This window comes from Spermophilus citellus, assembly GCF_964194105.1.
Source record: "Spermophilus citellus genome assembly, chromosome: 2".
Lineage (NCBI taxonomy): Eukaryota > Metazoa > Chordata > Mammalia > Rodentia > Sciuridae > Spermophilus > Spermophilus citellus.
The window spans coordinates 193,390,127-193,444,158 of record NC_138183.1 but is presented as its reverse complement, the minus strand read 5'-3'; the positions used below and the strand labels follow the sequence as shown (position 1 = coordinate 193,444,158).

The window sequence follows — 54,032 nt, the reverse complement described above, 5'->3', positions numbered from 1 at the left end:
CATTCCACAGAAAATGTGGCATTTGAAAAGGCCAAACAAAACAGCTCCTCAGGGAAAAACCCTCAGAGCCCAACTGCCACCACCGGCTTCCCCCAAGCCTCTCACCCCCACACAACCCTCACCACCTCCCACAATCCTCCTGTTCTTGAGGCCGATTGGCTGGGTTGCATGGGCGGAGCCAAAGAAGTCCCCCAATCAGCAGCTCCGTGGAGGAGCCAATCAGCTAGATGTTGCTGGGGCCTCTGTGAGCCAATCATCAGCTGGCAGTCTGAAGGGCAGGGAAACAGCCCAATGAACATCACCGCAGAGGAGCCAATCAGCTAGATGTTGCTGGGGCCGCTGTGAGCCAATCATCAGCTGGCAGCTGGTTGCTGGCAGCTGGAAGTTTGCTGGGGCCCCTTTGGCTGTGGCTCTCAACATCTCCCCCTCTCTGTTTAAACAACAAGCATGTGGCTTGGGGACCGTGCCTGCCTTAGGTTGTCCAATACTACATATGGTCCTTACCCGTCTTCGGATGAGCTGACCTCAGGGCGTCAGCCTCCTGTCTTAGGTTGGTACCATTGTAATTGGATCTTACCCGTCATTGACTACCGGTCCAGTATACAGCCACACCTGTGGAGAGGTCTTTGTCATGACAAGCAGAAGGGAGGAAGATACACCACGCCAATTGACGGCTCTTGTTGGAAAAATTGTACAACCGATGACATCATCAGTATAAATACTCCAACACTACCACAAGTCGCTGCACCAACAGATAGTTCACAATGCATACAAGTGAGTTCACAATGCATACAAGTGACACATAGTTTAGGCAAGTTCTGCAAGCAGTTCAGTGATGGCTATTGCAGAAACTGTAGATTAGTTTTATCTTTGTCTTCACCGGCACTGGGATGAAGATAGGAATTCTGGCAATAATGGCTAAAGAAAAAATTATGTAACATTCCAGAAGGCACTAAAAGAAAACAATTTTCTTAACAATTTACATTATCTTGAAGAGAAAAGAAAACAATTTTCTTAACAATTTACATTATCTTGAAGAGGATTATTAAATATAATGAAAAGGAAAGGTGAAAGTAAACAAACAGATCTGTTAACCTTCTTTTTTGTTTACATATTAAAACAATTCTTAACAGTTATTTACCCAATCTGAATTAAACCATTTAAATCACGTGAATAAAAAAAAAATATTTGGATCCATTTTTTCATGAGCGCTCATCATATATGATATGGACATACGTACATTCAAACATATAACACAAAACACAAGTGTGCACACATAATATAATACATATAACACATAACATAATAGTAAAGGCCTTATAACTTTTTACAGGTGAAATCTCCATTGCAATGTTTAAAACTCTATAGTCAAAAAAAAATAGAACTGATCAGCAAAACATTAACCTAGGTCTGAATGAGCTCAAAAAACAAAATAGAACTTCATGATATGAGAAAGGGCAATAATAAAATAGATATTGAAAAAAGCATCCTGGTTCTGTCGCAGATGTAAGGATAGCCAAATTGGAGTTTTGGATATCAGCTGTTATGGATTTGAGCCAAATCATCTTCTTTTTGGTCTGTAGAAATCGCTTTAGTTAATCTCTCTGGAATCCAAATCAGCTGCTGTTCTCCCTGTGGAAATACACAAACAGGCCCCCGATTCCAGACAATCACTGGGTCAGGATTTTAGTTAATCTTTCCGGAATCCAAATCGGCTGCTGTTCTTCCTGTGGAAACACACAAACAGACCCCCGACTCCAGACAATTACTGGGTCAGGACCTTTCCATTGTCCTGTTAGAATATCTTTCCAAAGTACTTTGGGCTTATGTACATTTTTTGGACACATATGCCTTTCTGCAGCACTAAGTCCTGATGAATCCAAATTTAAAAAGTTTAGAGTAAAAAGGGTTATTTTAAGTTTATCTTTGGGGAATATATACCCCTTCCCAATTCCGTCTTTTTGCTTTAATAAGTACATTTTAAAAGTTTGATGAGCTCTTTCAACTATGCCTTGTCCCTGTGGATTGTATGGGATTCCTGTTATATGAGTAATGCCAAATGATGAGCAAAATTGTTTAAAAGAGGTAGAAGTATAACCAGGGGCATTATCTGTTTTTAACTGTTTTGGAATGCCCACAGTGGCAAAATTTTGTAAGCAATGAGCTATAACATCTTTAGTTTTTTCTCCGGCATGAAGGGAGCCCATCAAAAATCCAGAAGAAGTACAACTGTAACATGCAAATATTTTAATTTTCCAAATTCTGGCAAATGTGTGACGTCCATCTGCCAAATATGGTTAGGTATCAATCCTCTAGGATTGACTCCAAGATTAACTTGTGGTAAAAAGGTTACACAATTTTGACATTGTTTTATTATTTGTCTAGCTTGTTCCTTAGTTATTTTAAAACGCTTTTGTAAAGTATTAGCATTGACATGGAACCTTTTATGAAAATTTATAGCTTCTTCTAGTGTAGAGAAAATATGTATGTCATGTGTAGTTTTATCTGCTAAATCATTGCCCAAACTAAGGGCTCCAGGCAATCCTGTATGTGCCCTGATATGTCCTATAAAGAATGGATCTTTTCTGTCCCAGATTAAACTTTGTATAGTGGAAAACAAAGAGAAAACAGTAGAAGAAGGGGAAATCCTACCAGCATCTTCAAGGGATACTATAGCATTAACTATATACTGACTATCAGAAAATAAATACAGAATTTTTAAACATCACAAAAGCTTGTAATACTGCATTAAGCTCTACCTTTTGAGCTGATTGTTTGGGTACTAAAAATGTAAAAGTTTGATCAGGTGTAACTATTGCTGCTGTACCATTATTTGACCCATCAGTGAATATATTTGGAGCATTCATGATAGGTGTTTTTCTTGTCATTTTTGGAAAAATTACAGGATGCAATGACCAAAAAGATAATAAAGGATTAGATGGTAAGTGGTTATCAAATGAAACATTAGATTTGCACATGATTATTGCCCAAGTATTTAACTCATTAGCTAATTCATCAATTTGATTCATAGTATATGGAGTAATAATTTTATTGGGAGAAATTCCAAATACTCCCTTTGCTGTTTTTATTCCTTTGAGTATTAATTGTCCTACAGCCTCAGGATACCTAGTAAGAATAGTGTTAGGAGAATAAGATAAATGTATCCATAATAATGGACCTTCTTGCCAAAATACTCCTGTAGGAATATTTTTTGTTGGTAGTATAATAAATAATAAAGGCAAACTTATATCAATTCTATCCAAATGCATATTTTCCATATATGTTTCAATGATTTTTAATGCCTTTCTTGCTTCAGGTGTTAACATTCGGGGTGAATTTGGATCTGATGGACCTTTTAAGATAACAAATAAAGGTCCCAATTCTCCTGTTGGAATACCTAGATAAGGCCTTATCCAATTTATGTCTCCTAATAACTTTTGAAAGTCATTAAGTGATTTGAGTTGATCTACTCGTATTTGAATTTTTGGTGGACGGACCATGGTTGAGGATAATAGAACTCCTAAATTAATTGGAAAATGTAATTGTACTTTATCTATTGCTATCTCTAGATTATAATTTTTTAATAAATTTGTAAGTGTGGCATAACATTCTAGCAATGTGTTTTTAGCTTTGTGTGCTAATAATACATCATCCATATAGTGAAATATTTGTAGTTCAGGATTTTGATTTCTAAGTGGCTGGATTACTTTGTTAACATAAATTTGACACATAGTTGGGCTGTTAGCCATCCCTTGAGGGAGTACTTTCCATTCATATCTCTGATCAGGACCTTCATGATTTAGTGCAGGGATAGTAAATGCAAAACGTGGACTATCCTCAGGATGAATTGGAATTGAAAAAAAAACAATCTTTAATATCTATAACTAAAACATACCAAGTTTTCGGCAAAGCAGACAATTGAGGAATCCCCAATTGAGCAGGTCCCATAATGACCATTTCATTATTAATGGCTCTTAAATCTTGCAATAATCTCCATTTACCAGATTTCTTTTTGATGACAAAAATGGGAGTATTATGGGGAGAATCCCCGATAATGGCTCTTAAGTCTTGCAATAATCTCCAAGGTGGAGGTGGAGAAGAGGCCATCCATTTCAGATAGAGGGAACAGCATAGATGAGCCTGGAAACTTGAAAGTCAGTCTTAAAACTGGTAGGAAGATTATTACAGCTGGGAGATGAGCCAAGAGAGGGGATGTAGGAGTCAGGGCATAAAGACCTTGAGTGGGGAGTTTTCAGAAGTTACACTAGGCAGAGATGTCACAGGATCAGCTTTTTCTCTTTTTTTAAGGAAAGTTATCATGGTAATCTGTGTAGATGGATTGGTGGGTGCCAGACTAGAGGCTGGGAGATCAATAAACAGCAGTTATAGCAGTCCAGGTAAAAAGTTCAAACTGGGAAAAGGGCTACAGGGATGAGAGAAAGGGTCAGTCTGAATATTTTGGAGGTGAAATGAATAAAATCACTTGGATTTGGAGATAGGGAGCAGTAACTGTTGAGTTGGATTCAGGGCCCTATCATCAGAACTGGGATTAGGGGGCTAAAAGGTCAAGACTTAAGAAGAAGGACTACAAGAGCAGCAGAGGAGGTCTGGGGTTGTGGCTCAGCAGTGGAATGTTCGCCTAGCACATGCGAAGCCTTAGGTTCAATCCTCAGCACCACATAAAAATAAATAAATAAATAAAGGTATTGTGTCCAACTACAACTAAAAAATACTAAAAAAAAAAAAAAAAAAAAAAAAAAAAAGCAGCAGAAGAAGCAAAGGGCAGTCAGATTCTTCCCTGAAGTGTTTCGTTTGCAACCTCAGAACCAACTAGCCACCCGCTCAGCTGCCAGAGTCAACGCATTTTCACTCGAGTCCACGACTTAGCAAGTTACATAAACTCAAGAGGCGCCCTTATTCCTCGAACTGGCTTCCTCTTCCAAAAGTTTGCTAGAAAACCCTAGCTCATAGCCAGGCAGAACCTTGGAACCTGAGACTGGCCAAGTTGCCTCTCTCAGTTATCTGGGTAGTTACTGAGTGTTGGGGGAGAGTTTTTCTGATGATAAGTGATGCATTCACATATGATAACTGAAAAAGCATAAGCTTAGACATATTCACAGCCTATGCCATTTATGAAGCAGGTCGTCACCCTCTTTGAGACCTGACACTTCCTCTGTGAGGGGGAAGGCCAGGCGGAAGGAAGTGCCATCTTACAGATGAAGAAATGGCAGTTCTAAGGAAAGCCATTGCCCAAGCCACAGAGCACAATCTGGGCTATAGCTCAGGCCACAACCCCAGACTTTTGTATACCTTATCAGTCCCAAGACACAACAGAAAGAAATGAGGGTGTAGCAGGTATGTGGAGACATGCTTCCAGGTCAGTGCAGCCTCTTTCTTACTAGCCAGGTGAACTTTGGCACATCACTTCTTTCAGAAATTCCTCATCCAAACACTGGGGTGATAATACCTAAACTCAAAGTGTTTGGAAGTTTAAATGTATAAAGGACATTTAAGTGTATGAAGGACAGTAGGCATGTGCTTCCCCTTGAAGTTAAGGTGAAAAGCAGTAAATTCCTGGATCTAAGACAATTTGCCCTCCATCCACATGGGCTGTCCTGGACAATGCAAAAATTAGAGGTACACAATGACATACCACTTCACACTTAGTAAGTGTGATAACTGAAAAAGCATAAGCTTTTTTTTTAGGGGATTATTCATCCTGAATGGAAAGAGGGTAAACCAAGGCAAAAGCCACTATATTCAAGGTCCCTTGGATTTCTCCCTCTCCTTCCACTGGGTGGGGTTCTATTCAGTTGGTTCAGCTTGGTGTGCACTTGGGTGGGGCCTGAGCGTTGCCTCGTACTGGAAATCCTCCTCTGGCTCAGCAATGACCTTCTCTAATTTAAAAATTTTTATGGTAAAATATAATACTTATCATTTTAACCTTTTACAATTCAGTGACATGTAATTAACATTTGCAATGCTGTGGTACTACATATCACCACCATCTATACACAAAACTTTTTTTTATCATCCCCAACAGAAACAATGTACCCATTAAACAATAACTCCATCTTCCCTTCTCCCCCAGTTCCTAAGAACCTCCATTCTACTTTCTATCTCTGTGAGTTTGTCTATTCTAGGTACCTAGTATAAATGTAATCACATAATATACATCCTACATCTGGCTTATTTTACTAAGCATAATATTTTCAAGGTCCACCCATGTTGCAGCATTTATCAAAACTTCATTCCTTTTTGCAACTGAGTAATATTCTATTGTGTGCATGTACCAAACTTTGTTTATCTGCTCATCTGTTGATGGATTGCTTCCACCTTTTGGCTATTGTGAATAATGTTGCTTTGACCGTTCGTGTACAGATACCTGTTCGAGTGATCGCTTCCAATCTTACAGATATATACCTGGAGGTAGAACCCTGGGTTATATGTTATAGTTCTGTATTTAATGTGTATTTCTGTATTTAATGTTTTTGAGGAGCTGTCAAACTGGTTTCCACAGTGCCCGCACATTTCCACCAGCAAGGTGCAGTGGTTCCAGTTTCTCCAAACCTCACCAACACTTATTACTTTCCATTTTAAAAATGATAGGCATCTTAGTAAGTGTGAAGTGGTATGTCATTGTGTACCTCTAATTTTTGCATTCTCCAAGACAGCCCATGTGGATGGAGGGCAAATGGAGCCACCCCAATCAGAGCATCCACAGAGCACTTTAGAGTCAGGCACATGGACCAATACTGCAGCCCAGGCACTAGGGCTTCCCCGTCCCATAATTAAAAGAGACAGGGCTGGAGCAGCTAGAAAGGGAAGAAGGGCCTCTCTAGCTCCAGGCACCAAAGGGTTCACCAGGCTTAGAGGCTCATGTAGAACTGATTGAGCAAAGCCAGCAGGACCTTGTTCCTTCCAGCAAAGCCAAAGGCATTTCCTATTCCCTGTTTTATTGCAGGAATCAAAACCAGATATTCTAGAATCCCAGAACCTGAGAAGCATTATAGGAGTTTTGAGGCTTGGTGGTGCCCCCTAGCAATCCACATATAATTTTAAAATATATATTTTTTTATACCAGGGATTGAATCTCAGGAATGCTCAACCACTAAGTCACATTCCCAACCCCCCTTTTTATATACCTTTATTTTATTTTTATGTGATGCTGAGGCTCAAACCCTGTGCCTCCCACAAGTGCTGTACCACTGAACTACAACCCCAGCCCCTCCATATGTAATTTTTAAGACATGATTTGACCTAAGTTTTTATTTGAAAAATAGGGGGGAAATCTGTCTTCCAAAACCAAATTATAATCTGGGTACAGTGAAGCACACCTGAAATCCCAGTTACTCAGAAGGCTGAGACAGGAGGATCGCAAGTTGGAGGCCAGCATCAGCAACTTAGCAGTCCCTATCTCAAAATAAAAAGTGTTGGGGATATTATAGTTCAGTGGTAAAGTGCCCCTAGGTTCCATCCCCATTATCAAAACAAGCAAAAAAATTACAGAACATAAATTTAGATAAAATCTTCTCGCTTGAGGTTATGTATCTGAATTTCCAGGACTAAAGAATAAAAAATTTGTTTCATGGTGCTAGGAATGGAACCTAGAGCCTGTGCACGTGAGATGAGCACTCTACTGCTGAGCTACTCCATGCCCTCAGGACTAAAGAAAATTTTAGGTTTATCCTAGAAAAAAAAGATATGGATTTCTTAAGAGTTAGAGAACTGTTTATCTCAAAACTCATTACACACCAGTGAGTTAGGGCCAAAAACTCCCACACCGTCTCACACACACACACACACACACACACACACACACACACATACACACACCTCTTTTTTCTTCAAGGTCCCAACCAAATGTTGCATCATCACATGAAAGATCAGGTCCCTCATGACTTTTGTAGCATTTTGTTTCTCTTTTCACTTGTGGTTCACTAGCATGGTCATTGTTTTCACTATATAAGTCCATGTTTTTCACAAGTATTTCACTTGTACTGTCATTGAGGGTTTTCTCCTCTGGGAGCTCAAAGAAAGAGACTGATCAGTCATCCCAGCATCTCCAGCCCCACAAAGGACCTGGTGCAGAGGTAACATCAGTCACACTTAGTTGAATGAGTGACAGACCACACACTACCTGTCCCATTAAAACCCCATCGAGGATTGGTACCACTGTTTGTCACTGTGCTCCTGGTGCTTTCCAAAGCACCTAGGGAGCCATGGAAAGAGCAAGGGTCTCTGAACCAGAAAATCTGGCTTCTAGCCTTGGCTCTGACCCTGACACACTGAGATATGGGCAAGTCACTTCACCTTTCTGGGCCAGAGGAAGTAACTCTGCCCTCAGTCCCTATTAGATGGTAAGTGGATGAACAGGAGCCCCGGGGGGTATGATCTTATAGTTATGCTCCATCTGAAAATGTGGTGAATTCTAACCATGCCCTTAAGCCCATGGCCAAAAAGACACCACCCAGCTATCGTGATGCTTAAATCTACCCTTAGCACCTCGTTCCTTTGAGATAATTTTTTATTTCTCCAGGTTTCTTATTTCAAATGCAAATACTTCCCTTGCAAGGACAGAGAAACTTTTTGTCTCTCAAACCTTGGTGGAAACAGAGGGATTCTGTGCAAGAAATAAACATAAAGAGAGATGGACAGAGAGGAAAGAAACCGGCTTTTATTCCAAAGGGGGAGAAAACTGTGAGAATTTCAAGGTGAGGAAGAGAAAGAAGTCCAAAGAGAAAGATCCTGGAGACAGCTGGTGGTGGAGACCTGCCTGGCTCCAGATGCTGTCTCTGCTCCCAGCTGTGTGAGCCCAGGAAATCTTACCTTTGAGCCTCACTTTCCTCTTTTGCCAAAAAGCTGACAATTGTTGAGAATAAGATATGGGACATTAAATAGCTTGCAGAGTGGGCACAAATGTTTGTTTCCTCCCCCTAACTCTTAGCTGATTCCATAATTCAGCTGTGTACACAGTAACCTGCAGGCAAATGTCCCTCCCCACCCCCCACACACACCCTACATACAGGCTTCTTTGGCTTCTTCAGCTTGAGCAGCCAAGGTCCCCAAACAGGGGACTCTTTGAGACATTCCATGAAAGGGCAGTTTGTGCTGCTCCTGGCATTGCTGGACAGGAGTTCCCCAGGATCAACACCCTCTCACTTCCTCCTCCAGGACAGCTCTCCCTGCTCCCTTGTATGTGAAAGGGGGATGAGCAGGTAGCCCCTGCTCCCGCCTTCCAGTGGCACACATTCACTCTCCAGTGTCTTCCTGGGGCTCCAACATGGAAGCCCTCTTGACCCTCTCTGGCCTCACCATCCTTAGGCTGAGCACCACGCTGCTTCCCACTTGATTGTACCCACTTATCTCTTGTTACATTCAGAGTGTGCTACCTGTGCCTGAAGGGCAGCGAGCTGGGCACCTCCTCTCTTAGACTCTCGTGAAGCAGCTAACATGGGGCTGCTCATCCAGTGGCCGCTCGCTTGACATCTGTAGAACTGAAATGATTCATGATGGGGCTCGTGGCCAGCAGGCATCAGAGGCACAATGGATAGACCTTTTCAACCTGGGAAAGTGTTGGAAAACATCTCTACAATTGTTGGCCTTGAGAAATATTACTGCCAACAGGAGCAAAGCACCAACAACAGCCAAAGGAACACCATCCAGACAGTGGAGGGCTGGTTAAGCTCCTTGGTGTCAGAGAAATCTGGATTTGAATCCTTCCTCTGCCACCTTATAGCCATGTGACCTGAGGCAAATTAGACTTTCTCTGCCTCAGTTTCTCTCATCTATAAAACAGGTATAACAGTACTTATTATAAAGAATAAAGGGGATGAGTGCATCTAAGTTCTTAGCAAAGTGCCCAGGTTAAACAATATAGGATTACAAAGGATAATAACAATCATTAATATCAAGAATATTACCTGCAGTGAGGCTTACAAGTGATATATAGTTCAAGGTCAGGAACTTGTGTTGGACAAGGCTGTTAGAAAACTGCTGGAAACTCAGTGTAAAAAGATAAAGAAAATTATAGGGGCTGGGGATGTGGCTCAAGCGGTAGTGCACTTGCCTGGCATGCATGCGGCCCCGGTTCGATCCTCAGCACCACGTACAAAGATGTTGTGTCCACCAAAAAACTAAGAAATAAATACTAAAAAAAAAAATGCCCTTCCAAAAGGGTGGGCACAATTTTAAAAAAAAAGAAAATTATAAACAAGCAATCCTCAAATTGATCCTATTATGAATGATCTACCTATCCACTTAGTGCTACTGGGACCTCACATCTGCACAGCACTTCCTAGCAGGACTAGTCAGACGTTGGGAGCATGGAGACTGGCGAAAATATAAAAGAATGAGGCAGTTCCACTCTGGCTGTGGTGTGGTAGAGGGGCATGGCTTTGAAAGTGTTATGGTTTAGATATGAAGTATCCTCAGAAAAGCTTGTGTTGAAAGCATGATAAACAATAAATCAAGGTTGAGAGGTGGGGCTTTAGGGAAAAAACTGAAAGATGAGAGCTGTCATCTCATCAGTGGATTTATCCACTTGATGGATCAGTATTTTGAATGAACTACTGAGTGATAACTGTAGCAGGCAGGGCACTGGCCAGGGAAGTCATGCTCTGGGGGTGCAGCCTTAGATGGTATCAGCCTCTGGCCTCGTCCTCTCTTTGCTTTCCAAATGCCCTGATCTGAGTGGCTTTTCTTCACCATGTTCTGCTGTGACTGACTGTGGACTGAGACCTCTGAAACTGTGAGCCCCAAATAAACTTTTCCTTCTCTAAATTGTTCTTGTCAAGCATTTTGGTCACAGCAAAAAGCTGACTACCACAGAAAGCATCCAGTGGAAAGGGCACTGGTGAGGGTCACAGATGGCCAGATGTCTAGCCCAAGCTCTGCTACATCCCCCCAGCAAGTCACTGACCACGAATCTTGCTTTCCATAGCACTTGCTCTGCTTTCCTCCCCAGGGAAGTGGGGTTCAAGAGGAGGGGAAAAGTGGTCAAAGTAAGGTATTAATATTCAGAGCTTTAGGGACAGGCACTTCCCCTAATGCAGGTCCAGTCCTGTTACTCCTTCTTGGCCACTATGGAGCCTCTCATCTTTAAGACTTGTGCATGGCCCTCCTTCCCATGAAGACTCATAGTGCCCTCAGATCATGTCTGTCTACTCCTGGCTACAAGGTCTTGTGATGAATTGAGGGTCTGTCTCTGTTTCTGAGACCCCTGAATCTCTCTATGGTTGCTTGCCTTGCACATGCTTCTGCCATTGTGATACCATCCACCATGAGGCCTTTACCAGAGCTGGACTGAGGCCATTGCCATGCCCTTGAACCTCCAAAACCAGGAGTTAAATAAACCTCTTTATAAAGAAAAGTTCCCAGCCTCTCATATTTTGTTAGAGTAACAGAAAAGTCTAACACAGCAAACTACCCTAAATCACCATGATCTCCTTGCTCTCATTACCGCAATCAGTAGTAATTCATTTCTTCTTGCATGCCATATTTTCATATTGTGTTCAAATGGTGATTAATTCCTGCTGGCATTGTTCCCAGGGATTCTGTCCTGTGCCTCTCTATATACCCACAACACCGGCTGAGCCCCACACATCCTCCTGGAAAATGTTCAGTAAGTAGTTGTTGCTTAATTTGCAGTTAGGTGTTCCTGGGTCTCAGTCAGCTGGTTTAGGTGTTTGATAATTCTCATATCTCAGACTTGGTTAAAAGCACACATATTAAAGGCACAAGGTTAGGGGCCAGACTGTAGGACTTTAAAAAGTTCTTAACTCTAACTCTACCTCCTTGTCTATAAAACAGGGATGAAAAACATATCAAATCTCCAGAGTTAGGATGAGCATTAAACATGGAATGCATGAGGCCCTTAAAATAGTGCCATCTCAATAGACTCACCGTTTGTTGCTCCACTGCTATATAGGGTCAGACCGACAATGTAATTCTGAGAAGTTCTGGTTCTGTGGAGAAAGGAAGCAGTACCCCGCCCCACCAAAGCTTTCTGTCTCAGGACTACTTCTGTCTCTGGAGCTGGAGGAGGCAGGTAGAGTGGGTGACAGTAGCTTTCTAGAATACTGGCACAATCAGCATAAATACAGGCAATGTGACAGATACTCATAGAGGCTCAAAGGAAGCTGGACATCAGGACATCAGAGCCCTAACTTTGGGGGGCTTCACAGCTCTGGGAAGCTGAGATCCTAGGGGCTTGGTGAGGGGAGGGGGCAGAGGCAACATGGAGACTAACCACCTGGTCCTTCACCTTGTGGCTCCTCTGTGAGCAAGACACACCCACATCCCTGGGGAGGAACCCAAACCAGGTGATCTTTCAGTGCAAGCTCTCAAATAGCACCTTCACCACCACTGCGGCCACAGCCCACACTAGTCCCTCTGCTGGGAAAGACTTCTCTTCAGACCCGCCTGTAGAAATTCCACCTCCACAGTGCTGTTCAAAGGATGCCTTTGCAAAACTGCTGAATGCCTACTTAGTTTGAACCAGACCTTCTGAGGACTCCAAGAGGAACAGAGCACAGTCTAGTGGGAGCAGCCTGGCAAATAAACAAACATTGAAATTCAGTGAGATGGGGGCTATAACAGAGACACTGACAAAGTATAGGGGCCATAAAACATTTGCCCTGCAAGGAGGGAAACTGACCATAATTAAACAAACAAAGTAACTTCAATACTGATACATGGTGGGAAGAAAATAAAATCAGGTAATATGGCACAAAGAGGCTAGAAGGGAGGGTAGTCAGGGGGGTGCCCCTGAGGGAACATCAGGCCAAGAGCGGAATGAGCAGAGCTGGGCTGTGGGGAACTGCAGAGGCAGCAAAAGCAAAGGCCTGAGAAGGTAGCAAAGGTGGACCTGAGCACAGTGGCTCCAAGGGACAGGAAGAATGTCAGGGCAGGGAACGCTGAGAGGAGAATATGACAAAATGGTACACTCTGCTATTTCACTCATCGTTTGAATATAAGAAGATCGGTAGTTGGGAAGAATGATTTGTAAACATTTTAATGTTTACATTAAAAATTTTTAATGTATTAAAAAATTATCACATAAAAGTTGCTTTCTACTTTAAAAAAAAAATCACAAAATGATGTACTTCTTGCATGGGGTGCACATCCGAGTCAGACACACTCCCTGCTCAGGCTACAGCAGAAGTCAGTGGGGAGAAGGACAAAAGTCTTAGGGGTCGGACTGACTGCTCCTGCAGGCGTCCTCACTGCCACTTCTGGGTCCCCGTGGTCAGAGTGGCAAAAACTCCGAAAGCTCAAACCCTAGAGACTGTTGGTAAGTTCTATTTCTAACACAGAGTAAGTTCTAGAAGCTTCTCTCCCAGGCCTCCATGTCCTTATTTGTACTGTCCATTCTCCTATGACTCTTGTGGCTGGACCAGAAATAAATTTAACTTCTCAGGGGTCCCCGGTGAAGGCTCCATTTTCAAGGAATGGGCAAATGCTGACAAGCCTCTTTCAGGAGGCTGCTCTCCCCTCGGTTCTCCTTCTCCAGTTTTTGGCTCCTGGACATGAGACTCCGAAAGACTCCACAGCTGCTCTGACGAATCTTCAGTCTTCCGGGTTGGAGCCGCAGGGTCTGCGGAATTCCTGTCCATACTCGTGTATCCACTTGTTGGCCACTGGAGACAGCGGGAAGGAAGAGGCCAGCTGAGCAGGGCAGCCGTGGGCTGTGCGGGCGGGGAGGGGCGGATGCACAAGCACCTCCTAAAACCCTCCGGCCCACCCAGTCCCAGCTCACACTGGGTTTCACGCTGTTTCTTCTAGCAGAGAAGAATAGCAGAGGACAGTGTTCTCCTAAAGTCCAAGAGATCCTGCCTACTGGAAAGTGATTTTCAAGTGTGTGGGCACTGAAGTCACTCACCCTTCATTATAAAATCCCACCTCCCCTCAAAAGCCACTCCTGAGTAATGACAGAAGTGTGGTGGCTTCTTTGGCAGTGTCCATGTCAGCATGAAAGCCTTCTTCCACCTCTTTTCAGAGCTCGGTGCTCTTGGACACACACAGCCATAAGCACATCTGCCTGCTGCTTGTGTAGGGCCGCCTCTCCACAGGTGGCACTGACAGAGAGCCTGATGGCTCATGTCTTAGAGCAGTGAAGGGGAGGGACTCTGTTGCCACATTCCTTCTCAGCTGTGCCCAGGATCAAGGCCCATGTAGCAAGGTCAATAAACCTTTGTAGACATTTACTCTGTGTCAGGACCCTGCTCTTCATGTGCTCCTACCTGTGCAGGGCACCCTGTTGATAGTCTGATCATCTTAATACAGTATGGCTCCATAATGAAGCCTGTGGCATGGGAGGGCTTCGTGATCTCCCACCCACTCCCTATCTCGGCACCCCTCACCCCATTCTCATGTTCAGAAAGGAAGGACTTACCCCACTTATCTCCCACCAGGACAGGACAGCCAGCATGAAGTGTGTCACCGTCCCCCTCACCACTCCTATGCAGGTTCCACCAAAACAGTGCTGCATTCTGAAAACAAGAGAGGCCAGCCCCGCAGGAAAGTCAGGCCAGAATCTCAGTCCTTGGGAAACCCATGACTAAGGACAAATGCATGCTTGTGGTTCAACAAGGAAACCCTCCCTGCACTCTGGGGCAAGGCATGGTGAAAACAGCACAATATGACATAAACTGCTGTACTCATGCATAGGCCACTGATTTAAAGCTCTGCTCCTCTCCAGGCCCTGAGTGTGCAGAGACAAAGCCCATCCAGCTCTGTTCCTTGGAGTTCACGAGAGGCAGATAAAATAGAAAAGGGTGATACAGTGTGGGGAGTGAAGGGTAAGGTAAGGATGGGTGTGGTGGGATTACTGAGGACAGATGCCTAACAAAACCCACAAAGCAGAACAAGATATTCCTCAGTGGAAACTTCATTAGTTCCAGAGCTTATGCTCCTTGAGGCACTTATTACCAGCACCCAGGAAGTAGGCCTCATCATAACCCCCTTCCTGAAGTAGTCCATGCTTAGGGCCTTGAAATCATGTAACCAAGAAAGAGCAAAGGTAGGACTCAAGCCCAGGTGTTCTGACTCCAAGTCCTATGTGTTCTTTTGCCCCTACACTCTGCTTTTTTGTCCCATGCATTTCCTAGAAACTTAGTTTAATCTTGGCCATTAGAAATAGATCAAGCCTGAAGTAATGAAGGATACGCCGACACTTCTGTTCCTAAATCTAGAAGAGACGCCAAAGCCCTAGGTGCTCACAGACACATCTTTTATTGAATGCTTAGAACATGCCAGGCTCTGTACTGATTGCTTTATAGGCATGATCTCATGAATTTATTTTCATTTCATTTCTGAATTAGGTAAGGGCTGTCAAGGAGTTTGACAGATCTGAAACTTGGAGGAAATATTCATTCATTAAATAGAACTCTTACCGCATGACTCTCCTCTGGGCCTATCTTTCCCATAGCTCCAATTTCAGTGGTTACTACATATTAGCTTCTCTGTGAGCCCCGGAAGGAAAGGACTCTGAGCTTTCCTCTGTATCCTCAGTGCCTCTAGAATTCAGTGTGGATGCAATTAATAACTGTAGGAACAAACTACTGTAGATAACCCAAGGGTCAATCAAAAGAGGTCTTCCCAGCCAGGCACAGTGGCACACGCCTGTCATCCCAGTGGCTCAGGAGGCTGAGGCAGGAGGATCATGAGTTCAAAGCCAGCCTCAGCAAAAGCAAGCCACTAAGCAACTCAGTGAGACCCTGTCTCTAAATAAATACAGAATAGGGCTGTGGATGTGGCTTAGTGGTAGAGTGCCCCTGAGTTCAATCTCTGGTGCCCTTCCCTAAAAAAATACAAATAAACAAACAAAAACAAATAGGTCTTCCCCTCCAGCTCTACTGTGACAGGGAAGACAAACACCTACTTGTCACAGAAGTACAAATAAACAGAGCCAAAAGTAACATGCCAGAGTAATAGAGAAGACTGTGACTTTATGTTTGATCCTGAAAATCAGGGAAGACTTCTTATTATCCCCCCCTCCCAGGACTCGGATTGCAAGCAGAAGTGTGAAGGTTAGGGGGTTACTTCTGTGTCCTCTCAGCCCCCTCCTCTGGGAGCAGGCCCCACTCACCTTAACCACAGGCACGCTGAAGTTGGCGTAGATGAAGGCCGTGGCTCCTCCAGCTTCCACTGAGCTCAGCTACAATGCCAAAGGAAGAAGCCACAGTTAACATTGCCACCACATCCCTATTCTGTCCTGTGCCCAGTGGCCTGGCCTGTGACATCATTTTTGCATAGCTGCCCTCTTGTGGTGCCCTGTTTCAACTCTGAAAGACTGTCATCCTTGAAAGATAGTCATCCAACTTCAGGATTTAGGGAGCCTTATTTCCTCTTCTGTAAAATGTGAATAACACTAGTGAGAAAACAGTTTAGCAGTATGTATCAGGAGTACTAAATCTATGCATACCCATTTGAACCAATAACACTAATGCTAAGACTCTTTCCTAACCCTAATGAGCTGCTGTAGGGGACCCAAAGGTGACTCCAACAGAGTCCTTCCCCTCCAGGAGCTCTACTGTGACTGTTACCCTAATTTTCCTCACCTGAATCTTCACACTTCTGCTTATACCAAGTACCATACTATGAGTCAGAATTGTTGTTATTATTATTCTTCACATTTTATAGATTAAGAAATAAGTTTCCCTGAATAAATCCCCTGGTGTTTGCCTGAAGGAACACAAGAAGACAAGATTTTGGGAGCCCTTCTTTCTTTTTCCTTTCAGCTAATATCCTTATTAAGGGCTACAATAAGTATATTCAAACTTTTTTGATTGAGACCCTCAGGGAGAAATGCATCATAATCTGACACACACATAAAGTTTCATAAAGACATTCCAACTGCATGAGACACCTCTGATATTTTTCCTTTTATTTATTTATTTTATTCTATTCTAGTACAGTTTTTTAAAATACAGATCAGATTCATTAATTTTAATTTCACAACCTACTAGTGGATCATAACTTGTGACTTGAACACCCGTTTAGATTACAACAATCTGTTTTTGAAAGGTGGCCATCTCAAGAACTATTTACTGCACCTTTCTCGGGTTCCCCAGATCACTCAGTTCCACTCTAGGTCACCTAAGCTGAGGGTTTCCACCACTGGTATATTCTTGGATTGCAGATATGTTTTCTTAATATAAAGATATATTTTCTCAATTGTCAAAGAATACATAATAATCATAGACATTTTTAATACAGGAAAGCATTTAAAAAAATCACTTATCATCTTGCCATCCAGGAAAAAAAAATGCAGTATTACAGTTACATAGTAATAGCTGACATTTAGTAAGCACTGACTATATGCTAGACATCACACTAAGTACTTATACTAAATACTATACTAGAAGGATTAGTATTACTTATTATTATTTATATTTTACAGATGAGGAAATAAATCTCAGAGATATTAAATACTTTTCAAAAGGTCACATAACTCTTCTGTGACAGTCAGGATTTGAGCTGAGCCAGTACTATCTGACTACAAAGTCCCTGCTCATAAACATTATGCTGTACTTTTGAACATTTAGGTTATTTCCAAATATTTACTATTATAAACAACACTGCACTGAAACATTTTTTTTGGGGGGGATGTATGTGTGGTATTGGGGATTAAACCCAGGGGCACTCTATCACTAAATTACAACGCTTTTTATTTTTTATTTTGAGACAGAGTCTCAAGCTGGCCTTGAACTTGCAATCCTCCTGCCTCAGACTCCCAAACTGCTGTGATTACAGGCATGTGCCACCAAGCCCATCTTGAACATCTTTTTTTTTAAATTTTTTTTAGTTATAGGTAGACACAATACCTTTATTTTTATTTTTATGTGGTGCTGAGGATCGAACCCAGTGCATCATGCATGCTAGGCGAGCATTCTACCACTGAGCCACAACCCCAGCCCCTGAACATCTTAATCAATGAAATTGTTTTTGAATTTTGGGTTGTTTTCACAGGAAAAAGAATTAGTGTTATGAGTCCAAATTGGTATGCATACATTTAATATTTCTGATATATACTGCTAGATTATTTTCTTTTTTCCTTTTTTTTTATTAGCTACACATGACATTACAATGATCTTGGCAATTCATACATTTGAATCATTGGGGTTTAATTTCTCATTTTTCTGATTGTACAGATTGCAGAAGCTAAATTATTTTCTCACCAGCCATACAACATGAGAGAGCAAGTATTACCTCACTCTGCCTAGCACTACTAGAAGGTCCATGTTCTTTTAATTTTGTGGTCATCAAACCCCATCCCACCACAATCTGTGTTACAGAGCAAGAACTTTAGGCCTGAAGAGGTTGTCACTTACAGGAAACTGAACTGTCTTGGTGATTCAGAACCTGGAAATGGCAGTTTTAGCTGTCAGTGCTCCTTGGTTCCCACTGTGGCCACTTGGAGGGCCAATGGGAACAACTCGATCTTTGTGTTCAAGAAACTAACAGATGGGATGATTCTGTTCTGTTGTAGTCACTGTGGGTACAAGCATGACTCACCAGGGGCAACCTTGACTTTCCTGCATTCCTTTTCCTGTGGTTTTAGACACAATGTAAGGAATGATAAACCAACATATTCAAAAGAAAATCTCATTCTGTATGCAATGAAGTTCAAGGGCATGAATTGTAGAACAGTGCTAAAAGAGATATGCTTTATGAATACCTTCACTGTGTTAGGACTGAACTTATGTCCAGTCTGGGCAGAAAATCACTAACCTATTTCAAGTCCATCCTCTGTACTTCTTTTTTTTTTTTTTTTTAAAGAGAGAGTGAGAGAGGAGAGAGAGTGAGAGAGAGAGAGAGAGAATTTTTAATATTTATTTTCCAGTTCTCGGCGGACACAACATCTTTGTTGGTATGTGGTGCTGAGGATCGAACCCGGGCCGCACGCATGCCAGGCGAGCGCGCTACCGCTTGAGCCACATCCCCAGCCCCATCCTCTGTACTTCTTAGAAATTATTTTCTCTCTACAATATTACTCTTGTCTCCCACAAACCTTAACATTATTTGCCTTGAGAAATGTTTGATGGTCTTTACCCAACCTGAAGATGAAAGTATTGGTCCTATGACACCAATTCCTCTTTATAGGGTTCTTTCCTTACTTGCTTGGTGGGATACAATGAGAGAAACATATGAAACTTTCCACAGTGACATTCCCCTTGCACTATCTCCTCAGATCCTTATGACAACCCTGTGAGGAAGTGCAGGGCAAGAAAATGAGCTCAAATAATTGATGTGATATGTACTGAGGCCCCATAGTAAACCAAAGAATCAGGATCAGGCCAGCTGAGTCCAAAACCAAAGTGCATTCCATTCTACTGTGTCTCAAATGCCTAAAACTCAAATGTACATGCATGTTCTCTCATTCTCTCTCTCTCTCTCTCTCTCTCTCTCTCTCTCTCTCTCTCTCTCTCTCTCACACACACACACACACACACACAAAAAAAAAAAAAAAACAGATGTGCACAACTGCCATTTAAAATTGCTGGGCCTTTATCCATCCTACCTTCATTACAATAACTGGGCCTCTGTATCTAGGGAACTAGCCATAAAAGATTTGGGCAAGGCAAGAGGGTAAAGAACAGACATACTGTGCCCCCAGATGCTCATATTGTCTGGTTGATATCTGCCGCAGTCTTGGCTGGGCACAGAATCACGAGCCAATCAAGCAGGAACAAAACTTTATTTTGAAAAAGCCGCTAACACTCTCAGCGCCAGCAAGTCCAAAACCGGTCCTCCCACGAGGGTGTCCGACCGGAACCGCGCGCCGACCGGAACCCCCCCGTCTCCTCCCACCTCCTCCGGAATTCCCTCCTACTATCCTTCCCCAACCAATGGGAACTCTCCAGCAGTCCCGTAAAGTCCCGTAACTTGAGTCCGGTAGCAGGCCAAGGTGAACAGCGGGAGTCCAGTTTGCATATGAATGTAAATTTTAACATAATCATCTCAGTGGCTAGCTGGCGTCACTTTACAACCAAAGGTGCCATACATCGTATATATGCTTGTGGCTCCTAGCATCTGCCCCCTTCTGTTTAATTAAGCAACAAGCAATGTGGCTAGGGACCGTGCCTGGTAGGTTGTCCAATTTAACATATGGTTCTTACCCGTCATGGGAGAACTGACCTTTAGGCGTCAGCTTCCTGTCTTAGGTTGAATCCACTGTAATCAGAGCAACCCGTCGCTGACTACCGGTCCAGCATTCAGCCATGCTTGTGGATAGGCCTATGCACCAGTGGGGGGGTGAGGTTCTTGCCTCACCTCTGTTGGCCCCCAAATTTAGCCTTGGTGCCAGTGGGGGGGTGAGGTTCTTTGCCTCACCTCTGTTGGCCCCCAAATTTAGACCATCACTAGTAGAAGGGAGGAGGATACAGAAATGCCACGACACCAAGCCAATTGACGGCTCCTTTGGAAAAATTGCGTCACTGGTGACACCATCAGCAAAGATATGCCAGTATTACCACAATAAACATGGGGTGAGCTGGCAAGGAAATTGCATCACTGGTGACACCATCAGCAAAAATATGCCAGCAGTACCACAATTCGGTGCACCAGATGATATTTCACAATGTATGCAACTGATATATAGTCCAGGCAAGTTCTGCAAGCAGTTCAAATTGGAGGAGTCTATCAATATGTCCATATCCTCCCAAAGTAAATCAAGTCCTTGATAGCATTACTTGTTGAGTTATATTCATTGATGCATCAGTTTATACAGTTTACTGTGATAGCTATCATAGAAGCTGTAGTTTGGTTTTATCTCAGTCTTCACTGGAATTGGGATGGAGATGGAAATTCTGGCAATGATGGTAAAGAGACATTATCCTGAACAGAATTATTAAATATAATAAAAAGAAAAGGTGAAAGTAAACAAACAGATCTGTTAAACTCCTTTAAAAACAATCCTTAACAGCCGTTTACCAAATTTAAATTAGTAAACAAACAGATCTGTTAACCATCTTTAACAACAATCATAAACAGCTGTTCACCTAATTTAAATTAAACCATATAAATCACGTGAATAAAGAAAAAATTCGGATCCATTTTTTCATGAGCGCTCCTCATATAAGAAATATGGACATACACACATACAGACATACAACACAAAACAGAAGTGTGCACACAACATACAACACATAAGACAATAGTAAATAAAGGCCTTGTAACTATACTTAGGTGAAATCTCCATTGCAATGTTTAAAAACTCCACAGTCAAAAAAAAAAAAAAAATAAATAAATAAATAAATAAATAAATAAAAAATAAAACACAGTCAAAAAATAAAACTGATCAGAAAAACATTAACCTAGGTTTGTATGAGCTCAAAAATAAAATAGAACTTTATGATGTGGAAAAATGCAATAATAAAATAGATACTGAAAAAAAAAACCTTGGTTAATCACTGTCGCAGATGTAAGAATAGCCAAGCTGGAGCTCTGGATGTCAGCTGTTATGGATTTGAGTCAAATCATCTTCTTTTTCTGTAGAAATTGTTTTAGTTAATCTCTCTGGAATCCAAATCGGTTGCTGTTCATCCTGTGGGAAAACACAGACAGCGCCCCGATTCCAGACTATCACTGGATCCGGGCCTTTCCATTGTCCTGTTAGAATATCTTTCCAAAGTACCTTAGGCTTATGTACATTTTTGGGGTACAAATGTCTTTCCGCAGCACTAAGTCCCGATGAATCTAAATTTAAAAAGTTTAGAGTAAAAAGGGTTATTTTAAGTTTATCTTTGGGGGATATATACCCCTTTCCAATTCCCTCCTTTTGTTTTAATAAGTACATTTTAATAGTTTGATGAGCTCTTTCAACTATGCCTTGTCCTTGTGGATTGTATGGAATTCCTGTTATGTGAGTAATACCAAATGATGAGCAAAATTGTTTAAAAGAGGAGGAAGTATAACCAGGACCGTTGTCCGTTTTTAACTGTTTTGGAACGCCCACAGTGGCAAAATTTTGTAAGCAATGAGCTATAACATCTTTAGTTTTTTCTCCGGCATGAAGGGAGCCCATCAAAAATCCGGAAGAGGTATCAACTGTAACATGTAAATATTTTAATTTTCCAAATTCTGGCAAGTGTGTGACGTCCATCTGCCAAATATGGTTAGGTATTAGTCCTCTAGGATTGACTCCAAGATTAACTTGTGGTAAAAATGTCACACAATTTTGACATTGTTTTATTATATGTCTGGCCTGTTCTTTAGTTATTTTAAAACGCTTTTGTAAAGTATTAGCATTGACATGGAACCTTTTATGAAAATTTATAGCTTCTTCTATTGTGGAGAAAATATGTATGTCATGTGTAGATTTATCTGCTAGTTCATTGCCCATACTAAGGGCTCCAGGCAATCCTGTATGTGCCCTGATATGACCTATGAAGAATGGATCTTTTCGGTCCCAGATTAGACTTTGTATAGCGGAAAACAAAGAGAAAACAGTAGAGGAAGGGGAAATCCTACCAGCATCTTCAAGGGAATTAATAGCATTAACTACATACTGACTATCAGAAAATAAATTAAATACAGAATCTTTAAACATCATAAAAGCTTGTAATACTGCATTAAGCTCTACCTTTTGAGCTGATTGTTTGGGTACTAAAAATGTAAAAGTTTGATCAGGAGTAACTACTGCTGCTGTACCATTGTTTGACCCATCAGTGAATATATTTGGAGCATTTATGATAGGGGTTTTTCTTGTCATTTTTGGAAAAACTACAGGATGCTTAGACCAAAAAGACAACAAAGGATTAGATGGTAAGTGATTATCAAATGAAACACTAGTTTTACACAGGATTATTGCCCAAGTATTTAACTCATTAGCTAACTCATCAATTTGATCCATAGTATATGGAGTAATAATTTTATTGGGAGAAATCCCAAACACTCCCTTAGCTGCTTTTATTCCTTTGAGTATTAATTGTCCTACAGCCTCAGGATATCTAGTAAGAATAGTGTTAGGAGAATAAGATAAATGTATCCACAATAATGGACCTTCTTGCCAAAATACTCCTGTAGGAATATTTTTTGTTGGTAGTACAATAAATAATAAAGGCAAACTTATATCAATTCTATCTAAATGCATATTTTCCATATAAGTTTCAATAATTTTTAATGCCTTTCTAGCTTTAGGAGTTAACATTCGGGGTGAATTAGGATCTGATGGACCCTTTAGAATATCAAATAAAGGTCCCAACTCTCCTGTTGGTATGCCTAGATAAGGCCTTATCCAATTTATGTCTCCCAATAACTTTTGAAAATCGTTGAGTGATTTGAGTTGATCTACTCGTATTTGAATTTTCGGTGGACGGACCATGGTTGAGGATAATAGAACTCCTAAATAATTAATTGGAAAATTTAATTGTACTTTATCTATTCCTATCTCTAGATTATAATTTTTCAATAAATTTGTAAGTGTGGCATAACATTCTAGTAATGTGTTTTTATCTTTATGTGCCAGTAACACATCATCCATATAGTGAAATATTTGTAGTTCAGGATTTTGGTTTCTAAGTGGCTGGATTGCTTTATTAACATAAATTTGACACATAGTTGGGCTGTTAGCCATCCCTTGAGGGAGTACTTTCCATTCATATCTCTGATCAGGACCTTCATGATTCAGTGCAGGGATAGTAAATGCAAAATGTGGACTATCCTCGGGATGAATTGGAATTGAAAAGAAACAATCTTTAATATCTATAACTAAAACATGCCAGGTTTTTGGTAAAGCAGACAATTGAGGAATCCCTGATTGAGCAGGTCCCATAATAACCATCTCATTATTAATGGCTCTTAAATCTTGTAATAATCTCCATTTACCAGATTTCTTTTTAATGACAAAAATGGGAGTATTATAGGGGGATACGGAAGGTTGTATATGTCCTTCCGCTAACTGTTGTCTGACCAAGTCATGGGCTACTTGTATCTTTTCTTTAGTCAAGGGCCACTGAGGAACCCACACTGGTCTTTCTGATTTCCAAGTAATTTTGATTGTCTCAGTGGCCCTTTCTGAAAACCCAATTCATGTCTATTTATTTCTTGATCTATTTGAATAGGTGCTGTCATACCTTGTTCTTGTTCTCTTAATCTTTTTTCTTTCCTAAAGCCTTGTTTAGCCCTAGTAGTGGGCGCGTTAGGATTGATGTTATTTGTTAATGTCAATCCTAATTGATCTAGGACATCTCGTCCCCATAAATTTACAGGAAGATGATCCAATACATAGGGCTGTATAGTTCCTTCACATCCTTCAGGATCCCTCCAATCTAATACCATAGCACTTCTATGGGGATTTGTTGCCACTCCTAGGCCTCGAAGCGTTTGAGTGGCTTGTTGTAATGGCCAATGTTTTGGCCATTCTTGACGAGATATGATGCTGAGGTCAGCTCCTGTGTCCAGCAGCCCATTAAAGTCATGTCCTTGAATTTTTAATTTTAGCATTGGGCGAGAATCTAAATTTAAAGACAGCATAGCCCAATCTACACCTGTGGAGCCTAATCCCTTGGAACCTCTTTCTACATTACAACTGGAAAATTTATCATGCAGGCTGGGTATTATTAATAACTGTGCTATTCTATCTCCTGGTGAAATTACTGATATACCTCTTGGAGAACTAGCTATAATTTTTATTTCACCTTCATAATCGGGATCAATTACCCCAGGACTTATCATAAGTCCTTTTAGTGTAGAAGAACTGCGTCCCAATAATAAGCCTACTGTTCCCTGGGGAAGAGGTCCTTTTACTCCTGTGGGAATGATTTGAATTCCCATCTCTGGGGTTAGTACTGCTCTGGCAGAGGCGCAGATGTCCAGCCCTGCGCTCCCTCTAGTTTGTCTGATGAGGGATTTAATGGATAATGCGTCCTGGGCACTACCTTGATGGGGCTGTTGGGTTCCTCCATTGCCCCATATATTTGTGGTTTGGGGCCCCGGGGCATTGGGCCCTCTAGTCCGTTTTTTGGCAATGGAGCTTGATACCTTTCTCCACGATATCGTGGGTAAACACTTGGTCCTTGTCCGTTTTTTGATAACGGAATACCCTCTATGGTGGTTTGAGAACGGCATTCATTAGCCCAATGTCTCCCTCTACGGCATCGTGGGCAAATACCTGGTATTCTATTCCTTTGATATCCAGCTTTGTTAAACCCTCCTCTTATGGGGCAACTCCTTTTAAAATGTCCTGTTTGATTACAATTATAGCATGTTCTTGGCCTGGCATCTAAAGCCTGTTGTACTGCTGCTAAGACTTGCCCCTGTTCATTAATGTCTCTACATAATTTAATATATGTGTTTAAATCCTCATGTCTCCATGGTCTAATGACCTCTCTGCAGCAACGATTTGCTTGGTCATAAGCCAGTTGTTTTATAAATGGCATTACCTGTTCTGTATTTCCAAATATCCTAGAGGCTGACTGAATAAGTCTATCTACAAATTCAGCATAAGGTTCATTAGTTCCTTGTATTACCTTAGATAATTGACCTTGTAAGTCTCCATGCCCCTGTAAAGTTTTCCATGCCCTAACTGCATCTACAGCAATTTGTGCGTACACACCAGGGTCATATTCAATTTGTTGTCTTTGACCCTCATAAGGTCCCTTCCCCAAAAGCATGTCCATATTTCTTTGAGGGTACCCAGCTTCTGCATTTCGCCTAGCTGTCTCCATGCAAAATTCCTCATTGGCAACCTTCCATAACAAATATTGTCCTCCGTTTAGCACAGATCGACACATGTTAGCCCAATCTGCTGGTGTCATGTCCAAGTTGGTAACAGATTCAACCATGCTTATTGTGAAGGGAGCTTGCGGCCCATAGGTCGTTACAGCCTCCTTTAATTGCTTTATTGTTTTGAAATCTAAAGCACGGTGAATTCGTTGCCCTCCTGCCTGCTCAAGTACAGGGCATGCTAATCTTTGGGGTCCTGCCTCAGAATTCCGTCCATCAACTACGGTAGTTGAGGGCCGCTCAGCGGTAGATGGAGCTGTTGGCTGAGTTACGCCCTCTGGTGATAGAACGGAGTTGGTAGCAACCTCCTGTTGTAATTCTCCACCTGATGGCTGCTTGTCCTCTAAGCTTGCTTTCTTTAAATTCTCCTCTGTCTGACTAGCTTGAGAGACCTTCTCTTTTGCTTGACCTAGCGTTTTTTCTACCATAGTCTGGACCTCTAACAATTTACTTAACAGTTTTTCGGTTTGTTTTTTATTGGATTCTAATCTACTATAACCTAACCCAATAAGGTAGGATAAAACAAAGCCGAAGCAGAATGAAACAAAGACGGAGCAGACAATGGTTGTATCAATTTTCTCTTTCTCAGGGCTGAATAACTTCAAACCTTGAGCCAACCATTTTTTCCAGTTCGCCTGAGAAAATTCTAGGGCTAGGGAGCTCGAAATGAAAACAAAATAAATCAAAACAAGAACACATTGTTTTCTGAGAAGGTCATCCATCCTGTCGCCTTCCCTCAGGGGCGAGCAATTTACTCACCTCTAAGCTTCAGGCGTTCCCCGCACGGGCCGCCAAATGCCGCAGTCTTGGCTGGGCACAGAATCACGAGCCAATCAAGCAGGAACAAAACTTTATTTTGAAAAAGCCGCTAACACTCTCAGCGCCAGCAAGTCCAAAACCGGTCCTCCCACGAGGGTGTCCGACCGGAACCGCGCGCCGACCGGAACCCCCCCGTCTCCTCCCACCTCCTCCGGAATTCCCTCCTACTATCCTTCCCCAACCAATGGGAACTCTCCAGCAGTCCCGTAAAGTCCCGTAACTTGAGTCCGGTAGCAGGCCAAGGTGAACAGCGGGAGTCCAGTTTGCATATGAATGTAAATTTTAACATAATCATCTCAGTGGCTAGCTGGCGTCACTTTACAACCAAAGGTGCCATACATCGTATATATGCTTGTGGCTCCTAGCAGATATCTACACTTTTCACTGCCTGGGACCTCCCATGCCAGCTTCAGTGATCAGCCAGAGACACAACCAGCTGCAGATCCAAGATGTGCTCCCTGCCTGGCAGCTGGCTTCAGCTGTGCCTGATCAGAATGACCACCGAGAGGTCAGATGCTATGTTTAAGAAGTAGTCTCCAGTTCTTCAGGAAGCATAAAACTTAGCCACTGGAGACAAAACCAGAATTGCAGGCATAGAGACTATATGCAATGCCAGTCTCCAACTGACCTTTTTTGGCTCTTGTATCTGCAGAAACCAGATACAGGCTGAGAGAAGAGGGAAAGCTAAGGGAATGTCTGCTCATCCAATGAGCCTGAAAACAGGACTTCATCTTTGGTTGTTATTCACAGCCTCAGTCAGGAGTAATCTTTTCCAATAAGTGTTTGCTTCTAATAATCTCTTCCAAGTGAGAGATGATCAGAATTATGACTTAGGTGTGAAGAAGGAAATAAACCCACAGGACCTGAAGGGAAGGTGATGGGTGAGATAACAAATGCTGGGACCAAGTCCCACAGGACCAGGCCAGGAACCAGAAGAGACAAATTTATTGTTTTGCTTTTTCAGGGGATATAGTGGAGATTTTACTGAAGAATTTATGGGGAAATAGGAGGAGGATTTTTCACTGAGACTTTTCTGAGATTTTCATCTCAGAGGCCACACCTGAGGAATTTCTCTGTCGGCCTCCCTGTGCTTTCCTGCTGGTGACTGAGCTGCCTGTCTCTCCTCTCTCTCTCTCCCACACCTCTGCAGCTGCACTTAAGGGCCCCGCTTTCCAACCCAAGTAGGCTGTGGGACCTCAAAGAGAGAGACTCCTGTATTCTCTTCCTGCATTTTTAGAAGTCTCACCAACTCTTGGCCTTCATTGTAAACCTACTGTCCATCCTAATCCATGGCCTATGACAAGGTCATATTAGATCCATTCCTTTATATCTCCTATAGTGTTGAACCAAAAAAAATGCTATTTAAAATTCATAAATTTCCTGAAGACTTTTGTGTTTAGTACCAGATAAAATCAATACATGAAATTGTTTTGAACACCATAAAAAAGAGGAGATATATAGTTATTAGGTAAGAAGCCCCAGTCCCTCCAGAACAAGACTCACATAGATCATAAATGTTGCAACTCGGTTTCCAGACTTCATTCTGTATAGGGGGCTGCTTGGCGACTGAAACAAAAATAGAACATAACATTATTTTATGCAGATGGCACCAGGATGACATAATGAGGGGACCACGTGCTCATCTTTGCTGGCAGGTGCTCAATACTCTTTACTAGACACTATTTATTAGACACTCACATGAATGAATTGTGTGCTAATCAAATAGAACTACTTGTCAATAGTGAAAGCTCTATACGAGAGGTGAATTTTGCCTTTGGGTTCTGTGAAATAAATTCATATGTAAATTCTTATAGATCATTATTCTGTAGGAATACCAAATGAAAAGTGGAGTTCCCAATTACTTGCCAAAGAGAAATTTTTTTTTTTGGTCATAGAACAATCTGAAATAAAACTTACATACCATAAAATTCACCCATTGTAAGCATACTATTTGATGAACTTTAGTTAATTTCAACATTTGTCCAACCATTTCCACAATCCAGTTTTGGAACATTTCCATCGACTGGTAAAGTTCTCTCATGCCAGTGATCAGTTAATCCCTCCATAACTCTGAGCAATACACTTACCTACTTTCCATTCTGTTTTTTCCCTTTTCATATAAATAGAATCATAAAATGTGGAATCTTATCCAACAGGCTGCTCTTGCTTGTGCACTATTTTGAAGGTTCTTCTCTGTGGTTGGATGTACCTGTCCATTCTTTCCCTTGATGAATAGTATTCCATTGTGCAGATATATAAAAATTTGTTATCTATTAACCTATGATGGACTTAAGCTGTTTCTAATTCTTGGCTAATAAAGCTACTATGAACATTCACATGCCAGTGTGTGTATAGAAGTATATTTCCTTTTCTCCTGTGTAAAATATCTGGAATTGAAGTGGCTGGATCATAGGCTGGTGTACCTTTAACTTTTTAAGAACTTCCAAACTCTTTTCCAAAGTGACTGTTTTATTTTACATCCCCCCAGTGTGTGAGTCCTCACTGTCCACACCCACACTTGGTATGATCTCATAGGATATCTTTTTCATTTTAGCTCTTCTAATAGGAATACAGCGATATTTCATTGTGGGTTCAACTTTCATTTCTCTAATGGTGTTGAGCATCTTTTCACATGTTTATTAGCCATTTATTTCTCTTCTTTGAAGTGCCTATTTAAATAATCTTTTGCTCATTTAAAATTTTTGAGTTGTGAGGCCAGGGTTGTGGCTCAGTGGTACAGCGCTTGCCTGGCACATATGAGGTACTGGGTTCGATCCTTAGCACCAAATAAAATGTGAATAAATAAAATAAAGTTAAGAAAAAGAAAACAAATTAAACTCACCCTTAAAAAAAGAAAAAAATTAGTTGTCTGTTGAGTTACAGAAGTTCTTCATATATTTTGGATACAAATCCTTCATCAAGTATATAATTTATAAATATTTTCTCCTAATTGGTGACCTGATTCTTCATTTTCTAATGGTGTTTTCTGAAAAGCAAGATTTTAATTTTGACAAGGTCCAATTTATCACTTTTTTCTTCTTTTATGGATCAGAATTTGGTGATCTATAACTCTGCTTTGCCTAACCTGTGGTTATAAAGATTTTCTCTTAGGTTTTCTTCTAGAAGTTTGTTTTTTTTAAAGAATATATTCTTTTTTTTTGAATATATTCTTTTTTTATATACATTTTATTTATTTTTATGTGGTGCTGAGGATCAAATCCCGTGCCTCGCACATGCAAGGTGAGCCACAACTCCAGCCCCCTCTTCTAGAAGTTTTATATTTTGCATATACATCTACAATCCATTTTGCATTGATTTTCATAAATGTCATGAAATAGATTCTGATGTTGCTATCATTATTTTGCTGGTAGATTATTGAATTATCCCAGCACCATTTGTTGAAAAGGCTATATTTTCTTCATGAAGTTTCCTTGGCATCTTTGTGAAAAAAACAACTGACCATAATTGTATAGGCTTATTTCTGGATCCTCCATTCTGTTTCCTTGACCTATGTTTCTGTCCTTCCACCAATACCATATACAGCCCTGGTTCTTGTAGCTCTCCTCTGGAAATGACTATATGATGTCTGTGAATGAATAAGTGAACAAATGAACAAGTGAATCATGAAATCAGGTAGTGTATAGCCTCCAATTTTGTTCTTCTTTTTCTAAATTGTTTGGCTATTCTAGTCCTTTGCATTTCCATATACATTTTAGTATCCGTGTATTAATTTCTACAAAAATAAGCCCTCTGGAATTTTAATAATGTTGGGGTTGAATGTATAGTTAGATTTGGGGGCTGTTTTTTTAACCCTCAAAAATTGATTGTTACTGCCAGCAAAGGCAGGCAGTTGAGATCATAAGAAAAGAAGAAGGGCTGAGATAAGGACAGTCCTCCCTGGGAAGTCCCCAAATGAACAGGAGACAAGATTCCATAACAGGCCACATTCTGCCAACATAGCAAATTCTGGAAAGTGGAATGGTGACAGATAAGAAAATGAACCAGCAACAATCAGCTAAAACCAAGATTTTTAGATATTCCCTAAATAAGAACCTTTGTTCTAAGATTTCATTTTGTATGACTCTGAGAGCCCTACAAGAGCTACATCTCACATAAATAAGCAATGCATTCACTTTGGCCTCAGAAGATTGGTCATCGGACCCATTGTTACCGTAGCATGGTCAAAGTGAGGCTCATAGTGCCCTCCAATGCCATAGTTCACCACCTGGAGATACTCTGCGTAGGGAGGCTGGACATCAAGGCCTGTGAGGGCTGCGATGCGGTGGTCAAGGGTCACCAGCATTGGGTCAACAGTGTCCTTTAGCCAGGCACTAAAACATACCACAGAGTAGAACATCAGTGATTCAGTGCTAGAAATGACTACATGTCATGTCTGTGAATGAATAAATGATCAAATGGATACAAGTTCTGGAGGGCCAGGGGAGAGGGGAAGAGAAGCAGCATGAATACCTGATCAAATACACATCCCTCATGTTAAGTCTGCCCAATTCACTTTGCTTTCTGTCTCAACATTCACAGGTTCATTCGCTCAATTAAACATTCTTGGAGGCCCTGACTCATTCCTGAGCTAGGTGCTGAGGCTATAGAGTAAAGGTGCACGGCGCCCATGACTGTGACACCCATGACTGTAACTGCCCCTGAAACTGCTATGTGGTAAAGACTTCTACAACAGAGGAAGCCGGAGCCATAATGGAAAAGCTTGGGATTTAAAGTAAGAAGATTTCTGAACATTCTAGCATGCCCCTGTAGTCCCAGCAACTCAGGAGACTAAGACAGGAAGATCACTTGAGCCTAGGAATTTGAGGCCAGTCTGTGCAACATAGTAAGACCCAAAAGAAAGAAAGAAGGGAGGGAGGGAAGAATTCAAGCAATAAGACTAGTTCCTGATCCTCTCTCTGTGTGATCCTAAGTCAGGTACTTAATTTTGAGCTTAAGAGTCAGTGTGCTCTTCAGTAAAATGAGGATAATAATAATATCTGCTTCACAGACTCATGAAGATTGTGAGAGAAACACTATGAGGATGCTTTGTAAGCTGGGTTGGTGACTGCTATGAATTCCAGGAGCATCTCTGGGAAACCAGGACAGGTCAAAGACCGAAGAACATATAGCTCAGACTCTTCCTAAATGTCTTGTTGAGATTCTGACAAAGTAGAATTTTGGAATCAGAATTTAGGTTCCAGGGAAATGAGGACATGCTCCCCAAGCAAAGCCTCATGGGAACACCATGAAGGCTTTGAAGGGAAGAACCCTGGCATGACATTGGAAGACCACTTCTTTGCTCTTTAAATGATGACTAACAGAAAATAAGTAGAGTGAGAAAATGAGAAATACACTTTAAACTGCTGGGGAGCAGAGAGGAAGGAGTTAATTCTACCAAGGCAATTAGGTAAAATGATAACATTTAAACAAAATTCTGAAGGGTGTGTACCAATTCAACAGACGGAAAAGAGCAGGTGTATTCCAGCCTGAAGAAATTGCATGAGTACAAGCATGAAGGTGTGACGATAAATATGTGCAAAGGTCCTTACCAGATGCTCATAAACTTCCCAACTTGCAAACTGTGAGCTAGATAAACTTCTATTCTTTATATATTATCCATTCTTTAGTATCCAATTATTGCAACCAAAAATGGACTGAGAAATGGGTAATTGATAGTGAAGGTGACAGCAGACAGACATGAGTGTTGGGAACATGAGGTTAAGGGGATAATTCTATAAACTGAGCTGACTCCCGTGTGCTTTCTTTAAAAAAAAAAAAAAGCAATTTAATTTATCTGCAGCCCTGCCTGGCTTAAGTTAATAAGATGTGTTACATTGGGGCTGGGGTTGTGGCTCAGTGGTAGAGTGCTTGCCTAGCACATGTAAGGCACCACATAAAAATAAATAAAATAAAGTTATTGTATCCATCTATAACTAAATATATATTACATTTCTCAGCGACCAACCTGCTATCTGCAGGAGAAATACAGGACCAAAATGCCAATAAGGAGAACACATTACCCTGAAGTGACTTTTGTGTAAGAACAAGTTCAATGGGCCAAAGGGACTTAGAGTTGCTTTGGGCCTTTAGCATGTGCAGTGGGGCTTGGAAGTTTGAGGCAATCCTGCTGAAGTCAAAAGTCGAGAGGTGGACCTGGGTGGGACTCTCTGGAAACTTCTCTGGGACCCTCAACAGAACTGGAGGGCAGGAGTGAGATGTGGCCCTTCTCCTCTCTGTAAGGACCCACTCTCTCCCTTGAGAATGTCCCCTTCTCCTATTCCTTCTAATAAATTCACGCCTCTGAACAACATGTTTGAAAGCTCTCTGGTGTGATCCCAAGAACTGGACCTCCACAATGCCTCACCTTTGCAGCTGCATGGCCCTGAAGGCAGGCCCTTGCTCTGTAACAAAGGTTGTGAGCAAGAAAATGATTTGGCAATTCAGAGTTTCCCGAGGACTTCTGAGAGACCAATTCCAGTAGAGTTATGAAGACAGAACCAAAATTCAGAGGATTAAGGAGTGATGTGAGAGGGTGGAGGTATTTGATCTGAAAAGAAAATATCACCTATTCCCCTAAAGGAAACAAATCTAAATAGAAGATTGAATATTCTTTAACACAAGAATTTCAGAAAGGTTAGAAAACACAATGAAGTTGAGGTCACACAGACCTTTTAAATATTGGTGAATAACTCCTAATGCTAAAGGTACCAGTTAGGCCAAAATGATTCTGAATGAAAGCTTTCATTTCTCACCTCATTTCCTAGGCAACGCAAACTAACCATCCATTCTGAGATCTGGTCTCCCCAGGGAGGCTGCCAACGCTGTCTCCCGTGGCTTAGAGGGAGATTTTTTTCCTCCTACTGTATCATCAGTCCCCTCAGTGCAAATAAGGGATTCAAGTGGAGGGCAGGGGTGGAGGGAAGAGGAAAAGCTGGACTCCCACAGTTGAATCTCTTCCTCTGGAGAAGCCCTGAGGTCTTGGAAGTCTATTCATCCCTTTTGCTGAATGTTGGCAAGCTGTGCTTGCATATGAATCAGGAGGTGGGAATGGAACCTTATAAAGTCAAATTACAAATGCAGGCAGGAATTTTCTGGAAAAGTGATCCTGGTTAGAAGAATAATTATATGCTTATTCTGGGATAGAAGGCAAAGGAGTTTTTTTTCAAGTCTTTCCCTCATGGCCTCCCTCATGAATTCCTCAGAAATATAACAAACTCTTCCTCTCAGAAAGAATGTAGAGATATATAACATTCTCAACATTGACCTGTAGGGTCTCCAAGTGTCCTTGCCAACCGGGCGGTCAACTGTGCCTGGGCCCAGGAGTCTGAGAGGAAGGGCTCCTCTTACCTTTTGCTGATACGGTACTCCACTTGCAACTGCTTTTCCCCTGATGCCACCACTGATCTCTGGAGCTGGTGGGAAGGACATGAGACAAAGTCCAGGCAGTTATGATGCATGGGGAGGGGCTGTCATGTCCACAGACATGCCCTTTATGGAAGCACAAACATAGACAATAGCCAGTTCCTTCGTCATTAGAGGATATTTTGCACATGGTACTATTTTAGGGATGGGTCAGTCTTGAAAACGAAAAAACTCAAAACAAGTGACCAAAAATCTTATCCTTAACCACAGGATCTGGTAGCCAGCAAGTACTTAATAAAAGTTTGTCTAACTGAAATGAACTGATTCTTGAATCTACTTTGTGTCTGTTAGTCTGTGGTAAGAACAAGGGCTATTTCTCATCCTTCTTTGTAGCACAGTGTGGGTCACCAGCCCTCACATAAGGTAGGCTGCACTTGGTGTTTGTTGAATTAAATGAGCTCCTTCCACAACAGCAAAGTGTGTGCTCAGAGGCAGCTGCTTCATTTGAACGATTGAAACAAAAGCCCTTCCTCACAGAGAAGCACAATCCCTTTTACTTCAACTGCCTTGTTGAGGAAAAATCTATAAACAATTTGAAGTCACTGATTTAACTCAATGTCTCTATTTTGTTGTGAATATCTGGTTATATATAGCTCTTAAATTATTTTTGATAAAATAGTTCCTAATGGTAAAATGAGGGACCGAAAGATAAACATTACTTATTTACACGAGGATGTGTCTACTTCTGCTTCTGTCATCAGAGTAGCAGCTCTGTGAGGGCAAGGTCTTGGTCTGTTTTCACAGCTGTGTCCCCAGGGTACAGAGCTGGGCAGGGAGGTGCTCAGTATGGATTAAGCAAACAAACAGATGAACAAAACAGTGCCCTGTGCTGAAAGGTACTCCCAGGACTCAGCCAGCCCTGGTGCTTCCCAGGCAGTTGGGATTCTAGTGGGGACAGTCTATAAAACACAGCACCTCAACACGTTCCTTGGCCTGTTGTTCCACAAGATTAGGATGCAGGGAATCAGGTTACTGATATTATCTCTATCCATCCTTCACTAATCGTTCCTGGTATCCTCTTCCTGGGATATTCATAGAGGAGAGAGGAGGAATTCAAAAAGGACAGATGAAAGATGTTTCCTTCTGTTATTTTAGGGCAAAATCAAGGACTTAAAAAAAAAATCCTGGGCTGGGGTTGTGGTCAGTGGTAGAGCGCTTGCCTTGCTTGTGAGGCACTGGGTTCAATTCTCAGCATCGCATGTAAATAAAAAAAAAAAAATAAAGATTCATCAACAAGCAAGAAAAAAAATATTTTAAAAAATTCTGGAAGTCCTCCAATTAAGGAGCTACTCTGTACCTAACTCCTTTAACATTTATTTACTGTTTACCTCCAAGTTATTCAATTTATTGGTTGTCTTCTGTCCTAAGTATTCTGCTATGCATTGGAAGAACAATACATTAACCCAGAGTCCTTGACCACATGTCATATAATGGGGCCATAACAGCAAGTACAGAGTGCTGTGGAAATACAAAGATGGGCATCTAGCTCACTCTTACAGGGATAGGAAGGCTTCTCAGGATATCCATAAGACCCATTGCAATCATACGGGTAAAAAGACATCAAGAGTTTTGCAGGCAGAAAGAAGAAACAGCACAAGCCATTTACAGAAAAGAAAGCTCCCTGCAGTGGAGTGTCAAGTACAAGAGGGAGATGTGGTGAAAGGGGTGAGCAGCAGTCAGGCCATGGCGCTTTGTAAACATTTAAGGACACAGTAACCCATTAAAGAGTTAAAGCAAGGCATTTAGAAGGAAATCTGGCTTTTAAAGATTACGCTGACTGCAGGAGGCACAACACAGGCAAAGGCATTTTAAGAAAGACAATACATGATGCTTGCTAGTTTATAGCGTGGCCAGGGAGACAGAGTACTAACCCATGAAACAGCTACTAACATCAAACAACATATAAACAGTAGACTAGCTGGGATGGTGGCACGCACTCAGAAGACTGAGGCAGGAGGATCATGAATTCAAAGTCAGCCTCAGCAACTGAGTGAGGTTCTAAAGCAACTCAATGAGACCCAGTCTCAAAAAATATATATATATATTTAAAAAGGGACAGAGTGTGGCTCCGTGGTTAAGTGCCACTGTGTTCAATTCCTGGTACCAAAATTTAAAAGTTAACTACCAAACAACTCATGACAAAAGTTTTGAGTTCAGAGGATGAATGCATTATGACATGTGGCCCCCGCCCCCACAAGTGCTCTGAAATGTAGAGTCACTCAAAGAACCAATGAAAGTAGACCAGAGCAGTTAGGACTAGCAGGCCTGAGGGAGGCGTGGGGTTTTAACAGAATCTTCCAGGGTGGGCAGGATGTGGATAGAGAAGTGATGAAAGAGCAAGCTTTGGAAAGGTACAGCGGAAAGGAAACAGGTAAATCCAACTCAAGCCTCTGCAGCTTCTGTGCTCAGCTGTGGGGAGTGGAGGGTTGGGGGGACACTGCCACACAAACCCAGGGCTTACTTCTGGAAGAATCCAAGGCCAGTCAGGCATCAGCAACTTCTGGGGGAAGGGAGTCTGGGAAGGCTTTTGTGTGCCACATGGAAGACCTGTCCTGAAGGATTCCATGAACATCTCTGGGGGGGCCACCTGTCCCATCACCATGGCAACAGAGCTGTTCTGAGTAAAAAGCCACTGCTGGCCAAATGTGACTGCTGACGCTATTGAAAATATATTGTCCCATCACCAGTAGAGCTTGATCATTTCAAAAACATCATGTACAAAGATTCCAGACTTGCCCAGAGAGACTTTGGGTTAAACCGATTATTTCTGTTCTGCCTCCAGTTCATGTCTGCTGCTCTGCCAGGCTGGGTCCCAGAGTGGAGATGGGAAGGCAGAGCTGCAGCCCACCCAGGACAGACACGTAATGTGGGGACTATCACTAGATTCAGGGGCTACTTGTTACTACACATAACTTAGGCTACAAGAACAGAAGAACAGCAACCAATCTACCTCTAAGTGTCAGTAATGACATTGCTACATGTATGACCTTCCTCTCCCTGAGCCTTAGTTCCCTCTTTAACAAGATTATGAAGTTGAACTAAATAATCTTTCCGTCTGTCAGTCTGTAAATATGTATTAGGATTTTATTCCTTGTCCCTGTCATGTTTTCCATTTCTTCTACTAATTAATGGCTGGTGTTTGGGGAAGTTTCCTTTTTATTTTTTGAGGTGAGATTTATGTACAATGACAAGCATAGACCTCAAGTGGACCATTTGCTGAGTTTTGACAACTGTTACAGCTATGGACTCCACACTCTTAAGAAGATCCTGAGAGCACATTTTCAACATTCTAGAAAAATCCTTTGGCACCTCATCCCACTTAATCCTTTCCCTCTAGAGGCAACTGCTGTTGTGATTTCCTCCACCTTCTTATGGGCTGGCTGGCATTCTGAACCCCTGGACTGATGAAGGGTCTAGCTGTGGAGCCTTCCTTTCTCATGCTCTGAACTCCAGGCATGTGAAGACACAGGAGCTTTGGGGACACTCACCCATGGTTCTGCAAGCTCGCGAATTTTCTGAGCCTCTGAGTCACTGACAAAGTCATGATAGAGAGCAACATAGGGCTCTAGGTGAATGATCTCCTTCCGGATGGGCTGCAGAAGCAGGTAGGGGCTGGAATTGGTCTCATAGGAGCAGTAGAGGCTAGAGATCTGGTAGTGAATGGGCTGGAAGGAAAAAATAAACTCAGCATAAAAGAAGATGACCTAAGAGTGAAATCATCTTAGGGGAACTAAAGCATAAAACCAGGAATTTGAGAGATACTGAATATGGTTACTTGGATACTGTCCAAGGGAGCTTTATTGTTCTTCAAGGCATCAGCTTTTCCCCTTTTCACTGTCCAAATTCTAGCTTCTCACTCTGTAGCCAGGCCTATCCCCTTTCTTTTTTCCTGAGGAATCCTACCTGGGAGCCCAGGGTCTGACATAACCCCTCATATGTGTCTCTAGTCCGCAGGTGGGGCACTCTGGGTCTCTGGATGACAGCCTCAGCTACAGCCTGGTGGGGGCTCTCTGCCAAGAGCCTTTCATATTTCAACACATTCCTGGCCATCCTCTTATTTTCTGGGCCTGGGGAAAATCAGAGCAGGGAATAATACAGATTAACAAACACTAGCCCCAGAAAGTGCTACCAAGATTTCCTGCAACTTTACTGTCACAGAAGACTGGCACTAGGACATTCTGAATAACTCCTTGACAGTGCCCATATTCCCAGAAGAGAATCTGGTATTTAAAAAAGACTGACTTGCACCCAGTGGGTCTGAAAGTGCAAAAGGTTTTGGAAAGGAAGGTGGTACCTACACTCTTAGATCCAGGGACCATGAAGACGACTGTTCTGGGACGGCATTATGGTTAGTTTTATCCATAGAATAGAAACTTCATTCATTAATTTGTTCATTCATTCATTACCCATCCATTCAATAAATGCTCAATAAACATCTACTATGTACCAGATACTGTGCTAGAGGCTAACCTCCCAGAGTTCAGAGTCTAATGACCACTTAGAAGAAAACATGTCAGGGGCTGGGGATTGTAGCTCAGTGAGGCACTGGGTTTGATCCTCAGCACCACATAAAAATAAATAAGTAAATAAAATAAAGATATATTTTTAAAAAGAAGAAAAAAAACATGGTAAGGACAACAAAAGGAAGTCCAGAGAGTCAAAGCCTATGTTACAGGGACCCAACCTGTTCTTCCCTGGGGGACCTGAAGCTAATTCATCCTCGGCTCCATTAGATCCCTCAGCATTCCTAACAGGCCTAGACCCAGAACAGTGCAATATGAAACAAAGGGATTTTAGATTTGGGTTCTAGGCTAATTCCCACAAGCCCTTGAGAAACCCTGTGTCTTGCTTGTGCCCACCTGTTTGTGCCCACTTTGGCTGCAAGATGCCCCATGGGTTGGCAGCTACCCATGGCCCGCTGGCCTCTGTGTATGACTCTCAGTGCATCTCAGAAGGAGGTGCTGAATTGTTCTAATGCTCCCAAAGTGTCTGAAGAGCCCTGTGTGCTTCTAACCATCACAACCACCCTGGCAAAAGAGCAAAGGAGTGAGCAGAAGTTACTATTCCTTTCTAACAAAAGGAAAAATCAGATTTTGGAGAATGGAAATGATGAGCCCAAACTCAAGTGAAAAATACTGCAAAGCTAGAATGAGCTGGGACCCTCAACTTACCAGGCCCTATTTACTCACCTGTGATAGCACACAATTTTGATTTTGGGGGGGGGGAGACAGAGATTTTTTAAAATATATTTATTTTTCAGTCCCTCATGTATGCTAGGCAAGTGCTCTGCCACTGAGCTACAATGCCAGCCCCATCTACACTATTTATAATGCTACAAGGTAATGCTATTAAATAATTGTTTTACTGTTATCACCTAATGAATAATGACAAAAAAAATTCTGTACGTGTTCAGAAGAGACGCCACTTTTTTCAACTATCTTCAATCTGAAGTTGGTTGAGTGGTTGGGTTCACAGATGTGGAGAGCAGACTGTACTAAATGGATTCATTAAGAAGTTATGAATAAATATAGTTATAAAATCCTACATGAAATATCTTATAAATATTAGGACAATTAAAATAGCTTTTGTGTCTTATTTGAGGATCTAAATACCTTATTAAAAGAAAACCTAGGAAGCCATTCACTACCAAAATTTTAAGCAAAATTATCCAAGCTGAGCCAGGAAGCGTCTTCCTCCAGTTCGACTCATTTTGTTGTCGGCAAGGCTCTCCCTGAAGGGGAATGAAGTTGAACTCTAACCACCTGGGCAGGGTGCTTGCCTAGCAAAGTGAGCTCTGGTTTTAAAGGAAAGAACTGATAGCTCTCTGTAAACAGCCAAAGTGAATAATCCTCTGAATCATGCTCCTTCCTGCACACACAGCACACACTGATTTCATTCATTCCTGGGACTTCCAAATTCATTCCTAGGACATTTATTCCTTGGTCTTTAAAATGTCTCTGAAGAAACTGGTTCCCAGCCTGGGCTTGTTCCATTTGAAGTTTTATCCATAGAATAGATTGACATCTCTGCATTTTCCAACTGACTTACAAATTTCCCCCAGTGCACTGATGTTCATATACACCAAAATTTGAAATGTTCTTTAGATAACAACATTAAAAGAATGAAAATAGATAACTGTACTTTACTTTGCAGGGATTACAGGCCAAAAGCAGAAGTCAGACCAATGGCTGGCTTATCTTATCATCACTTACTGTAGAGAAGAAACTCTCGGGAGAGGCTCAGGGCACACGAAACATTTCCTGCCTTATTAAAAAAAGAAAAGAAAGTGTTAACTGTACTGAAGACATACTCTCTGACCAAATCATTCAATGGACATTTTTTAAACTATAAAATATTCTTACCACAAGTAGATAATAAGGCTCTTTGAAAGAAGCAGCAGGCTAGAGATGTAAAGAATTTGTGACTCTGCTGCAAATCAGGTGTCCTCAGACTCCTCACTTATAAATGACTTACTACCACCCTTACCAGAAGAACAAGAGTAATTTAGTAAAAATTTCTTAAAAATAAATTAAGATAAGCTTTCTTAAAGGCCCTCAAATCTCAAAGTATGCAAGCGATATAATGATGGGGTATTTTGTTATTAAATTTAAATAAAAACTCTAGTAAAATTATAATTTATTCCTAGGGTATAGAAAGTCACTGGGAAGGAAGCAAAGGAAGAACCAAAAGAGAAACATTCCCCAATGCATAAGAATTAATTGTCCCTACAGCCATTCAACCTTGGGCTCAACTGGTCAAAAGGAAACAGGAGATTTCTAGACCAATCTGGGCAACAGAATTCCATACAGTGGGGTGCAATCCTCCTTTGGGTGCTTCCAAATGATGATTAGCTAATAGAAACTGTGTATCTTTTCAATCCTTTCATCTTACTTTAGCATATTAAGAATTCATTTTAGTGATAAAAGCAATATGCACATTAAAATATGATATGCAATGAGCAATGTGATAAAAATGACCCCCATGGAAATCCAGGCACTGAGAGCACTTTGCATAATACAAAATAATAATTGGGCATTGTATTTAACACCCCATCTTTTGGGATGTGCCACGTCAGGCTACCTTCTCTAAGTCTTTCTACATCAAGTCTCCATTTTCTTCCTCGATTGAAACTCAAATCTTCTCCCCCTTTGTTACATCATAACTATTCCATTTTCACTTTAACATGCAGCCATTAAGCAGGAGAGTAAAGAAAAGCTCACAGACATTTTACAATAAAGACTCAGGAGCTTCCACGAAGTGAACAGTATCAGCTGTGCTGAGAATAAGACTGTTTTCACAGTAATGTGGGTTTGAACCACCCACACCACCTTCATTTTTCTTAGGAAAACGAAGAAAGAAAATTGAATACGGAGGTTCTGAGGGTTAAGATCAGTGACAGAGTGCTTGCCTAGCATTCCCAGGGCTCAATCCCCAGCACTGTAAAAATAAATAAAATGAAAAAGGAATTAAGGAAATAAAAATGGTTTATTAGCTTTGGAAACCAGGGAACTGACTCCTTGGAGATTTTTCCAGCCTATTCTTGAATACTGCACAACTCCAGTGAGAAATGGGGTTAACAATACAAAAAGATGGCAGCTGTGTACTTAGGGAACTGAACCTCTAAGTGAGGCACAGCAAGTAGTCCATCAACAGTGCCAAGGGAAGATGACAGCTGCATGAGGCACTGAGGCTGGTGCTACAGCACAAAAATGCCAGCTCTGGAGACAGACACTAGACATGTTATAGCCGGACTCAGAGGGAGAGCGCTCAAACTTCTTCCTCCATGACAACATCATGATACAATGTCTGTGAAGAGCTAGAGTTGCTGAGAGCACAAACAAGTGATCTACAACCACCATGACCCAACTAACTATGAGCTTCATGATTAGTTAAGAATTTTTTGTAGACTCCGTTTACTCACATGTGATATATGGAAACAATAAAATAAATGCCCTTCCCACTTGGTCCTCTTGGGAAGATGAAATAAATTAAGGGACAAGAAAATGCTTAGAAAGTTGTAAAGCAGATGTAAAGCATTACCTTTATTATGATACAAGCAGTGAGCTTCACTCACTCCCCTACCTGGAAACAGGCAAAGGCCAAGTGATCCAAGGCATCTTCTAGGCTTGCTTCATCCTCTGTCTTCCACTCCCCATAAGAGCCTCGGAAGAGACTGACAGCCTCCTCCAGCCATGGAATGGCATGGTAGTAATCCCCCATGTCATAGGCCACCTGCAGGGACAAAGTACCACTACTAAAGGCTTAGTCCACAGGCAGAGGAAAGGAAATGATGATTTAAAGAGTAAAACAGCCTTTGGAACCCAAGAAGGCAAGTCTTAACCTCAAATTAATTTTAATTTAATTTACAGAACATCTATTATATACAAGGCATTGTACAAGGTGGAGAGAGGAGACACAAGAGTTGTTGCATTTAAGGAATGAATAATCTGTGAGAGAAAAGAGATATGAACTCAAGAAACCATAACGGAATGGCAGGAATGCTTGAAGGAAAACACATAATATGCTTTGAAGAGATAAAGAAGTGAGGAGAGTTGGAAGTCTTAAGGTTCATGCAGGAAATGGCATCTGAGATAGGCCTTCCTTGAAGAAGGAAAAGGTTTCAAGAACAGAAGTAGGGAAGAAGAGCATTCTAAGACGGGAAAATGGGCTGGGTGTGCTGGTGCACACCTGTAATCCCAGAGGCTCAGCTCTGGAGGCCGAGGCAGGAAGATCACAAGTTCAAAGCCAGCCTCAGCAACTCACTGAGACCCTGTCTCTAAATAAAATATTAAAAAGGGCTGGAAATGTGGCTCAGTGGTTGAGTGCCCCTGGGTTCAATCCCCTGTACCAAAATAAAAAAAGGGAGAATGGCAAAAACGGAAGCCAAAGACAGAATTCCATTCAAGCATTCCACAGAAACAGAAAATAAATATAAGGAACATGGCCTAAGCTAATTACAGTCTTAAATGTCACATTGTTAAGGAAGATATTACTGGTGGCAATGTGAGGAGTGAATTAAATTTATTTACTTATTCAGTATTTGCTGAACGTTATGTTCTTGGTGGTCCCTGTCCTTGAAGAACTTGAATCAAGTGAGGGTACAAGAGCAAACCAATCATTGTGACAAATGCATTAGACACCGCAGTGAAGGCAGAGATGGGAATGCTGTGGCATCTCACTGGAGTTGTTCTGATTAAATGTCAGAATGCTGGGCAATATGGCAACATGTGCCAAGCATAGCTCCTGTCTCCTAATAGCTTAAGCTAACTAGAAAACCAGACCGGAAGATGGAATTTCCTGGAAGTCATTACTGGAAACAACATGGAATTACAGTCACAGAGTTGGAAAAACTCTTACCAAATGGCCTAATTCAGGTGTACCATCCAGACAGGATGGAACCTAGAGATATGGCAGCTTGTAGCCTAAATAGTAAATTAATTCCCATCCTAGGACTTCCATTGACCTTCTGTTTTACATTTCTGTTCCTCAAGTTTCCTCTTTGTGAAAGGATTGAGCTGAAGAATAACATTAAAAAAATGACTGAACTTTTTCTACTGAGTTAACCTTTTATTTTATTTTATTCTTTTTTCTGGTGCTAGGATTAAACCCAGAGGCTCCTGCATACTAGGCAAGCACTCCACCACTGAGCCACATCCCCAGTCCTAACTATTTATTTAATGAATATTTCCATGAGCAGCTTTAAGTTCTAGCAATGTAGTCAGCTGAAATAACTGAAATTCTTCCAGAAATATTTAGATATTTTAAACAAAATACAAAAATCATTTTATTATTTATTTTCAAGAAAAAAAAAAGGAAAATACCAGGTACCAGAAACAAAACAAAAAAAAATCTAAGAAAAATGCTGAAACAGCAAAATTCGAATATATATATATATATATATATATATATATATATAGCATTTTAATTATAAATTTACTTGTTATATTATTTCATGTACTCTTCTGATATTTGTAATGTTTTGCCTTTCAAAATAAATAGATAAATATAGAAATAAGGATTGCCAGTAAGTTTTTCCAGAGTGATTTACTAAATTTTCAACATATGGTTTTAGTTTCAGAAAGGCCTCACTGATGAAGCACATATTGGTACCATACATCAAACTACTTTAACTGACTTAAATTTAAATTAGCCATGAACATGACAATTGGGGTCTGATTCCACTCAGGACCTCAGAAAGGGAAAATAGTATGTAGAGAGACCCAGGGTTACCCACTCTGTAGTGGTAATTTGGAAACTGATTCCTAAAAGTTTGAAGTAGGACCTACAAAGGCCACTATCAGATCTGCTAATGAATATTGTAGAAGTCAGGAAAAATTCACTTCCTTTTAATATGCACCTTAAAATTAAAAAGCATTTACTCCATTGCTTCATTTAATTTTTTTTTAGTTGTAGACAGATATAATACCTTTATTTTGTTTGTTTGTTTTTATGTGGTGCTGGGAATCAAACCCAGTGCATTATCTGTGCTAGGCAAGTGCTCTAACACTGAGCTACAATCCCAGCCCCTCCATTACTTCTTAAGGCAAAGGTTGGCAAAGAGTATATTATAAAATGATCTCAAGTGTGATTATAACTTGTGATCAAAGACCAGTTAAACACATCATATAAGAGGTTCCTGAGTCTATTTCCCCAAGTAATGTTACAGTGAATGGCCTCAGTTTTTTGACACTGATTTAATTTAGTATTTCCAAATACTTAAGAAACATTGCAGAGGATTCCAGAAAGTCTCAGGAGGCAGAGTTTCCATGATCTTATCTTCACATCACCATCTCTTTCCCTTTCCACCCAGTGGCTCATCTACTAGCAGGGGTAATCATTAGGGTGACCAAAGGATCATTTTGCCTAATTTATGTCTTTTGTCCTGGCACAATTAACAATACCCATTTCACTCTCAAGGGCATCCTAAGTATATGATCACCTCACCTTCCCATGGAAAGATCATGAGATTTGTTTTAAAGACCAAGTTCAAAATTTAGTTTTGCTGCTTAGAATTGTGTAATCTTCATTATCTACACTCCCTGAATCTGGTTTCTTTCTCTGCAAATGGGGATAATATCAAATTTCCAAGTTTACTGTAAGTATGAGAAATATGTAAAAGCAATTCAGACGTACTTATTTCATCCACAAGCAACTAGAGCTGAGCAATTGGTCTTCTCTCTGAATACCATTACCTTGCCTACTTGGAAGCAATCATCTGCTGTGAGGGAGAAGATCCGTCTGGGACTGTACAAGTCAGTGACGTCAGAGCCAGTGACTCTCTGAAAGACACCTCGGGCCAGGCCCTTCACATTGAGCATGTACACATCCTGCAGCCGCATCAAGGCCCGTGCTGCTCCCTCAAGGTCCTCAAAGGCTGGGAGGTCTTGTTCCACCTTCTCATAACCATCCTTAAGAGCTGTAAAATTAGTAAAACATAATTTATCCTTCAAAAAAACAGGTAACGGGCTGGGGATGGGGTAGTGGTAGAGCCCTTGCCTAGCTTGAACAAGGCCCTGAGTTCCATCCCTAGTACCATCAAAAAAAAAAAAAAAAAAAGGAAGTATTAAGCATTTAATGCCTGCAAGGCATGACCACCCATTCAAATATTCCATGAGATAAGGTTTTATTTGTATTGTGTTCCCAGTTCCTGGGAATCACAGTTACTGGAACAGGGTAGAGGAACATTTAGAATGAGTAAATGAAGAACAAAATAGGCATACACCCTCACCATATTGTCTCATCTTATAACCCTAGGAATCTTGCCCTACAGGGGGACAACTTTTCTTTCTCCTCACTTTCCAAAAGCCAACAAACTTCTTAAAGTACAAGTAGAATTATTTAGGAAAGTGCTCTTGCTGCAGATGATATTGTATTTTCCCATCAAAACTTAGTGAAATATCGGGGCTGGGGATGTGGCTCAAGCGGTAGCGCGCTCGCCTGGCATGCGTGCGGCCCGGGTTTGATCCTCAGCACCACATACCAACAAAGATGTTGTGTCCACCAAGAACTAAAAAATAAATATTAAAAATTCTCTCTCTCTCTCTCTCTCTCTCTCTCTCTCTCTCTCTCTCCTCTCACTCTCTCTTTAAGAAAAAAAAAACTTAGTGAAATAGGAACCACCAGAAGACCACTCTTTCACACACATACCCATGGCATGATAGATCCTGTGCGTCTTCACAGGATCATAGTGAAGATCAGAGACTATGGACATGAAAGTGTTTTCCAATCCATAATCATATAACTTATTAACAAGAATACCTAATTCTTTGAACTTACAAGAGCTAAGAACATCAACTAACACGTACCCACTCCATTACTCTTCATCGCATCCCACTAGAGTTCCTCTCCTTACCACTGACTGAGTCAGGAGACAGGAGTTTCCTTCTCACCCTCCAGCCCTCTTCCTCATTACCTTGGATGTTCTCACTGGCCTCCAGGCTATGCACCACATTCCTCCAGTCAGACTGCAGCCGTTTGATGAGAGTAAAGGCAAGCAAAGGGTTAGCCACAGGGGCTGCTGCGTCCTCATGGAGTGAAAGCACCTTGTCATAGAACCTGAAAGAGAGGAGTAGAATGAGTTCACCTCCTGACACAACTGCTCCACTCAGGGAGGTTGGTTGTATGCTGTGCATACATTAAGAGTAAAGGACAAAATGGGGCTGGGGGATGTCAGACTCCACCCTGGATAGCTCAGTGGTAGAGCACTTGCCTATCATACACCAGGCCCTGGATTTGATCCCAAGGGCAGTAGGGGTGGGGAGTAGCTAAAACTGAAATTCTGAACCTCTTGAGACTCATGTAACAGGCTAACCAAAAAAGCCAGGAAAGCACAAAGAATATGAAAACTACACATTGAGTAAAAGTAGGTCTGGGGCTGTGGTTGTGGCTCAGTGTAGAGCACTTGCCTAGCATGTGTGAGGCACTGGCTTGGATTCTCAGCACCACATATAAATAAATGAATAAAATAAAGGTCCATCAACAATGAAAAATAAATATAAAAATAGATTTTTTTTTAAAAAGTAGATCTGCTGGGCACAGTAGTACACACCTGTAATCCCAGCATCTTGGGAGGCTGAGGCAGAAGGATCAAAAAATCAAAGCCAGTCTCAGTAACTTAGTAAGGCCCTAAGGAACTCAGCAAGACTCTGTCTCTAAATAAATACAAAAAAAGGCTATGGAGGCATGGGGTTGTGGCTTAGTGGGAAAGCACTTGCCTTGCACATGTGAGGCCCTGAGTTCGATCCTCAGCATCACATAAAAGTAAATAAATAAAATAAAGGTATATTTAAAAGGGGGGGGGGTGGGCTGGAGATGTGGCTCAGTGGTTGAGAGCCCCTGGGTTCAATCCCCAGTACCAAAATTAAAAATAGGTCTATCTACTTGTTTGTTCACTGAATGAATAAGTCTACACCAAATGCTGTATGTCATGCTAGGTCTTAGAGATACAAATAATTTTTTAAAAGTAAGTCTTTTTATTCTGTTACCACTCTATATCTTAGTGTCTGGCAGAAACTCAAAAACACTGTTGAATAAATTATGATAACTGGGGCTGGGGATGTGGCTCAAGTGGTACCACGCTTGCCTGGCATGCTTGGGGCGCTGGGTTCGATCCTCAGCACCACATAAAAATAAAATAAAGATGTTGTGTCCACCAAAAACTAAAAAATAAATATTAAAAAATTCTCTCTTTCTCTCTTAAAAAATTATGATAACTGTGACACATGCTATGAGAAATTAAACATATAATCTTATGGGAGCTTGCAAGCAGCTCATCTAACCCAGTTAGAAAGGGTTAGGAAAGACTTCCCAGAAGAGAGAGCACTTAATTTTATTCTTGAAGGATTGTTAAAATATTAGTGGTTACTACTTACTAAGCTCTTACCATGATTGGGCATTCTTTAATATACTGCCTCATTTAATCCCCCCAACAACTCTTAGTGTATTTTATTTTGCCCATTTATGGGAGAGGAAACTGGAACAAGGCCACACTATTAGTAAATGGCAAAACCAGAACTGAGCCCAAGTCTGCCTAACTCAGAAGACTGAGTTCTCAGCTGATTCTGCCATGTTTCCTATGGTGATTGAACAAAGAAGAGAGAAACAATATTCTTTGAGCCAACAGGGATCAGTGTATACAAAGGGGCAGAGACTTGACCCATATTTATTTATTCATTATAACCTATTAATCTATCTGGTTAGTTTCTAGATGTCAGACTCCACGCTGGATAGTGGGGATACAGAAGAAAGATAGAGCCAATGCACGAAAAGTTTATGGACACCCCCCCCCATGTATTTCTCATCACTGTGTGTACCCAAGTTCAATTCATATTTCTATGCAAAAATGAATAAAATATACTCTTATAGGAGCTGAGGAGAAAATTTTAATAAAAACCTGGCCTCAAGGACTCACAGTCCAGTGGGTAAAACAGACACAAATAATTATATTACAGATGCAATACCAGGTTTAAGAACAAGACGTAGTGGGGAGTACAGAGACAGGGTGGTTGATTGGCCAGATTAGGTGAAGGGAGATTTTAAGAGACAAGTGAGAGTGGAATCACTATGACTTGTTTACATACATAAATCCATGAGAGGGTGGGGAGGATTCAGAAGTGGAAGGGACTAGAGACAGAAAGACAGGGAGGAGGTCCCTTCAAAATTGTACAGGAGACACGGGAGTCTACAACAGTGATTACAGAGGCAAAAGATGGGATGGATTCAAGGGAGATATTCAGGAAGAAGACAATGTAGAAGCTGGTGCTGATTGTAATGGGGAATAGATTGGGATTGTCCAGTTCACTTCCAACTTTTCAGATTGGTGACATTTGCAGAAAAGGGCTGGATATGATGGGACCTGAAGTGATCTTCTTTCCAACTATTCCATCTCTTCCTCGTATGTCCTACAGTAGTGTTCATATTAGCAAAAGATGCTGTTTTCTCTCCTGGCATACTGTGATCATTCTATTTCCAACACATTGATGGAATTTATATGATTGAAATCTATTGGTTATATTTAATAGGGCAGGTTAAGGATGTTAGTCCTGTCCTTTTCGAGTGTTTTTCCCTTTATCTAAATATTGTTAGTTTCAAAAATAATATAATAACAAAAAGAAAAAAGTATGTGTTCAAGGTGAGAATATGAATGTGTCCAAGAACACATGAGACTATAAGAGTCTTTTGGAAAGAATGAGCAAGTAGAAAGGCATGAACGAGAAGAAAAGAGGGCTGGCAGGGTAAAAGGATTTCAATCCCTGGATGCAGAGTCTGATCTGAGGATTTCTAAAGACTGGGGCTCTCAACTAAGAAAGGGGGCCTGAAATAGAAGTGACTAGCCCAGCAGTTTCCAGGAAGACAAATGTTCAATTCAACATAAATTAAGGAACAAGAATCTGGGCCTGGGTGACCCAGGCAGGACATGGGATGTCTGTCAAGTTCCAGGATGTCTCTGATCCCAAAGACAGGGCAGTCTGTGAGCTGCTACTCCCAGGTTTTGAAACTAAACCAGCCTCCAGGGTGTGGGATCATTTCACTGCCCATTATTTCCTGCTTTGGCTCCATATGGAACTATTTAGTAAAAGATATTCCACTGCTAGACGAAAAAAAATGTACAAGCAGAGACTTGGGCCGAACCCAGCTTAAAAAGCAAGTCCAGGAACAATTGAGACTGAGTAGGCAGTGATTTTATAAGATAGTTGGACAGGGAAGAGGTGGGAGGAGGCCGGAGACTAACTTGGACGCAGTCTCCAACCCACCTTCAATTTCAAACTCTATAAAATAAAAAGTTAGTCTAGTCTAGAAGGTCTCTATATGTCCCTTCAACACGCACATTCCATTATTTCTTCCCCCACCTTGACCACAACTGAGTAGACTCCTCATTAGCTTAAAGACTAACTTTTAACAGGCATCTGAGAAAACTGAGGCATGAAGGGAAAGAAGCAAGGCAGAGAGATGAATATTTGCTCTAAGCCATCCATCAAATTAAAAGTACTGTCTATATCTTTGTTTTCTTCCACCCACTTTCCATTTTGGGGTTGATTTGTTTAGGTCAGGGGTTTGATCTTTACTATAGCACATCAACCCAATCCACTGTTCAAATATGCTGGGTTTTTTTTTTTCTGTTCCACAAAGAAAAAAGGGGGAAAAAATGTATTGACTGATATCTGAGGCTGGTTTGGAATCCAAAAATTGGCCCTATGCCCAGTGTCTGAGCAAATAGCTAGTTTCCAGAGACTGAGTTATGGGATGCTGAATTCAAACCTCAGGGTTTCTTAAATGGCTTTTTGCTTTAACAAATGTTTCTGAGAGTGGAAAATTTGATCCTTTTCTTCAAGAATTTGCACAGAAAATTTGCAACCCAATCCCTGCATAAAACATAGCCTGAGTTGGTTATCTGATCCAGGACATGGCTGTTTCAACTCAGTGTGTTTCTTCTTTGAAACTCAGAAATGGCTTTGTCTCAGTGCTTCTGAGACATTCTGAATACTTAATTCTTAGTCCAGAAAAAAATTGCTGCTAATTCTAATTCTATACACACGTCATAGTTTTTAAACTGCAACAACAAAAAAAGCTATAGGTTAACTATATATGTATGGCTAATATAGGCATTATGCTAGAATATAATGATAGATACTATAACTAGTATAAATTTTATTCATTAACTTGGGGTAGGGAGTCGTTTCAACATCCAAAAATATTTCATTTCCCAATTTAGAAATTCAAAAAATATAAACTGGGGGCCTTAGAAATAACATCTGAAATTACATAAGATTACCATATTGGAGGTATAGAAAAGCGAGCAGAAACTGCCAAAAATTCATGTTTTAAAAAGCAAACATTTCACTGGATTTTTGAGTATAACTAGAGAACAGAATTAGAGTCTCCAAAATATCAAACTTCACAATTTTACAACTTAATCAAACTTTACAAAATAAAATGTTCATAAATTATCTAAGAAACAGATTTAGAACTTTTCTAATTGTTTTTTCTATCTGGCCTCTTAGAATCCTAGCAAATGCTTAGAGCCAACAGTGGGGATTAATTTCATCAGCCAGTCCTAATGAACAATAATCATGTAGCATTAACATTTGTCAAGTACTTATTACATGTCACACACAATGATAAATACCTTTACACAGTAGTCAATCCTTACAACAATCTTATGAGGGGGGTAGCACTATTTTTATCATTATTTGATAGACAAGCTGCTTAAAGCTTCAAGGGATAAGGGAACATGTCCAAGGCCACAGTCTAGGATTTAAACAGAGGTCTACTGAACTCTTGAATCCAGGCACTGAGCCATCACATACTCTGGCCACTAACAAAACCTCCTGCAGTTATGGGGCTTGGTCTGTGTCCTGGCATATCAGACAAAGCAAGCAGGAGAGACATTGCAGCATGATGGAAAGAACATTGGGTAAACAGGGTCAAGAGAACTATATCCTAGTCATGGATTTGCTAGCTCCTAGATTTATAATCTTGGACAAGCTACTAGATGATCTCTCATTTACTAAGAGTATAAAACAAACCTAAGCATTATGAGAATCAAATGAAATAAGGTTTATGCAAGGCCTCCCACTGTGACAAAACTGTGACAAGCTGCTCACACATCTCCATATGCAAACTGATTCTCTTCTACATGGACTCTCACACAGCCAGTGTCCCACACACCTTTTCCCCGTGTCACTCCAGAATCAGTATTAATAACACACACACTCAAAGTTTTTTTAGTGTAGATGGACACAATATCTTTTTAATTTTTTTTAATATGGTGCTGAGGATTGAACCCAATGCCTTACGTGTGATAGGCAAGCACTTGACCACTGAGATACAACCACAGCCCTCACTGAAAGTTTTATAACAGCTCATTGTGTTGTCTTAGCTGTATACATCTGACAGGGTCACTTGTATAAGTACAATTTTAGCATGTTGAATAGCGAGATGGTCACAATCACTGCTTCTTATAGGGTTGTGGCTTTCTCAATTCCCAAGCAGAGAAGGCATAACACACAGTGATACATATGGTACTATATACAAACATTCATCTTTCATTGTTTGACGCAGAGTCAATACATGATCATCATGTCCCAGAATCCCCAGCTTTATAATAATTTATCCCATATTGTGTAGTTTTTTGCTTGGATAGCAAAATCTGAGCATCTGCCTATTAATGCTACCCTCAATGTCTTCTAGCATCAAGTAGGGCTTTTCAAAGTGTTTTCTTGGTGTCAAATACTTTCACACACATATAACATCTCAGTTACCATTTATTTAGTATTTACTAGGTTTGGAGATCACACTGAGCCTCAGAGTTACTCCCAACCTCAAGACACAATGTCTCCCCTGCCCCCAGGCTCCTTGGAGGCTCCCACCCACCACCTGAGCAGCTTTTTCGTGTGTAAAGAGAAGGAAAGTTTGGCACGGTACCGGGTGGGAGACACCTGTAATTCCAATGCCTCCTTGTGAGGCAGAGGGATTGAAAGTTCAAAGCCAGCCTCAGCAATTTAGCGAGGCCCTAAGCTACTTAGGGAGACCCTGTCTCTAAATAAAAAAATATAAAAAAGGGCTGAGGATGTGGCTTAGTGGTTGAGTGCCCCTGATTTCAATTCTGGGAGAGAGAGAGAGAGAGAGAGAGAGAGAGAGAGAGAGATAGATAGATATGAAAACAAGGGAGAGAAAATATATCTTTGATTAACAATAATAGAATAATGGTGCTACAGGCCGAAACTCCTTTATGACATAGTTAGGTCTTTTCACCATTTTATCTCCAGTGCCTGGAGCAGTGCAGGGCCCAGAGTGGGCACTCAAACATATGTGTTGGATGAATTAATAAAGCATTATTCATATAGTAATCTGCACAATTATTTGTCATCTTTCATATGCACAGTATGATATCCATATTGTGTCCCAGTGACACATCCATCTCTTACATGGTAGCAGAATGTCATCTGATTCCTCATACTAAATATCAGTTTGCTGGGTCACATAGTACTTCACAGTGGGGGCTCAAAAAGCCAATACAAAGGGCTGTGGTTATAGCTCAGTGGTACAGCAATTGTTGGGCATGTGTGAGGCTCTGGGTTCCATCCTCAGCACCACATACAAACATAAATAAATAAAATAAAGGAATTGTGTCCATCTACAATTTAAAAGAAAATCCAATACACGTTGAGATACAGCATCACCCTGTTCTCACACCATCTCACTCTGGCAGTGTCTATTTCAATGCAACATTTCCCCGTCCTGTGCCTGTGGCAATGTGACACAGAGCCTCAGGTCCCACACAGCTGGACACAGCTCTTGTGAGGTCCAACTTGGCCCTACAGTCACCCTGCCACACTTTCCCACAGAGTATCAACTTCTCTGTGTGAGGCTGGATCTGGTGTGTGTGTGTGTGTGTGTGTGTGTGTGTGTGTGTGTGTGTCCCCCTACATGGTGTGCAGTTTGAAACAGCTCCCTCACGGCGTCCAAGGGTCCCGCACTCAGTGACAGTGGCTCTGGAGGTCACACTGAGCCTCAGAGTCACTCCCCACCCCAGGCCACAGTGTCTGCCACTCAGGGTCCTCGGCGGCGCTCACCCTCCACGCCCTCACCTGGTCAGGTCCCTCAGTCGCGCCTCCTCCCCGCGCAGGTAGCGCCGCAGCAGCCCCAGCAGCCGGCGCTCGGGCGCCAGGGCGCGCGCCACGCAGGTCAGCGCCGAGAAGGTGTCCTCTCGCGCCGCTGCCCCTGCCGGGCCCTCGGCCCGGAGCGCCAGCACCGCCAGCAGCGCCGCCAGCCTCGCGGCGGGGCCCATTGCCGGCGCTCGCCCGTTCCCTCAACGTCCCGCCCGTCGGCCCCGCGCTCCTGCCTGCCCCGCCCCTCGGCCAACTCCCCGCCCCGTTTCGCCCCGCGCCGGGCGCTGTGCTGGGTTCGGACGCCTCGCGCCGCTCCCCACCTGCCCCTGGTGCACCTGGGTGTCCGCCCACCCGACACTAAATCGCAGTCCCCGGAAGATTTCCTCTGGGCCGGTCACTCTGGAGAAATTGAGGCAGGAGGTGTAGTGAGCAATGAATTCACTGGTCCAG

General features: G+C 41.6%; 1 protein-coding gene across 2 annotated transcripts; it reads right to left on the bottom strand.

Moving 5' to 3' along the window:
• Positions 1–13,418: 13,418 nt before the first annotated feature.
• Positions 13,419–53,788, bottom strand: P4HA3 (prolyl 4-hydroxylase subunit alpha 3). Of its 2 annotated transcripts, none has more exons than XM_081263061.1 (13): positions 53,562–53,788; positions 46,385–46,527; positions 45,165–45,388; positions 42,055–42,204; positions 40,185–40,236; positions 37,876–38,039; positions 37,461–37,637; positions 33,898–33,962; positions 30,722–30,881; positions 28,054–28,116; positions 16,091–16,159; positions 14,396–14,492; positions 13,419–13,688 (listed from the first exon to the last, which is right to left on the bottom strand). In XM_081263061.1, the coding sequence occupies exons 1-13, from the start codon at positions 53,759–53,761 to the stop codon at positions 13,570–13,572; spliced, it is 1,683 nt and encodes a 560-aa protein (XP_081119187.1). In that variant the 5' UTR covers positions 53,762–53,788; the 3' UTR covers positions 13,419–13,569. The 2 variants fall into 2 exon arrangements, with proteins under 2 accessions (XP_081119187.1, XP_081119188.1); XM_081263062.1 differs by having other exon boundaries at positions 13,419–13,640.
• Between the last annotated feature and the right edge of the window lie 244 nt (positions 53,789–54,032).

What these genes read in the sequence shown, in the direction of transcription:
- P4HA3 (XM_081263061.1), bottom strand. Translation starts at nt 53,761, where the DNA reads ATGGGCCCCGCCGCGAGGCTGGCGGCGCTGCTGGCGGTGCTGGCGCTC. An exon ending in ATTGCTTCCAAGTAGGCAAG is followed by an intron (nt 42,205 to 45,164) that starts GTAATGGTATTC and finishes TTGTCCCTGCAG; the next exon opens with GTGGCCTATGACATGGGGGA. An exon ending in GCGAGCTTGCAGAACCATGG is followed by an intron (nt 33,963 to 37,460) that starts GTGAGTGTCCCC and finishes CCTTCCCACCAG; the next exon opens with CTCCAGAGATCAGTGGTGGC.